The sequence below is a fragment of the Ochotona princeps genome, chromosome X, assembly GCF_030435755.1.
Source record: "Ochotona princeps isolate mOchPri1 chromosome X, mOchPri1.hap1, whole genome shotgun sequence".
Classification (NCBI taxonomy): Eukaryota; Metazoa; Chordata; class Mammalia; order Lagomorpha; family Ochotonidae; genus Ochotona; species Ochotona princeps.
Genome location: NC_080865.1, coordinates 93,887,741 through 93,959,829, shown reverse-complemented (window position 1 = coordinate 93,959,829; position 72,089 = coordinate 93,887,741). Strand labels below are relative to the sequence as shown.

The 72,089-nt window shown below is 40.8% G+C and overlaps 1 protein-coding gene across 1 annotated transcript; it reads right to left on the bottom strand.

The window, feature by feature from the left end:
* Window positions 1–13,896: 13,896 nt before the first annotated feature.
* SLC9A6 (solute carrier family 9 member A6) lies at window positions 13,897–71,727 on the bottom strand. The gene is made up of 16 exons (XM_004587735.2): window positions 71,383–71,727; window positions 60,035–60,234; window positions 57,682–57,759; window positions 56,876–56,952; window positions 55,313–55,425; window positions 52,768–52,873; window positions 42,545–42,686; window positions 40,742–40,847; window positions 40,366–40,454; window positions 37,575–37,688; window positions 34,371–34,482; window positions 33,199–33,352; window positions 26,616–26,646; window positions 23,827–23,906; window positions 17,518–17,623; window positions 13,897–14,738 (listed from the first exon to the last, which is right to left on the bottom strand). The coding sequence occupies exons 1-16, from the start codon at window positions 71,705–71,707 to the stop codon at window positions 14,466–14,468; spliced, it is 2,106 nt and encodes a 701-aa protein (XP_004587792.1). The 5' UTR covers window positions 71,708–71,727; the 3' UTR covers window positions 13,897–14,465.
* Between the last annotated feature and the right edge of the window lie 362 nt (window positions 71,728–72,089).

The window sequence follows — 72,089 nt, the reverse complement described above, 5'->3', positions numbered from 1 at the left end:
TGAATTCTAGCAAATGTTTCCAGAATTTATCCCAATCCTCCACAAATTATTCCAAACAATAGAAAGGGAGGCAATCCTTCCAAATGCTTTCTATGAAGCCACTATCACCTTAACACCAGAGACAGAGACACAACAAAAAAAGAGAACTACAGACCTATATTCCTAACGAACATAGATGGAAAGATCCTCAACAAAATACTAGTCAACAGGATCTAACAGTATATTAGACTGATCATTCACCTGGACCAAGTGGGATTTATCTCTGGCATGCAGGGATGGTTTAACATTCACAAATCAATAAATGTGATACACCACATCAACAAATTAAAAAATAAAAGCCATATGATTATTTCAATAGAGGCAGAGAAGGCATTTGATAAAATTCAACACCACTTCATGCTAAAAACCTTAAGCAAGATAGGCATAGAAGGAACCATTGTATAACACATCAAAGCAATATACGAAAAATCCAATGCCAGCATTATACTAAATGGTGAAAGACTAGACGCTTTTCCACTAAGAACTGGAACTAGACAATGATATCCACTTTCACTACTGCTATTCAACATAGTATTGGAAGTCCTCAACAGAGCTGTTAGGCAATAAAAACAAATTAAAGAAATTCAAATTGGAACTGAGGAATTAAAATTATTTCTATTTGAAGATGACATGATTCTATACATATTACAACCGAAAGACACAATGAAGAAATTATTGAAACTCATAAGAGAATTTGGTAGAGTAGCAGGATATAAAATTAATGGACATAAATCTATGGCATTAGTATACACAAATAACTCAATGGCTGACAAAGAATTTGCAAGTGCAATCCCCTTTAAAATAGTAGAGAAGAATCTTAAATACCTTGGAATTAAGCTAACCAAAAATGTGGAAGGCCTCTATGATGAAAACTATAAAACATTCCAAAAAAGCAATAGAAGCAGACATTAAAAGATGGAGAAACTTAGCATGTTCCTGGATCAGCAGGATCAACATCACCAAAATGCCCATATTACTGAAGGTAATATACAAATTCAAAATCCCAATCAAAATCTCCACAACATTCTTTTCAGAAACAGAAAAGATGATACAAATTTTCACCTGGAAACACAAGAGACCACAAATAGCTAAAACTTTCCTGAAAAATAAAAATCAAGCTGGAGCAATCACAATTTCAGACCTCAAGACATACTACAGGGCAGTGGTCATCAAAACAGTCTGGTACTGGTACAAAAAAAGAAGAAACAAAAAAGATCAATGAAGCAGAACACAAACCCCAGAAGGGAGCCCACACGTGTACAGCCAACTAATCTTTGACAAGAAAACTGAAAACAATTCAGGAAAAAAGCTGCACCCAGAAACCATCAAACTATTAGAGGAAAACATAGGAAGCACTCTCCATGATAGAGGAATAGGGAAAGACTTCTTGAAAAAGACACCAAAAACACAGGTCATCAAAACAAAAATAAACAAACAGTAATCCAACCAAAAAAGAAAAGAAATGATCAACAAAGTGAAGAAGCAATCAATGGCATGGTAGAAAATATTTGCACATTGCATAACTGATAGTGAACTAATATCCAGGATTTACAAAGAGCTTCAGAAACTCAATGACAGCGAAACATCCAATCCTGTGAAGAAATAGGTGAAGGAAATGAACAGACATTTTTCAAAAGAACAAATTCAAATGGCTAATGGACGTATGAGAAGATGCTCAGGCTCCCTAGCTGTTGGGGAGATACAAATGAAAACAACATTGAAATTCCACCTTACTCCAGTGATGTTTGCCTACATTCAGAACTCTACTAACAACACCTGCTGTCATGGAAGGAGGAAGAAAGGTACCTTCTTACACTGTTGGTGGGAATGTAGGCTAGTACAACCACTATGGAAGTCAGTATGGAAAGTGCTAAGAGAACTGAAAATTGACCTGTTGTATGACCCAGCTATTCCATTTCTGGAAATATATTCAAAGGTAATGAAATCTACACTATTGTAACAAAATGCGAAAAATCTGACGGGGGTTGGGAGTTTGGGGGTGGGGCGAATCCCAGCCTATACAAAATTGTAAAAAAAAAAAATAAATAAATAACAAATTTAAAAAAAACAAAGGTAATGAAATCTGCATATGAGAAAAGGATCTGTAATCCTTTAACTACAGCAGCACCACCTACAATAGCAAAAGCATGGAAACAGCCCAGATGCCCATCAAAAGAGGAGTGGATGAAGATACTGGTACATCTACCCCCATGGAATACTACTCAGCTACTAAAAAGAATGGGATTCTATCATTTGCAACCAAATGGCCCCAACTAGAGACCATCCTACTCAGTGAAATAAGTCAATCCCAAAAGAACAAATATTGTATGTTTTCTTGGATATACGGCAACCTCTTTGCAAAACACAAAATCAATAGCCCTTTCAATACTGTTTTGCCACATTCCTTGGGTTTTGTTATTTTTGTTTTGATTTTCATTTCTTCAAAAAGTTTCTTTTTCTTATTTCTTCACTGACTCATAAGTCATACAGTAGTATCATTTTCTTCAAGGCCTTTTTCTTTATTTTTCATTTCTTCAGTGACACATTGGTCATTCAGTAGCACGGCATTGTCAATTTTCTATTTTTCTTCCTGTTGTTAATTTTTTGTTTTATGGCTTTTCACTTAAGGGGATTCATAGTAACTGTGATAGACACTATCCTATCCAGATGTGAGGATACAAAACAGTATGCATCTCTACTGCCAAATCAAAGATAGACTCCCAATGAAACTGTTAACTGTATCTTGACAATAGGATGCTGAACTCTCTACTTTTATCCATACCTACTTTGTCAGAATACAGTTAAATAGCATAATGATGGACTTATGACTGTTTATGAAGGACTATATTTTTGTGGTAATATGGGGAAAATTGGAGAGGAGGGAATTTGAGGAGGGGGAAAAGGAAATCCCAGAGCCTACAGAACTGCATCATAAAATAATAAAACTTAGAAAAGGCAGAGAGCGAGAGATCACATAAAAAAAAAAAAAAGAAAAAATGAACGAAAGCCAACAGCAAAACAACAAAAACAAACCCACAAAAGTGGTCTTGGATGAAAACAAGTAGAAGTCAGGAGCCCTGGAGACGAATAGTAGAAGGCACAAAATCCCCAAAGTTAGCTGAAGATGTGGTTCCCTGGGTCTCTGCTCTTTGTTCATCCCTGGGCTCATTGATTTCATAGGTTCCTGCGTTTAATCCTCAAGAAAGGCTTGGTTCTCGAGACAGTGCTCATAGGGTGGCCATTTGCCCTAGTGGTTTAACACACCTGCATCTCATATGAAGTACTTTGGCCAGGTTTCTGGCTCTGGTTCTTGACTCCAGCTTCCTGCTAGTACAACCCTGGAATATAGCAGGTAACTGCTCAAACAGTTGGATTCCTGGGAGATCTAGATTGAATTTCCAGTCCCTTTGTTCTACCTGGCTGCATCTTTGCTGTAGTGGAAATTTGGGAAGTGAACCAGCTGGATAGGATGTTTCTTTCTCTCTTTCCTTCCAAATTTTTAAAATATTTCTGATGTTACTACAAATTATAGCATGAAAATAGATAATCCTTACACAATATTTCAACTTTCTAAATTTTACTTCTAAGTGCATATGCAAAGATTTAATACAGAGATATATTAGTAATAGTTATCTTTAGGAAGCCTTTCTATTTAAAATAATTTTTAAAATTGATCATTACACAGATTTATGGAGTTGAAATAGAAGTTTGTGCAATGGTTAAATCAGGGTACTTAGCATATCCATTGCTTCAAAAAATTGTTTCTTCATGATGAAACACCCAGGAGCCTCTCTTCTCTCTATTCATGGTGTGGATATGGAGAAAAAGGAGCCCTTGACACTGTTGGTGGGAATGTAAGTCAATACGTCACTGTGGAGAGCTGTAGGGAGATTCCCTAGAAACCTAAAAATAGAGCTGTATGCAATATGACTTAGCAATCCTCCTTCTGGGTACATATTCAAAGGAAATCACATCAAGTTCTGACAAAAAAAGATATCTGCCTTCTCATGTTTATCACAGAGAAGTATCTTATATCTTTTATGTCTGAGTTTCAATTTTCCGTATTATACATGCATTTTAGGTCATACTATTACTTGCAAAAGCAAATGAATCTGCAAAAACATATATGCCATATGATTGTATTTCTATGACGTTATGGAAAAGGTAAAACTACATGGACAAAAGAGAGACCAGTGAAGAGGGCAGTGGGTGGAGGGCTGGCATTGGGGTATATCACCACTTGTGATGTTGGCATCTCATATGGGTGCTGGTTAAGGTCCCAGTGGCTCCATTTCCAACCAGCTCCCTGATGACGAAATGAAAAAGCAGTGGAAGATGGCCATTCTGCTTGGACTCCTGCTACCCTGTGTGGGAAATCCTGGAACAAGTTCCTGGCTCCTGGGTTTGCCTTGATTCCACCCAGGCCATTGTGACCACTTGGACAATGAACTCGAAGGTTCACTGACAGATCTCTCTCTCTCTCTCTCTCTCTTTCTCTGTTTTTCCCTCTCATTGTAACTGACTTTCAGATAAACAAATGTCTAGCAGAAGGAGAGAGAGAAAGAGAGAGAAGGGGCAGGGCAAAGGGGCACAGAGAGAGCTTTGGAAAAGACATGGCTGTTCCACGTCGTGAATGTGGTGACAGTTCCATAGCAGCCGGGTTTTTCCCCTAGTACTCAAAGGACTGTACACTAAAGCGGATCAGGTTTTTAATACGTCAGTCATTTCTCAATAAACCATTATTTGTTCTGAAAAGGTAGTCTGGCTCCTTTCTCCAGCTCTGCGTTCTCCACAGAAGGTGGTGGAAGTAACAAGGTTTCAGAGGGTAGGATCCCCAAATTAAGATTTAAGTACCAGGTAAGGAAAACTTTCATATTCCTGTTGGTGTCTTAAGATCACCCTTAGCCAGCAAGAGCTTGAATTTTATTTTTGTTCTTTGCTCATTTTTTTTTGAAACTCACTTGAGACCAGGATTTATGTGAAAGACAGTTTTCCTTGGTATTTAATGAGGTGATTTTAGCATGAAGTCAAGTATAATGATTTACAAGTTGAGTGACATCTTTATGAAACATTTACTCCTGTGACAACACCTAATAAAACTTTTATTAGAAACATTGCTTATATGGTGAGAACAGACTGTCAAAATCACCCCCTTTGGACTAGGCTATTTACCCTGTTGTTCTTGCTAGCATTATATCAAGATTAAATACGGTAAAAACACATGTCAGTGACATGATGGTCTTCATGAGTCCTGGGGTAGTGGTTTCTTGCAATGGACAGCATATAAAGACTGTTTGCCAGTTAGAAAGTACGTGAGTTAGAAGCTGATGGTGCCTGCCCTCAATTTAGATATTTTTTTCAAATCCTGCCGCATCATTTAAATATTTGCGATCTTCTGTGTGCATTGCCTTAGATACAATTGGATTGCTGCCCAAAAGCACTGCTGATAAAGGCTGTGGAGTCAGGTGCAACACAGACCACTGTCTGCTTCTTCCTGCGGCGAATAAGAGAAACTTATATAGAACATCAGTGTCACGGGATGAAGGTGGCTCACTGCTTCATGCAGAGAGAGGTATTCCAAGTACTTTGGATTTTATTTCTATTTTTATTTATTTATATATTTATCCTATTGGATAGTCAGATTTACAAAGAAGATAGACAGAGAGAAAGATCTTCCATCTGCTAGTTCACTCCCCCAAGTGGCTGCAATGGCCAGAGCTGAGCTAATCTGAAGCCAGGAGCCAGGAGCTTCTTCCTGGTCTCCCACGTGGGTGCAGGGTCCCAAGGCTTTGGGCCGTCCTCGACTGCTTTCCCAGGCCACAGGCAGGGAGCTGGATGGTAAGCGGAGCAGCCAGGACACGAATTGGCACCCACATGGGATCCTGGCGCTTGCAAGGCGAAGACCTTAAGTCACTAATCTACCGTACCAGGCCCTCCTTTGGGTTTTAATTGACCCTGAAGTTTCTTTTGTTTCTCCTTAGAAGTGACTCCAAATGCATAACAGAAACTGTGTGTGCAGATGTTTCTGGTTCACAGATTCAGTTGAAAAATCAGAGATACACTGAAATGCCTTATATTTAAGCTGATACTGTAAAAGGGCATAGTGAAAAGTTGGCACACAGTTCTCAATAGAAAACAAATGGTCAATTTTTGGCTGTTATATTTTAGCAACTAGGAACTTTGAGCTCTAAAACAATAAATCCAATTTTAAAGACCTATAAGTTTTTCTCTGCCACTAGACTGTGAGCTCTTTGAGGGCAGAATCAATTCCTTGTTTATCTCTGACTTTTCAGTACCTAAGCTATGTGGACAAAGTTTGTGGAAAGAGGGAAGGAAGGAAGGAAGGAAGGAAGGGAGGGAGGGAGGGAGGAGGGAGGAAGTGGAATTAGAGAATTGTTAGTTACCTGTGCAAAGCACAGGTTTGAATCCCACTATTGACACCCCTACAAACAGGTCAAAAACAGTAGTGCTTAGCTGGATACAGTACAGGATAATGAGAGCAGAGTTGTTGGTTCCTTCTTTGTACAGGGCATCTAGGTTTGTCCTGTTATGTAACGAGGCCAACTGTGAATTAAGCAGCAATCTTGAAAATTCAGTGTAGGGGTCTGGCATGGTAGCCTAGTGGCTAAAGTCCTCACCTTGCATGCACCAGAACCCCATATGGACAGCTGGTTTGTGTCCTGGCTGCTCCACTTCCTATCCAGATCCCTGCTTGTGGCAAGGGAAGAAATCTTCCTTCTCTTACCAATGTCTACACTGAGCTCCCTTTTGGAGTGGTGTTGGTGCCAGCTCAAGAAAGCATTGGTTAGAGAAAGAAGTGACTTTTCCTTTGTTAGTATCTCTAGGGGCTACATCCCACTGTCACCTGGGACAGGCTAGGGTGAACCAACAAGTTGCCTTTACAGGTGAAGTGTATCTTTAGTGGGCTTCTGGATTTAATATATGTTTTAGATCAGCACATCAATCCTACAGTTTCTGGGTAGAGTTAGATCCTGACAAGGAAGAAATGCAAGCATAATTCAACATAGAAGCAATTTCATGTAGTAGCTATGAGAGCCAACACTACATTTTTAAAAAATGACATCTCTCTGGATCATCTTTCTCTCAAGGTAGTTCTGAAATTACTTTTCCCAACTTCTCTGGAGGTAATGAAGTCTTCATTTTGGAAACATTGGCTGGGTGAACTTGTGACTCACACCTCAGATGAATTAATAAAAGTTGAGAAAACAAAACCCAGATGTTTCCTTCATCTTATTACAGGCCTCTAAGCTTTCATGCTTTTTTTCTTCATTTATACTATTTCACTGGCTGATTTTTTTCTATTGAGGCAAAAATCAATTTTGACACAGTGGGTGTGCACACATATTTGGGGAACTGTGTCCAACAGTTGTTGTTTGGCTCAGTTTTCCTCTGCAGCTGAAGCTGAGGCCCCCATTGTGGTGAACTAATGGCGAGCAGTGTTTGTGGACAGCATACCCAGAGAGTTTTGGACACTAGATTGGCTTTGCTATTCGCATTTGGGCAAAAAGCAAGAAGCCCAGCAGTCTCTCTGCTTGCACATAAAGCTCCACAGAACCAAAAGTGTCTGGCCAACTAACCGTGGCTTCCTTTCCACATCCAAGATTCATTCCTGGCCCTGAACCCTCTTGGAAAATGCTAAGAACTGCAGTTTCAAAAGCCCACGACATATATTTTCAGTCTTCTGTCCAGACTGGTGGGACTATAGTGAAATCCAGAGTGACTCACTTACGAAGTTTGCTAATAACACCACCAATCAACCCCTGAGAATTTCTGAAGCGATCTGCTTTCTCTAATGAGGTAAAATAATTAACTTTTCCCTTCTATCCACTGTGTTGGAAAAAGCAAGTATTTTCCTCAGATACCACCCATAGCCAAAAGTTCCAGAGTTTCCTAGGTTGAGATGGGAGAAAGGAGCTTGAATCCCCCCATCTTCTAAGCTTACATCCTTTCCCAACCTGCTCTTTGGGGTCCACAGTCCCCTTCACCCACTCCTCTTTCCCTGATCGGGCTTCATCCTCCCTTACCTAAGTGATGCAGAAACAGATAGCAGCCCTGTTCAGATGCCTTAAGCACAGTCGCAATGCTCTTACCAAGTAGGCTGCATCCTCCTTTAGACTGGAACCATGCTTACATTTCTTCCTTGTCTATAGTCAACTCTGCATCTCCAGTGTTGGCTCAGAACTCAGTCAGGTGAGGTGCTCAAGTGTATGTTGCCAGGATGTTAGCAAGGAAAATACTGGTTGGTGGGCCAGATTATTTCAATACAAACTTCCTGATACCCCTTCAAAAATGAACTTGTTGAGTTTCAAGAAATTGAACCAATTGTCACACAGTCAGTGGGGCCAATTGCCATTACCTTACTTTCTTGCCCTAAACCAGCAACTTCAATTTTTGACAGACATCTTTTAAAATTTTCAGTTGAATAAACAACTCGCATGCTTTTTGCCTAGTTCACATGGGAAAACATCTGTATAGGAAATTCAAGTGAACAACAACAATCATGCAATAAAAGCCTCGTGTCTCCCAATGAAACCAAAAATTGAATAGATCTCAAGCAATTTTTGTAGAATTAGTATTTAAACACACAGTGAACCACTTCAATTCCAACAAATCTGGAGAAATAAAACCTTGTTTCCAAGAAGTACTCACAGGAGTTTTCAATGCATTTTCCCATCATTGAAAAGAAATAACTTGCACAACTAAGCTGCCTCTTTTTACTGGGGTGCAGTGCCCACTAGGCAACACCGAATGGAAAATGAGCAGATGTGGTGTCAAACTGGGAATTGGAGGACAGGACTCTCCAGGCTCCATTGGATTGTGAAGGCCAGGACAACAATTGCATGGTGGGTTCCTGGTAAGGGAGAGAGGCTCCTTCACTCAGCAAAACTGGCCGGATATGGTCAGGTCTCACAGAGTTCAGACTCCAGCAAATGACAGCCTAGACCAAGCCAGTTCGGAGTTGAGTCATGCTGGCAACTACTTGGGACATTTCCAGCTTGCTGGACAGGAGAGTCTGAAGGAAAGCAGCAATGAGGAGCTGCGTGGTCTGCAGAGCTTTCCATATTCGATTGAACAGCACCTCATCAACAAAACCATGGAGTCCTCAGCCTCGGCTTCAAGGGCTCTCAGAATTCCAGCCAAAATGTCTCAATATACATCACTTCATCTGATTGCCCTAACAAGCCTGGCAGAACTACTTGAGACTCAATTCATAATCCAGTACCAACCACAGTGCTTGGCACAAGATAAAAGCTCAATAAATGCTCACAGGATCTTTGAACTGTCATCATTTTTAAAGGGGAAAAAATGGGCTTGAAGAGGTTTGAGTGGTTTCTCCCAATGTCCAGTGGCAGGCAGGGCTGGGACTCTGGTCTCCTCACTGTTAGCCTGTTGCTTCTCCCATTCTGTTGTACTGGCCTTCATAGTCCAATGGAGTCAAGGTCAGGGCATTGTGTTCCTTGTCAACAAACTGGTTGAGCATCTAGCTTAAATCAGACCTTTCCACCACTCTTCCTGGTTTCGGCCAAGCTCTTTTAAGGCTTGATTTTTTTTTTAAAGATTTATTTTATTTTTATTACAAAGTCAGATATACTGAGAGGAGGAGAGATAGAGAGGAAGTGGAGCTGTCGGGATTAGAACCCGCAGCCATATGGGATCAAGGCGAGGACCTTAGCCACTAGGCCACGCTGCCGAGCCCAAGGCTTGATTTTAATGGTGCCTCACAAGCAAAGTCTGCTAACAATTCCTCTCATCTGCACCTAGCCTGTTCATGCCCATTACCCTCTGTCACATTTCCTATTTGCCACTCATCCAACCTTCAGTTTTCTGATGTTTCACGATCTGCCTTCCCCAACTACAGTGTAAACTCCATAAGGGCAAGGTGCTGGCCCAGGTTTCTTTGACTGTCAGCCTACTTTAAGATGAGAGTGTGGGGGACCAGTGTGATTAATGCTCCTCCACCTGCAAGCATTAACATCCTTTATAGGCACTGGTTCACATCCTAGTTGCTCCACTTGTGATCCAGCGTCCTGCTTGTGGCCTGGGAAACAGAATATGGCCCAAAGCCTTGGGACCCTGCACCCATTGGGAGACCCATAAAAGGCTCCGGGTTTCTAACTCCTGGCTTCAGATTGGCTCAGCTCTGGCTGTTGCGGCCACTTGGGCAGTGAACCAGTGCATGGAAAATCAATAGATCTGCCTTTCCAGTAAGAATAAATAAGTCTAAAAAAAAGACGAGTGTCTGTTATAACCCTGTGTGATCTCAAGCATATTTAATAAAGCCTTTAGAACAATGAATTTCTATGGATATCCAGAGGATAGAAAAGATAGGGCTGTTCGGCCTCGAAACAGAACTCAGAAAATGTGCACTCAAGCTCCTCCTTTCAAGTGCTTGAATTTCAGGCAGTATACAGAATGGAGGAGAGATTTGCCCAGGAGATGCAGAAGAATGGTGGGGTGTGTGTGGTGGGGGAAGGGGAGAGAGGGAGGAGTTGCAGGGAATGGATAGCCAATAGGCTATCACAAATCAGCCTTGTAGGTATGATCCCTCACCCCTGAGATAGCTGTATCTCTGATAGAAAACTCCATTAGCGCTGGGACTGCATCGGGTGCTTATTTTAGTTCCATTCTATAGATACAAAGATACTGCTCAGATTATCTCCCCAATGAAATTTGACAGCTAAGAAAATGGGAAGGCTCACCAAGCTCAAGAAACTGGCCAACACTGCACACTATGTCAGTAGCAGTTTGGGTTTGAAGCCAGGTATAACTCCAGAGCCTGGGCTTCTTGTACCACACGTGTGTGACTATGTGGCTATTTTGTGAGGATCACAAATTGCCATGAAACACAGATGTTTCGGTGAAAATATTGAGAGGCTAATTGTGAAGGAATGGTACTAGCTAGGCTGCATCACCCATGCGTTCGATGAGACACAGGATAGCCCTTTGCTAAGCATGCAACTACCCTCCCAATCAGAGGAATTCGTGTCCGGCAGCTAGTGGTGGAGGTGGGGCAGAGCTGAGATTCCGCGTCCTGCCTTGGCCTGATAGCAGGTTGTGCCTATAGGCTACAGTTCTACAACTGCTTCAATCCTTCTGATTATACCCAAGGTAGATTAGACACCACTAGGGTGGTGCTTAAGAATTTTGACTTTGTAGTCAGACTGGTTTGAGTCCTGGCTCTGGCCACTTCCTTGCTGTCTGAAAATTTCTCTATAGCTCAACTTCCTCATTTGTGAAATGAGGCTAATACTAGAATGTACTGTCATAGTAAGATTAATATAAAACTGGAGGTAAAAAACATACCCGTGTATACACTTCCTATACATAAAAGTAGCTCAACAAAATAGGGAGTTGCTATCATTTCAACTTTCAACCCTCATACTGCACCACTCGTGATGTAGTTCCTGTGGCTGACATCCTGATTAAGTGAAATATCTATACTCTCATGGCCTTTGGCTCAAATGCACCTTGTCAAATTTGACATAGTGAATTAGGAAACTCAGATTGGCTCGAACAAACAACCTGTTATAATTAGGCCCCCATTCATGTCTCCCAGTGGGCCATAAGCAAGCAAGTTGGAGTGGACAACGTAACAGTATTCTGCCATTGTCAGGCCAAAGTTGCTACCAGTGTACTCTAATGTACAAAACTCCTCATCTAGAAAGAGATGCTTTAACTAGGAGGGACTATTTACATGATCATGCTTTCAGCCAACTTGCAATAGCCCTTTTACCCAAGTAGATACAAAATTTACTCTCATCAAGTAATGGAATGAACATTTTCATGACTTTCTCCATTACTGAACTAACAGGCTACAAATCAATGCAATATAATTCAACTACTCTGACTAGTATTTCTTAAATGGTCCACTTGTGACTGTAAGCAAATACGTCCACCCCTTACACATAAGCACCAAAAATTTGCCACCCCGTAAGTTCTGTTAGCTTTGTTTGTTTTTTGCAAAGTATCAGTACTCTCCCTTTTCAAATAGGCCTAAAGGTAGAAAAATAAATGAAGTCAGCACACTTTACATCTCACTTTAGTAAACCGTGACTCAAATACAGTGAGTGGTTATTTGCAAGGCTATAGTTTTTTTTAATGACAGATTTTTTCCTAAAAGAAACCACTATAACATCTGTCCAAGTACTCCAAGGGAAAACAAAACAAAAAAAAAGATTACAGAAATATTAGAACTCTATTATTTTTAACAGCACATTACTAAACACAGACAACTAGAATTAATGCCAGGAAATCTTAAAAAATAACTTTAAAAGATGCAACGTTCAAGTCATTCAAACATTTAGGTTTCACGAAAAACAGAAAAACAGGTCCAAGAGCAGTTCTACTTGCACAATCGCAACTCGGACTGTACCTCATCGAGGTTCGTTCCGATGTCCAAAACCAGCATGTGTCCTGGCCGAGATGGTTTTCCTCTTCTTTGCTTGGAGATGCATGTACATAGGTTAGAGGAGAAGAAAAATTCTTCCAGATGCTGATGGAAGCACAGCAGACTCGGTTCCCCTTTGATAAAGCATGAAGGCAGATTTCATTGACTCAAGCTTTGTTTCCCTACTGAAAAGTCTTACGCATGCTCAAACAGACGAGTTACTGAATTTGTCATGCTAAGTATTTACAGCCATTTTCATAAAGTGAGCTGAATAACTTGACAGAATAAAAAACAAGTAGTTGTTAAATTATTATGTAACCTTTTACATCTTGGCTAATATCACGGATAAATGACGCTGACAATCAAGGCCCCTCAAGCATACATTAACAAGAAATTACTTACTGCATGAAGAGGCACACATTATATAAAATGTACACTTCACAGGAGGGATTCCTGCATGGCAGGAAACTCGCTACCACTACGTAACAAATGGGTATGCCAACAGTCAAGGTTGCCACTAAAGGGTACAACAGAATTCCCTTAAAATTTCAAGGAGTGTTTGCAGTAGCACAGATATATTTTGCAAATAAGAATCCTTTTCTGTGGAAAATGTGGACATCATATAAATAAATCAATTTCCTGACTGGCTAAGCTTTAAGGCCATGCTTCAGAGGCCTGAGGGGAGAACACCCAGCAGAGCTTCTGTCCTTTCGGACTAACAGGTCAGAAGCAGTCTCCAAACACAATCCCCCTTCTAAGTTCGCACTGCACCTTTGGGTGTTCCGGGCATTACAAAACAGAGTCCACTTTCACACCCTGAATACAAAATGGGAAACATTTCTGTGCTCTTTCTTGAAAACTGTTGACAAAACAAAGTTGTGGCAGTTGAGATACGAAAAAACAGCATGAAGAGGAAGACGACTATACCTGTGACACACAAGGGAGCCATCTTTAAGAGACACACTCCAGAGTGCCAGCATTCCCTTCATGGCTGACTTTGGCATAGTGTGGAAGGATCGTGGATTCATAAATTAAGTTTTAACATCAACTACAGACTAACAAATGACAATTAGACACATTAAGTTCAAAAATTTTACATTTTTGCTCCTGTATGGCTGCTAAAGAGCAGCGATTTAAATTGATATAAAAACGTCTGACAACAAAGCTTGCTATACAGATAAAGTACATAATTAAAAATTAAGCAGCAATTAACTTTCTTGTTGAAATTTACCTTGTATAGTGTATTTACACATTTGGGAAGAGAGATCTCTGAAATCCCCGTTCTCTTTATTCCTGTCTTGCCCCCTGCCGGCCCCAGCCCCTCCAAGTCTCAATCAAATGCCCTGAACTCTATACATCTATACTTTGGCTTCAGCCAGCTGGCTGCAATTCCCATGTGTTGGTCTGTAAGAAAATAAGTCTCTAAAGTCATCTTCAGCCTCCTTTTCCTGCAAGGGGGAGAAGGCCCCTACACCTCCCTCCGCAGTCTGAATGGGGCAAGATCAATACACCACAAACTCCTTGCACCAGGGGAAAGGGGGGAGAAAGCCAGAACAAAGGCAGCAGCAATCAACAAAACTTTCCCCATCAAGAACCTCTCCCCTCCTGCACTCTCTAGAAACTTACATTCCCTCTTCCCTGTCCCTCCTGCACCACGCACTCACAAAATTAACTGACATCACAAGAACTTGGTACTCTGGTTAATTGCCAGGTAAATGTAAGAAACAGTAATTGTGTCACATTTTATAGCTTGAGACAGAAAGCTAACCAAACATACACATTCAATGAAAGTAACTTTCTAAAACAGATCCAGACTACATAGTACACAGCCAGGAAAACAAAGAATGCATTGTTCACAGACTGCCTTGTACAGGATAGTTATATTCTTTCTAGGCCATATAAATAGTATTTATGAGCGGACACATTCAGAGACATGCACTGGGACTTTTAGGTAGTACAAATTTCTTCACAATCACATGTGCAAATTGTATAAATCACTAAGTGAGGCTTAATAAGATTAGGCTGGGCCGTGTCTTGTATTATCTAACAAATTTAATGGGGGTTCAGAATCATCCATAGGCAGAACCAGGCGTGTTCCACGGATGACCAGTTCATGATCCCCAAATGCAAGCTCCCGATCCAGGGCATCCTCAGAACTGTTTCCCATAAATCTTCGAGGGGCACTGGATGCTGCCGATTCAGTGTTCACTGTAGAATCGCCGTATGTCAAACTGATATCGCCATCATTAAGGATGAGATCAGAATCATCATCTTTCAACTGTTCTTGGTTCTAAATACAAAGGAAATAAGGTTTAACAAATGTTACAAATCTTAAGAAACATTTCCAACAGGAGACTTTCAGAAGATTTCCTATTTAGAACCCTTCAGTGGTAGTCAACTGCCTTCAGGTTAAAGTCTAAGGACCTTACCTTGGCTTAAAAGACCCAGGATGATATGGCCTCTTCAGCTCTGTCTTCTGCCAAAATTTGCATCTCCCACCCCCAAAACTCCACTTTTTCTGCCAGCCAAACTGAAGTGATGACAGTTACCTGGATTTCTCCTGCTTTCTTTAAGTGCCAGGCTGCTCTACATGCTGTGGTTTTGACCCCTTGCACACGACTAGCAACTGCTAATCACTAGGACTAGGTTAAGCGGCCCTTGTATGTGCTCTGGCAGCGTCCCAGGCCGGGCCCTCTTCCCTGAAGTAGCACTTACAAACCATGTCTTGTGCATGGTTTGCCATGAAGGGGCTTAGTCTTGGTGGAGGGGAATGGGAAGAGAAGACCAAGACATAAACAGATATGATACAATCCTAAGTCGAAGCATCTAACAGAATTTAGGGTACAGAAAAGTACATAGAACCCCCACTGGATGAAGTCCACCAGCACAGTGAATTAAACTGTAACATGCAGTGCTAGCACACATTAGTGTGGCATGTAAAATTTGTTCTACTTCTGATCCAGCTCTCTGTTCATGGCCCTGGAAAGCAGCACAGGATGGCTCAAGTCTTTGGGCCCCTGCACCACATGGGATACCTTGAAAAGGCTCCTGGTTCCTAGGTTGGGGATTGGCCCAATTGCAGCCATTGTGGCTATTTGGGGAGTGGACCAGCAGATGAAAAATTCTCTCTCCTCCACTCTGTACACTGTGTTTCAAATCAAAATTAAAATCTTTTTTAAAAAAATAAACCGTTAAACATATAAAAATTAAGTTTAATGGCTGTTATGAGTTAAGTCACACTTTGCTCTGCAACTGCCAGAATATGTGAATGTGACCCTGTTTAGAAATCAGGTTAGCCATGATCTTGTAAGACTAATATGCTAATGGGAAGAGAAAATCTGGACCCAAAAAGAGAGAACAACTTGTGCAGATGAAGGCAGAGACCAGGTGTTGCGTAAGTCAAGGAATGCCAAAGATGGCCAGGAATGCCCAGAAGCTGGGGAGCATCCCAGAGCAAATTCTGAGTTATAGCCCTAGAAGGAGCCAATCCTTCTAACACTCTGACCTTGGACTTCCAGCCTTAAGAACCATTTAAAAAAATTCTTCTTTGTTTAAGTAATTCAATTCATGGCATAGACTGGGATAAAAAAAAATCTTTCAGTTTGATTTTTTTTTTCAAATTTTGGGATCTTGTCATATCCATAATAAGCCAGAACCCAAGGCTAAAGACGAAATTACGTTTCATATTATACACATACTCTGAAGGTAACTTTATATAATATTTTTACCATGCCTGTGTTTTGACTGTAACCCATTACAGGAGGTCAAGGGCAGAATCATGTACTTCTGGCTTCACAGTGGTGCTCAGAAAGCTTTTAGACTTAAATTTCAGATTTTCAGATTAGAGATGGTCAACATGTACTTGCTAAGAACAGTGCTAGGGAACTCTAAAAGTGCCGTGTGTCACATGCTGCTGTATTCCCTGGACACACAACTGCTGTGCACTTCTTTTGGCTTTTGGTAATGGCAAGCCAGTCTCTGTAATCCCCAAGGCAAGTCTGCCAGGAACAACAGAGGCAGGCGAGCCCTCTGCAGAGAGTCACATGGGCTGAGACAGCACAGCAGTCTTGCAGACACTGCTTGAGAAAGGAACCTGGACAAAGCAGGGAGAGCTCAGGCAATAGGCGGTGTTTACGCCCAATGAGCACATCCGTACACGGATTCAACCTGGGACTCCTCCCTGGCCCAGCTGCCATCCCTATCAGTCTACTTGTTCCTATGTGATGCTGTAGGATCTGCCCGAATGTGTCCTGAAGGAGGTCATAGGGAACGGGAGGCACACACCTACGAGGTTCACTGTACTCCCCCCTCCACTACCCACCATTCGAGGTTCTGATTGTTGTACCTGCGAAATCAGAACTGGCAGGCTTTGTTAAGCAGAGCCTGCTCCACATCTAGAACATCTCCAAGGGTCCATTCAGATGAAAAGGATTTTTTTCTAAAGAGTTTTAAAAATTAAAATTAAAATGTTCACAGCTAAAAACAAAGACTGGTTAGCATGTCATTTTTTTCTTACTTGAAATACTTACTGAATCACTAATCTTGTGTTGGTAGCTAAGGATAAATTATGGAATCTAGATTCTCTCTAAATACACTTGTGTCTCAGCCATGTGCAGGGGAAGCTGATCCATGTTCCCTAAGATCTAAACGTTGGGAGGTATAATACATCACTTGTTGCACTTTCAGAGTGTCAAGCATTCTTTTGCAACATCCTGACTGTCGCTGGGATGATCCATAATTATAGATGAAAATGCATACATTCTGTACTGAATCAGGTCATATACTGGAAACAAATGAAGTCAGCATGGGAGCACAGTGACTCAACTACACTCCCCCAGAGGAGGACGAGGTGCTCTCCTGCATCCGGTATCAACAGTCTCCAAGGCTGTGCACTACATTGAGACGGCAGTGTACTTTCTGGTTAAGCATGCATAAATCCCCTCTCCTGAATACTGTACCTCAAAGGCAAGCAATTAAATCAAAATACAATAAAATCAATAACCCATGCACAGAACCCAGATAGACATCTTACTGAGGGATTACTTAATTTTTGGATAACATCAACTTACTTCGTAAGCCTGGGGGCTGGTCAGGCACCTGGCAATGGGTCCACAGCAGGCTGGGAGTGTGGTGGTGAGCGGAGGGCCACTGTGGGTCAGCAGAGGTTTCAGGTAACTGTGCTGGTTAAGGAAAGGCTGTATTCTTTTGTTCACAAATTTCTCACCATGAGGGAAACAGGGATCGAGCCACTAACCAAGACTGCTTTCATTTCACATCTTAGGCCTTTTCAACCAATATATTGTACTGTTTTTCTGGTTTCACTACAAGAACAGGGAACACAATTCAAATCGAGGCATCTCTAGCACTTCGGGAGATAAGAAAGATAATAGCCAGAAAGCAGCTTAAATATTACAGTAGAATAATACAAATGCTTTTAATAATTTACTGTGGATTCACCTAGCCTCTAATCCCGGCAGCTCCACTTCCCATCCAGCTCCCTGCTTGTGGCCTGGGAAAGCAGTCGAGGACAGCCCAAAGCCTTGGGACCCTGCACCCGCATGGGAGACCCGGAAGAGGCTCCTGGCTCCTGGCTTCAGATCAACGCAGCACCTGCCGTTGCACTCACTTGGGGAGTGAATCATCACACGGAAGATCTTCCTCTCTGTCTCTCCTCCTCTCTGTATATCTGACTTTGTAATAAAAATAAACAAATCTTTAAAAAGAAAAGACTGTAAGGAAGAAAACAAAGCTGATTCCTGACATTTAAAAAAAAAACAACTGAATGAAGAGCTCCTCTGTCACAGAACCTCAATTCAATATTCATTTGTTTTCTAAAACATAAAAACAAATGTGATAACACATGATACACAGGAGAGAAAGGCAGGACTTATGAGAGAAAAGAGGGACAACCAAGAAAAAGGAGACAGGCAACAAAAGACTCATTTGCCACAGCCGTCACTTTCTAAAAGGAGACTCTAAGGTTGTTCTCAATTTAAATTAAGGAAGTCAGGGAAAATCTCATGCATTCCCATAGCAATGAATCCTAACTAAACATTAAAGCACTCCATGAAAACACATCATAAAATACCTAATAACTCAGTCACTGAAAAACTGGAATGTTAAATTCTATTGTGAATCAAGTACAGAAATTACTAGGTCTTAATCTTGTCATACTAAACAGGTGTTTGACTCTACAAGAACAAATTACTCAGAAATAATTTACAAAATATTAGCAAAGAGAAAAAAAGAAAATCTGAATAATTCTCTATTTTAAAAAGTTTTAAAATCTTTTCAAGTAAATAGGTCCATGACCGGGTGGCTTTACTGGGAAAATTTTACCAGTCTCTAGAAACAAGTAACATCAATCGCTTCTCAGCCTTTTGGTTAAGATCAAGTGTAGAAATAAATAACATCAGCCTAGTGGTAGCCTACTGGCTAAAGTCCTTGCCTTGTATGTGCCTGGATCCCACATGGAGGGCTAGGTCGTGTCCCGGCAGCCCTGCTTCCCACCCAGCTCCCTGCTTTGTGGCCCGGGAAAGCAGTCCAGGATGGCCCAAAGCCTTGAGACTCTGTACCCACATGGGAGACCCAGAAGCAGCCCCTGGCTCCTGGCTCCGGATCGGCCCAGCTTCGGCTGGTTTGGCTGCTTGGGGAGTGAATCTATGGATGGATGATCTTCCTCTCTGTCTCCCCTCTTCTCTATATATCTGATTTTCCAATAAAAAAGGAAATAACATCTATTATATGTGTGTATGTGTGTGAGTGTGTGTGTATTCAGGCAGACAGAGAGAAAGAGAGAAAGAGCAGAAAAAGAATAATTCTCTACTCATTTTATAAGGCCATCATAATCTTGTTATAGAAATTCTACAAGCATTACAGCAAAAAATTGCAAGCCCACCTCTCTCATGAAAACAGAAGCAAAAGTCAAATACAACATATTAGCAAATTAAATCCAATGACATATACAAGACATAACACATCATGACTGAACATAATTTGTTCTAGCAATACAAGACTTCTTTAAGAATCAATGAAATCAGGGCCCGGCGGCGTGGCCTAGCGGCTAAAGTCCTCGCCTTGAACGCCCCGGGATCCCATATGGGCGCCGGTTCTAATCCCGGCAGCTCCACTTCCCATCCAGCTCCCTGCTTGTGGCCTGGGAAAGCAGTTGAGGATGGCCCAATGCATTGGGACCCTGCAACCGCGTGGGAGACCCGGAAGAGGTTCCAGGTTCCTGGCATCAGATCGGCACGCACCGGCCGTTGTGGCTCACTTGGGGAGTGAAACATCGGACGGAAGATCTTCCTCTCTGTCTCTCCTCTTCTCTGTATATCTGGCTGTAATAAAATAAACAAATCTTTAAAAAAAAAAAGAATCAATGAAATCAACGTAACACACTGAAGGGGGAAAAGCTGTATTCACATCAATTGATGCAGAAAAACGTCTGACAATTTTCTATGCCTGTTCATGATAAAACATCCAAAGTAGGTCAGAAACAGAAGGAAACACTTTTTTTAAAGATTGATTTATTTCCATATGAAAGACAGAGTTACACAGAGCAGAAGAGAGACACATAAAGATCCTCCATGTGCTGGTTTACTTCCCAAATGGCCACAACAGCTGGTGGTGGGCCAGTCCAAAGCCAAGAGCCAGAAGCTTCTTCTGGGTCTCCCACACGGGTGCAGGTGCCTAAGCAGTGCAGTCATTCTCTACTGCTTTGCCAGCCCACAGGGAGGGAGATGGATCAGAACTGGAGAAGCTGGTACTCTAACCAGCATCCATAAGGGTTGCTGGTTCTGCAGGTGCAGGCAACCAGCGCCAACCACAGAAGGTATCCTTATTAAGATACCTCCAAAATGGCAAAGTTAACATCACATTTAATGGTTAAATGCTAAAAAAAATTTCCATCATTTACATTCACCTGTTACACTGCAGACATTCAGCTGGTATAATAAGAAATGAAAAATGATTGTAAGGGATTAGAAAGAAAAAAATAAAATATGCTTATCTATAAGTCACATGAGTACATATGTGTGAATGCATATGTGTGTGTCTATACATACATGTAATCAGAAAAAATCTGCAAACTATTAGAAATAGTAAGTGGGGGTTGGCATTGCGGCACAGGAGGATAAGCCATCTATAACACTGGCATCTTATATGAACACCAGTTCAAGTTCCAGAAGCTCCACCTGGGAAAGTAGTGAAAGATGTCACAAGTACTTGAGCCTCTGCCATACATGTGGGAGACGCAAGCTCTGCTCCTGAGCCTGGCTTCCAGATCGAGCACGTCCTGGAAGGCAGCGCGTAATGGCTCTGACAATGCACGAGACTTGGATTGGGTTCTGGCTTGCGACTTCAAGCTGAACCAGCCCCAGCTGCTGTGGGCATTTTGGGAGTCAAACAGCAGATTAAAGATGTTGCTGTATCTGCCTCTGACCCTCTGCTTCCAAATAAATAAAAACAATAACAACAATTAAATAAGTAAACAAATATAATTTTCAAACCCATCAAAAACATTAAATACTGGGATAAGCACTGTGGTCCAGTGCGGCAGCCTGGGGCAGCCACACCCCACATTCTAAGAATGCTGGTTTGTGTCCCAGGTATTTTGCTGTGGATCCAGCTTCTTGCTAGAAAAGCATCACATGATAGTTCAAGTTCTTGGGTTCCCGCCATCCACATGGGAGACCCAGATGGAGTTTCAGGCTCCTGCCTTTGGCCTGGTTCAGCCCCAGCCCCACCTACAGCAGGCACTTGAGGAATGAGTAAGTGGGTTAAAAAATCTTACTGCCGGTCTCTTCTCTCTCTCTCTCTCTCTGCCTTTCAAATAAACTCATACATAAATAGATAGTTTTTGAAAAACATCAAATACACAGTGATAAATCTAAATAAAGATGTATAACACATGTATAGTAAAAAAAGGACAAGACTTAAATGAGACATTTATGATATGTTTATGGATTGAAAATATCAACATTATTTCTCTCCAAAGGGACTTAATGCAACACAAAGAAAACTGCTGGTGGCTTGTATGGATATAAATTGAAAAGCAGTTTTTAAAATTTGTTAATACAAAAAATTAAAAATAGCCAACACTACACTAAACAAACCAAGAAAAACAACCCTACTATTCTGATTATCAAAACTTCTACAAAAATATACTAAAATAGAAAGAGTCTAGAAACTGACACCCACCCATGCAGTTAACTGATTTAAAACAATCATCCCACTACAATCCATTGGCATAAGAATGGCATTTTCAAAGGCACTGTGTCAATCAGATATTCATAAGTCAGAAAGAAGCCCATGACTCTAATTGCATATCATATATAAAACTTAGTTTGGAATAGATCAAAGATACAACAAATGTGATGGCTAGAACAATCAAACTTCTGGAAGAAAATATAGGAAAATACCTTCATGACACTGGGACATACAAGATTTTCTGAGACAGAGGAGACACTAATCATAAAAGATAAGCAAAATGAAATTTATTTCTCAAGTAAAGACTGAGAAGATGAAAAAGCAAGATAGACTAAGAGAAGATAAATTTTCTGGCAATAATTTAAATCAAGGACAGTGTATAAAAGAAACCATGAATTAATAAGAAAAAAACAACTTAGTTTCATAACAAAAAACATGGCTCTTTACAAACTGAATATCCATACAGTCAAAATCATATACAAAATTCATACAAGATCTGGCTAATCCTCTACCTCAAGTGCCGGGATCCCATATGGAAGCCAGTTCATGTCCTGGCTACTCCACTTCCCATCCTGCTTGCTGCTACTGGCCTGGGAAAGCAGTGGAGGATGGCCCCAAGCTTTAGGACTCTGCACCCGCAAGGGAGACCTGAAAGAAGCTCCTGGCTCTGGCTTTAGGTAGGCTCAGCTCCAGGCCTTGCAGCCACCTGGGGAGTGAGCCAGCAGACAGAAGACCTTTCTCTCTGTCTCTCCTTCTCTCCATAAATAGGCCTTTCCAAAAGCAAACAGACACACAAATATTAAAAAGAAAAAAAAAAGAGTGCCTGAATTTAACTTCAAAATGCTGCCAAATACCAACTTTTGGTAGAGATGTGGAATATCCAGAACTCCCTGAACTTGTTGATGGGGGTGATGATGAATGCACTAAATTGGCTGTAACCAGTCAAACTGGTGACAATTACTCTGGATATCTCCTCGGCAATATCTATGAAACCTGAACATACACTTGTCCTAAATTATATTCCTTGGTATATATGCAAGAGACATGACCTATGTCCACAAAAAGCCACATAAGCACATAAGCTTATGTACACAGAAAGACAAAAGACATGTGCATGTTTGCAATAAGGATAAATCACACAGAATATGCTTAATGAGAGAAGATACAAAAATTATGTAAGGGATGGGCATTGTAGTAGAGCAGGTTAAGCTACCACCTGGGATATTTCAGGCGCTGAAGTCCTGGCTATTCTGCTTCTAATTCAGCTCCTTGCTAATGTGCCAGGGAAGGCAATAATGATCCAAGTACTTTGATCCCTGCAATCCACATACGAGATCCAGGCTCCTGGCTTCAGCTTTGTCCAGTTCCAGCTGTTGCAGGTATTTGGGAAAAAACAGACAAAAAATAGCAGATAGAACTTCTATCTTTCTGCCTCTCCTCTCTGCACCTTTCCATCACTCTGCCTTTCACATAGACAACTGAAGAAAATAATTCAAAACAGGTGAAATTAATCCATGTTGGCAGACAGGAAAGGCATTACTGACCCCAAGGACCTCAGGGCGCCTTCTGTGACGCTGGAAATGTTTGTACATATTTTGCTATGGGTGCCACACACCCAGGTGTAGACATAGGTCAATATTTACTAAACTGCACACTTAAGATTCATGTACTTTATTATAATATCAGCTACTGTGGCTCTGCAATATCACAGGGTAAAGGTATAGCTCTGACTCTTGCAGTACCTCACAGTGCTGCATTTCTATTTGACTTGGCAGCTTTCCCCTAAGGAAGCCTTTCCTCATTCACCCTAGCTAGTACACCACCAAGAACCAATAAGTACCTTCAGAATGAGTCACTACATTAACCAAAGGCCAATACACATTAACATTTGCTCAATAAATACACCCAGATAGCAAAGAAAGCACGTCATGCAGCCTTTGGATTCCCTCCACACAGACAGCTTTTGTACTAACCAGTCTCCACCGACCTGGGTTTGCACGGCATTTATTTGTATGGGCTTCCTTCTCTACTACATTGCCAGAGAAAAGGAAGACTGAATGTAGGTTTTGTATTGGACTTCAAGAAAACAACGGCAAAACGGTTGCTTACTAAAGCGTAGTTACCCATGTTCAAATTAGAATTCTTTCCATTATTTTCTCAATTAAGGATACTTATGATCAAAGTTGTACCATATCCGGAAGAGCCAAGCACTCTCGGCTTTGGTAGTTCTCCTTTCATTTTCAGGAACACCCTGCAACAGGTAACGCATAAATCAATACATACACAAAGATTCAACCACATTTATTTAAAATCATCAGAAATAGAATTCTCTCCAATGCTGGTAATATTAGAAATATAATAGCATGTATATTTTAGCTTTGGAATAATAAAATGCAATGTTCTTCTGAATACCTCTATTACTCAGGTTGCTTGCTAATTTATGACTCTATTGTCATTTTAACAAATCCGCATGTAGGACCCAGGACTGCAATACTGCCAGCATTTTATATGGGCATGGGTTTATATGAGTCCTGGTTGCTTCATTTCCAATCCAACTCCATGCTAATGTGCCTTGGAAAGCAGCATAGGATGGTCCAAATGCCTGTACCCCGCATCTATGCAAGAGTCCTGGAGGCAAGCCCTGGCTCCTAGCCTCTGCCTGGCGCAGCCCTGAAAATTGAGGCTATTTGAGGAGTGAACCAGCTGACACAAAACCTGTTTCATTCGTTTTCTTCCTTCTTTCTCCCCCTCTCCTGCTCTTGCTCTGTGTGTATGTGTGTGTGTGTCTTTCTCTGACTCTGCCTTTTAAAAAAAATCTTTTATTTGTTTGAAAGACAGAGTCAGAGAAAGAGAGACACGGAGATCTTTCACGTGCTGGTTTACTCCACAAATGGCTGCATGAGCCAGAGCTGAGCCAATGTAAAGCAGGAATCAGAAGCTTCTTCCTTATGGGTGCTGCTTTCCCACCAGCAGGGAGTGGGAGCAGAGTGGAGCAGTCGGGTCTAGAACCCGACACCTGTATGAGATGCTGGTGCCACCAGTGCAGGCTTAGGATGCTATACCACAATCAGTCCCAAAGAAAATAAATCTTAAAAAATAAATAAGAAAATTTGTCTGTAGCAATTCACCTCTAATATCAGAGCTAGTTCCTCCAGGAACTTTAAGCAGTTGGTGTTTTCAAAGTTGCTACAATGTTCTTACAAAACTAACAAAAGAAAAGCAAAGTAGGAAAATTCATAGTAAGGCTGTCTATCTAGGAGGGAAAACAAACACAGCAAACATTATCTTCTAAAATAACTTCCAGAAGTAAAGCTATTTCTTGAGTGTAATGTAATTCCACATCCAATCTCAGCTCAGTAACAATAGTTTGGGCACATCCCTTTTCCTTTCTGGACCCAAATTTCTTCATGTATAAACTTCAGGTTCAGAGACTCTTCAAGGCCATCTCTAGCACTGGTCTTCTATGGTTCCACAAACAGATTCAGATAATGGACTTGGCTCCTTCCTGTCCATCCTAGTTCTCAAAAACTTAAATGACTCTCCTTCAACTAGTATCAAGACACAGGCAACAGAAAAATGTCTGGGAGAACTATACGGGCTCACAGGAGCAGAACAGCTAGACTGCTGATTTTCTTTCACCATCAGGAGTAATCTGTGTGTCTCCCCTTTCAGAAGAGCAATTCATTTTTAGCTCTCTCACCATGGCCTCGATACATGCACACCTTACATCCATCCCCACACACGTCTATGTACTATTGTGTTCCTTTGTGTTTCCTAGCGAACATGCAAAATTATTTTGTAAACAACATAGCCAAGACACTATAAATAATTCTGCGGGTGAGGGGAAAAGGCATGTTTTCCTGTATGTCACAACCGGTACCCATGGTACTTGGCTCTCTCCCTGTCCCTCCATTTCTCCCCTGTGGTGACAGAGGTAATACAGCTGGCAGTTTTATATAGCTCTTGAGAATTCTGTCATAATTTGATTCTTGTAATAGTATAGGGGTAGAGGAGGCACAAGAAGCTATTCTCCTTTGGATACCAACCCTGTAGCACGGCATGATGGGAATTTACTCAGCCTGATTCATGCAAGCATATCAAGCCCATAAAATTGTACTGTAAGGTTCTCACCACAAAAAAGGCATGTACTTACTATATCACATTGACACACACCCCCTCGCCACTCAACAGCTGAGAAAATTAGCACTTAGGAAATGAACCTGATAAGCTTATTTTTAAACTACACCCATAAAACAAATATACCAGGGCTTGTTTCAGTCAAGACAATGAATCGCATTCGGAAAGGGACACTTCTGTTTTCAAAAAGCTAATCTATGTGATTTCTCATCTAACATGTATTCAGTGGGGCTCAGAAGGCAGTAAAAAGTGGATGGAAAATACCAGAGAAAGAGTTGTCAGCTCAGCGGTAGCTAGTTACCCTGGAGTCAGACCAACAGGCTGAGGTTCACTGAGAAACTGACACGCAGAGGGAAGGAAGCAAGCCAATGTAGCCAATGTGAGGCGTAGGGTGACAAGGTTCCCCGTACAGACAGGGAAGCCTGGGTCAAGCTTCTGGGCAGTTGTCAGGGGCAGTGGCTGGAAGAGCAGCTGGAATGAGGCTTACACCAGAGACGAGGCTTCAAGCACAACCCAGAGTGGAAAAAGACTTGTGCCAGAGGAATCAGTTGAAAATCCAGGCGCAGTTACCAGGCTGCTCTCCTCTGTGGCAAAGGCCAGGATGGCACAGACAGAGAAGCTGCCACCCTGATAACCACACACCATCTAAAATTTGGTTCCGTCTCTGTGGCACAGTGACAAAAGCCAGGAACGATGTAAGCTAAAATCTGAGATAAACAAGAAAGATTCTAGACAGTAGCATGAAGTCTACCCTAGCATGTTTTCTTTCCAAATGACTGTATATTCAACAGAAATGCCAGGGCCAATATAAATGCATATTTACCAAATGTTCTTGGTCTGAATCAACACCAACCCTAAAGGAGAAAACACAAACAGCAAATGAGATTTTGAAACCATGAAAAAAAAAGACCTATATACAAATATATCATATCAGGCAACCAGCATTCCCAACACAGAAACCATGGAACAGTTCAAATTTCCTTAGCAACAGCTGAGATTCTCAGGCGAGCAGAGTATACTAATGATTTGCTTACTGCAATCCCACTCACTGGGTTCAGAAACACAATATTCCGTCCCTGAAGACAAGTCTACTCTAAGCACTCAGGACGAATGTTCCACCTATTGCTGAATAAGAACAACTGTGCAGATCCAAAACAAGGCAGCCACAGTGGAATTCCAGGAGGGAGGCGCATGTTTTTGGACTGTGCGGTTTTCATGGCAACATTCTGTTATGATGACTAAAGAAAAGGGTCAATTACATTTTCTCACTGAAAAATGGATAGAAATTACTCTTGTTTTTTTAATAATTAAAAAAAAAATACCTACTTAAATTCTTGCTTCTCATAGCTTAGGAAAAAGATTCATTAAGAAATTCTCATTTGGTCTAGTACTGTGCTGCAGAGAACTAACCTGCCTTGCCTGCAATGTCCCATACCAGAACACTGGATCAAGTCCAAGTGGCTCTGCTTCCAGTCCAGTTCCCTGCTAAGGTGCCTGGGAAAGCAGCAGCAGATGGCCCAAGTACTTAAGCCCCTTCAATTCGTATGAGACCTGCATAAAACTCCAGGTTCCTGGTTTCATCCTGGCCCAGTCCCAGCCACTGTGGCCATTTGGGGAGTGAACCAGCAAATGTGAGATATTTCTCTTTGTCTCTCCCTTTCTCTGTCACTCTGCCTCACAAACCGATAACAAATCTTTTTTTTAAGGGATGTGATACTGTGGCAAGCGGGTTAAGTCATCACCTACAACATCAACATCCCATATCACAGTGCTGGCTCCAGTTTCAGCTGCTCCACTTTCAATCCAGCTCTCTGCCTGGGAAAGCAACCAAGGAAGACCCCAGTACATAGGTCCCTATAGCTATGTGGGAGACTCAAATGGAATTTCTGGCACCTGCCTAGCCCAGTCCTGGCCATGTGGCCATTTAGGGGGTGAACCAGTGAATGGAAAAACTCTTTCCCTATCTTTTCTTCTGTGTCACTTTTAAAATAAATATTTAAAATATAATTTTAAAAATTTTAGAAAGTTTTCTTTTACTCCTTTCTAGCCCATAAACAAAAATGCTCCTCAACTCCGTTCCTTGTTCCTCTGCTTCTCAGCTGTTTTCTCTCCTTGCCACACCAGCCGCTGAAGGCCAGGCCCTCATTCTGACTCATGCAGTCTGTTGTAGATTGTTCCCCTAGTTGCCAGGATCCCCAACAGTTACCTTCTAAGGCACAGACCTTGCTGGGTTCCTCCCCTGCAACCAATTCTGAGGACAGCTTAGCCACAAGACCAGGTCTACAGGCCTTTAGGAGGCACTCAAGCCTCTGCATAAACTAGGTGCCCCCTTCCACTGCAAGCCATCTTGACACCATCACTTCCCAACATTCTTGTCTATATTCCTTTTACTAGCCATAACTATCCACCCCTCTCCTCAAATCTGTCCTCCTCTGAGACTCCTTGCCTTTGGGCTGCCAGGTCCTCAGCTGACATATGCTTGCTTTTCATTTTTCTGTCCTATTCATTTGCTAAGTTCCAAAATGTTCATGTCCCAACAAGTACTTTTTTCTTTCTGTGCTTTTGCAGCACTTTTTAGAGTCTTCTGCTATAATACTTAGTAGAGTGGAGTCATTTACCTGTCAGTCTCCCCAGAAAGACTGTGAACTTCCTGAGGGTAAAGGCCATGTCTTAATTCATCTCTGTATCCCCAGAGTCTAGCACTGTACCTCACACACAATAGGTGCTCAAATATTTATCAATTACGTTAACTACTGTAGACAACATAGGAAAAAAAACAACAGTATGAGAGGCTGTACCAATAGCATCCTAAAATACAAGCAAACCATGGCAGGGAGGGAGAAGGGAAACTAGTACCAGACCACATCTGGAAGGCACGGGAATCACAGTCAAGTACTTAAAAACAGAAGGACTTGACCAGATTTATAACCTAAAGAAAGGCCCATTTTTTTTTTCTTTGTTAAAATGACCAAGCTGCTTAAGGTCTTCTCAGTCACATCAAATGTATCTGTGCATCTCAAGTGACATCTAGTGGTCTTGCAGAGAGCGCAGAACGCTTGGATGGGACATCATTCAAAGCCAAACCAATTAACATTTATAGAGCACTTGCTATTGGCCAGGCACTGTCCTAGGCATAGGGGATAGACAGGAATGCACATGGCCCATGACCTCCAAGACACTTACAGAACAGCGGGAGAAACAACTAGAGCATAATCCCCAGGGGCTTCTAACAGAGAGCACTGGGTTCAAATCTGGCCTCTGCTGCCTCCTGGCTGTAAGAACTCAGCTAAGCTAGGCAACCCTGAAAGTTATAATCCCATTACCTAGAAAATAGAGCTAACACCCACCAGAGTTGCTGTAAAGACTAGATGAGAAAGTGTACTGAAACATTTTAAGAATGTTTAATACATTATTAGCAAATACCCAATGGAAGCTCTTATAACACTATTATTACAAGGTTGAATGAAATCAGTGTTATAACAGACCCAAAAAATCACATAGAGAAGAGTGGCTCTCAAAGAAAACGAGGGCAGGGCATTTGGTTCAGAGGTTAAGGCCTGGTACCACACATCCATGCCAAGTCAGAGTGCCTGTGTTCGAATCCCGGCTCTGTTGCCGACTATAGCTTCCTGACAATGTGCACCCCGGGGCATAGCAGGTGATGTGTCAAATAGCCGGGGCTCTGTCACCTACATGGGAGATCTGAATTGAATTCCAGGCTTCTGATTTTGACTTGATCAAAATCAAGCTGCTCTGGGTATTTGGAGAGTGAATCAGTGGGTAGAAGATTTCTGTCTCCATTTCTCTGCCTCTGTTTTTGCTTTTCATATAACATGAAAAAAAAAAAAAAAAACCGAGGAGAAAGGAGGCAGCACTCAGCTGTATCATCTTCCAGGCAGAGGGAAGCGGAAGAACAAAGACTGAGAAACAGAGAAGTGCAAAGTCTGCGCAGTACATGGACAGGAAGCCCAATGTGGCTGCCATGAATTCTGCGGAGGGATGCAGGAGCAGCTGGTTGGTCCTTAGCCACTGACAAGCCAATGTCAATACACCCAGCGTGATCCTTCATACTATAATCTCATATTGCCAAGGCTTTACTATCCTCCAAAATTTTGAATTAATTTTCAAATCCTGAGCCCTATGGCAAGGGTCCACAAACGACACCCCACGGGCACATGTGGTACCTCTTGTGTTTGTAAAGAAGGTTTTATTGGGAAACAGCCACAATGCGCTCATTTATGTACTACGTGGCTGCTCCTGTACTAGAGTTGAACAGCTGGAATGCAGTGTCTACTGCCTGCAATACCTTAAAGATTCACTATCTGGCCCTTTATGGTGAAAGTCTGTAGACCCCTGTACCCTCAGGGTCTTTCGCACTTCGTCTTCCACCTCCCTTTCATTCACTTTGTTACTCCAGCTCTGTGAGCTATGAGTATTAAACGGGCCTCAGGGCCTTTGCATTTTTCCCTCTGCCAGGAATCCTGTTCTCCTTTCACTGGCAACATTGTGTCATTCACACAGACGGAGCTCAAACATAATTTCTCAGAGGGATGATCCTTGCCTTCCTCGGGTGAAATACATCTCCATCCCTAGTCACTATCAAAGCAACCAACCTGTGCCGTCACAGTAATAAATATTTCGTATTCATTTAATCCACAATGGTGATGCTCGTTCATGCGCTTGCTGGCCTACTGTCTTTCCAATCAAAGTACAGTTCATTTTCCCTCGCTACTACCACGGCCCTTCTCTAGAGCAGTTTCTTGACCTTAGCATTATGGACAGTTTGGCCCTGAAACTTATTTACAGGCAGGCGAGGAGTGAGCCTGTCCTATTTACTTCAGATTGTTTAGCAGCATCCGTGTCCTTGGCCTCTACCCACTAGATATCAGTAGCAGGCCCTACTCTCAAGTAGGACAACGAAAAAACGTCTCCAGATGGTGCCATTGACCCCCAGGGGAACAAAACTATCCCACTGAGTTGGGACCTACAACAGCAGCCATGGATGGCTGGTATTGGCTGTGCTCAAATGAATGAAGTAAAAGTACACTTGACATGCTGTACTTCACAGCTAGCAGCTCCCTAAATCTGTACAACAACCCTAGGAGGTACATGCTAAGAAACACACATTACAGATGGGGACACTGAAGACTTAACAGGTGAAAGGTCACAGAAGGAGTCAGTGAAGGAGCAAGAACTCAAAGCCAAAACCATCAACATGACTTAAATTTTCAGGACTTAGCATAATCCTCAAAACTGTATTAGACAAATTTCAGGGAAGAAATGGAAAACTTAAAAATGCAAGCTCTGTTTGTAGAGGGTCCCCCAAGCACCAATAAAACACTGCAACACAAGAAGGAATCTAAAACTGTGAGGCAGTAACTACAATGAAGCGTCCAACGATGTTACATGGCAGGCAAGCTGGGCCAAAGTGCTCAGAGGCTCTGAGGCAGATCCCACGCGGGAACAGCAGGGTGTAGTCCTGTGTTGTGCTTCCGGGCAAAGGCCAGGGTAACTAGGAGTACGCTGTTTGGCTTTTGTGAAGGACAATTAGGGAAGAGAAATGTTTCTACTAATACGCAGAAGATTCTACTGAAGATTATTACTTTTCTTCAATTATTTTTAATTTTATTCTCCTTAGTTGTGTAATAGTCTTCATTCATACTGTTGAGGAAACAAAGCAGCCTATTCCTTCTAAAAAAGACTGCTGCTATTTCTTGATGCAATCCGTTATAGAAGAAATTACCTGAAAGCAGAGGTTTCTTTGTCCACCATGTCATTATTTGTATGATCTTGAATAATTAAAGCCTCTGTTTCATCACTTGCAAACAGGAGTTATTGTAATTATGTAAGTAAGTTAAAAGGACTTAGAATGGCCAGCACGTAGTAGGTGCTCAATAAATAATACCAGGTCCTCCTTGAGTTAGTATTAGGGTTATAAGAACATAACTTTTGATGTTATTTTTCTGTCATATAATAACAGCACATAAATTATAAGGAAAGGATTTCATTAGTAAAGATAAAGACAGGGCCCGGTGGCGTGGCCTAGCGGCTAAAGTCCTCGCCTTGAAAGCCCCAGGATCCCATATGGGCGCCGGTTCTAATCCCGGCAGCTCCACTTCCCATCCAGCTCCCTGCTTGTGGCCTGGGAAAGCAGTTGAGGACGGCCCAATGCATTGGGACCCTGCACCCGCGTGGGAGACCCGGAACAGGTTCCAGGTTCCCGGCATCAGATCGGCGCGCACTGGCTGTTGCGGCTCACTTGGGGAGTGAATCATCGGACGGAAGATCTTCCTCTCTGTCTCTCCTCCTCTCTGTATATCTGGCTGTAATAAAATGAATAAATCTTAAAAAAAAAAAGATAAAGACAGTGACAACAGTATTCAAAGTATGATTTGAGGATTACTGGTCTTTAAAATATTAAAAGAAGGACAGAATGGGAAAAAAACAGAGAAGAGATTATATAAAATGTGAAATCTGCTTTCTCTAATGAACCTGATGTATTATGGAAGCTGGGAAGCTTTTAACAGCTACGAAGTTTCAGCCAAACACAGAACTAAAAGCTACAAAGGCTTTAGCAATATTGGCTACTGTATCCATGGAAACAAATGTAGAACTCTTGAGATACAACAGTGCTTTCAAGCTGAATACATTAACTAGCACACATCTAAGTCTAAGACCTTATGATCTCGGCCTTGTAGTTTCAGGTTAGAAGCAATGTTGACAAAGATGAGAAAGAATAATATAATAACATCCAATTTTGATTAATGATGAAGAAAACTGGATTGTGTTATATGCTGTAAATGAAGGTAAAAATTTTTATTCAAGTTGGCAATATGGATCAAAAGCCTTAAATTTATGCAGATCATTTTAACCAAGCAATTTCACTTCTAGAAATATACCAAACAAGGGAAGGGTAATATTTACATTTAAGAATAATCACACCGCTAATGCTAACAGCAATAAAAAAAGCCCTCAAATGGCAATGCTAACAGTAAAATTATAGAAAGCATACAAGTTTAACAGGGATTCATTTAAATAAAACAAGAAAAATTTATAGCCACTAAAAATAATCATGTAAAAATATTAGTATATTTACTAATGTAAATGTTCATTCTATGCCACATTGAAAAATCAGCCCACAAGAGAACCTTTAGTGCTGTTGCTTTTTGTAAAAAAATATACCCAGTGCACAGTGCACAGTGTAGCATAGAAGGATATCTCCCAAAGTGCTAGCAGGTTTTTTTATTTTGCATTTTTGCTTTTTGTACATGTCATACACTTTTTAAAAGGAAAAACAATTTACAATTACCAAAACTTCAGAATGCCAAAGCTTAAAAATATTCTCATGAATAAAGAAAAATAAAATGAATGCAAATATTCCAATGAGGTTCACAGTTCCTACTTACCTGATATGTAAGCATGACAGCATTGCAGTAGTGCCACCACCAAATACCCACACAGTGAAAAACACGATCAGAAGCGTGGTGCTAAACATCATCTGGCGGGCATAAGTGGCGGTGTCACGAATGGCCAGAGCAAACGCCATTGCCCCGCGGAGGCCTACAAGGGAACCAAACAAGTATTTATTCAGTATCTTGTTACCAGCACACATTTTACAAATCAGGGTGAAAACCTTAGAAGTATGAGAACAAATATATAATACCCGGTGACTTCAAAAATTAAAACATACATTTATTCTGGTGAGAAATTTTTGAAACCCATGTACATTTTTTCCTAATATATATTTTTATGAACTTTTTGTGTATAATTTAAGTATATACACAGAGAATTAGATTTCACTATGATACTGGCATCAATCTCTTAACAAGTCTTTAAAATTCATTTAAAAATTAACACAAAAAACGAAATTAACATGAAATTGGCTTTTTCATACACAGGTCTGTGGAATTTGACAAGTGCATAGAGATGTGTGATCACAATCATTATCAAGACACAGAAGTCTTGTCATCTAGCTCAAAATCCCTCCGTGCTATCCATTTTTAGTCCAATCTCTCCATTACCCAATCCCCCTGGCCCTCCCCTACCCCCAAAGTTCTGGCAATAACAGATTTGTTCTCTACTGTTAATAATTTCATCTTCGTGAGAATGTCATAGAAAGGGAATCATGTAGTATGTAACCTTCAGACACTGGCTTTTTCTGCTTAGCAAAGTGCCTCTGAGCCCTAACCATATTGTGTGTTTCACAATTTGTTCTTCTCATTATGAAAAGCATTCCATGGCACAGTCATCCATTGCAAAACAGAAAAGTAAGTTGTTTCCAGGTTTGGGTAATTATGAACAGAACTACTGGACACAATCACTTCCAATGTCTTGTGTGAAAACACATTCATCTTTATCTTCTTCACTTATGTGACTTATTTCTAAACCAAGAATTTAGAGCTAGCATATAAAAAAATTCCCACAGGAATGGAACACTATAAAAAGAACTTTATATTCCAGGATATAGTTTCAACATTTTAAGGACTCTTATACTGCCAGTATAACATTTCAGCTTAAAATCAAACTGGTATATGAATGGCTTCATGGGGTAGGCAAGAGAGAAAAAAGAGTAACTTACCAGCAAACATCATCATATGCTGAAAATTTGACCCAATCTTACTTCTTCTACCCAAATTAAGTAAGAGGGACAAGGGGTAAATATTAGCAGCTCTTCCCAAGAAAATAGCAATCTAAAATTATTTCTAGGTCAAGGATCATTTCTTTTCCTCAATTATATCATTTAGACTATATATTCAAGATAGTAAATGACTGTTTTAGAGAACCCCATTTTTACCAAACAGTTGCTTGCTTGCATTGTCTAACAAAGTTCTGCAACAGATTTTCTATATCCATGCTGTCCAATATGGCAAGCACTTGAAACATGGCCAGCAGGAATTGAAATTTTAATTTCTTTTCATAGTAATTAATTTAAATATGAGCAATCTTATGTGGCTTGCTGCTAACAAGTTCGACAACACAGGTCTACACATATGGAAAATTCATTAGAGGAAAAGAAACATATTTAGAAGCAGAGCTTCTTTACCATATTTTTTTAAGATTTATTCATTCATTCATTTGAAAGGCAGAGAAACAAAGAGAAAAAGAGAGAGACAGAGTGAGTTCTTCCATCCATTAAGTTACACCCCAAATAGCCACAACAGCCAGCTCCTTGCCAGGCCAAAATCAGGAGGCAGGAGCTTCATACTGGTCTCCCAAATGCATAACATGGGCCCAAATCAATGGAATATCTTCCACTGCCTGCTCAAGAACAGTAGTAGGAAGCTGGACTGGAAGTAGTCAGGACTCCAACTGGTATTCTGAGATGCCAGTATTACGAGCAGTAACAAACCTTTGGGAAACAATGCTGACCTATCTTTTGCATATTTTTAAGGCTGACTATAATAGGTTAATACACCGTCACCATCAGTGTTGACAGGATCAAGAAAAAGACGAACAGAACTGCCCTTTCATTTCTCAGAACAGAGACAAGGAACACCTTCATCACATGAAAACACTGACATTCCTGCCAACTCGAATGTCTTCTACCGAGTCTAAACTTCTGCCTGCTGCACAAGAAAGGCTGCATGCAAATTCAGATTAGTTTCAACTAGAAATCTTTCCCCAACTTGTTAACTATAGAGACCCCTGCTTTATAACAACATCTTTAATTTCAGAGTTCATAACACCGTTTCCACCTTATATCCAGAAAGGAACATAAAGAAAAATGTTATATTAAAAAAAAAAAAAAGGTGGATCAACATGGTGGCAAAGCAAGCTAAATCTCTTGCTGCAAAGCCGGCATTTCATGTGGGGACTGGTTGTGTCTCAGCTGCTCCTTTTCTGATCCAGCTCCCTACTTATGGCCTGGGAAAACTGTAGAGGATATCCCAAGTGTTTGGGGCCAAACACCCATGTGGGAGACCTAGAGGAAGCTCCTGGCTCCTGCTTTCAGACTGGCATATCTTTGGCTGTCTGAAAGAGCCAAAGAGCGCCCTCTCACTCTTTCTCTCTCTCTTCTCTCTAACTCTTTCAAGTAAAATAAATACATTTTTTAAAATGTAGAGGAAACAGTACTGGCCTAAGAAACTTTGGAAATATAAGAGTACAGTCTGTTAAGAGGGAAAAAAAAGACTGAAGGCAAAAAAGAGAAAAGGCCTGCCACCAAGCATTATATGCTCAGCCACAAAGTTGGTTCCCATGGGAGTTCTGGTTTACAATTCTGATTTTACTATTCAAGTATCCTGGAACTTAATAATTAAGTAAATGCACAGCAGATGCAGGCATCCAGGTTCCTCACTACTGAAATGGGAGTTTACAGATCAATAAAGGGAGGAAGCCATGTAGACATTGCTGGAGATACTGATGTGAATTCATGTTTAGCTTACAAGTGATGTATAGATGGTTACAGAGGGATATCAATAGATGTATGTATATACATGAGTTAGTATATCCAGACATATTTAGTTAGTATATGCATACAGATTTCCTTGCTCAGTCTGCCACGAGGGTTCTTTGGCTTCCATCTTGGTATACCCTCAGCTCAATCATCTGGCAGAAGCTATGTGGTAACCTGTTCTATGAAAAGGCCTAAGTGGCGAAGACTAAGAGCCTTCCAGCATTCACAGGAGGGAACTTAACCAATCCCAAAGTTTAAGAGGAGCCACTGAAAACAGCTAACTGTATCCTCACAAAAGATCCCAGAACTAGAATCCCCCAGAGAAGCTGCTTCTGGATTCCTGACCCTCAGGAACTGCGTGAGATAACCTGTTTTCAAATGCTAACTTTTAGGGTAACTTGTTACACAGGAAGTGATACACTTCCTTATGCCACTTTCAGTAGACAGTTGCACCTCATACTTTACAGATAAAATAGAAGCCATCAGGATGAGCTCCCCTTACCAAGGTACCTGGCATCTCTATGTACCCTGCCCTCTTATTGTAACAATGGAGGGGCCTATCCTCTTCGTGAAGGCCAATTCCCACTTACACGCTTTGAGTAACATCTCTTCCTGCCTTCTCTTCAAGCTTGTGCCATTAACTTCTCACTTTCACATATTCAGGGTTTTTTATTCTTTCAACTGGCTTTAAAGACTCAATTTGATCATATGAATGGAGCAGAGAGACAGGAAGAGAGCGAGTGTGCAAGCAGACATCATTTCTATCTTGTACCTACTGCCCGATGGCATGGGTTGTTGTTTCCAGAATCTGTCCTCTCCTCTCTTCTGGTATTTCGATCTGTCAATAATACTTGTGCAGTAGGTAAAAACAAAAATAGAAGAGAAAAAAGTTGCAGGGGCCAGCACTGCGGCATAGTGGGTAAAGTTGCTGCCTGTAACACTGACATCCCAAATGGGTGTTGTTTTGTATCCCAGATGCTCCACTTCCAATCCAACACCCTGCTGATGGCCTGGGAAACACAGCAGAAGGTGTCCCAAGTGCTTGGATACCTGCCATTGATGTGGGAAATCTGGAAGAAGCTCCTGGGTTCCTGGTTCCAGCCTGGCCTACCACTGGTCATTGCGGCTGTCTGAGGAAGTGAACATGCAGGAGGAAGGTTTCTCTTTTTCTTTTCCTTCCTTCTCCACCCCCACCTCCCAATTTCTTAATCTCTCTTATTCTGACTTTCAAATGAATTAAAAAACACATTTTTTTGCAATCCTTCCCTACCTTTTTTAAAGGAAACTTTACACATTCAAATGTGTTCTTATCAGCCATACCCACTCAGATTACATGAAAATTTCAATTAAAAATAGTTTTCCGCAAGAACACATGATAAAGGATACAAATGCTCCTACTACAAATGTTGGGTTAAAGACATGGTTCTGGAAGGTGAACAATGTCAGTCCCATGTAGGAGAAGATGAAATTCTCTGCCAAGAAATTGAGAAGCTCAAACAACTGAAATGAAATTTTAAAAGATTAGTCCAGTATATAAATTCAGTTACATAATTAGAAAATATAAGCATTGCTAAGATAATGAAACACATATTTCAAATACATAAAGGTCATAAATATACCCAAAAATGTGTGTGATTCAAAGCAGAACAAACGTAGATGCCATTTCTAGTCCCACAGAAAAAAGCCAAAATGTTGTTCCCTTAGCTCCCCCAATCAGCTTCATGTCTCTAAGCTTTCATCTTCAATAATTCTTATTCTCCTCCCCCAAACCCTGACAACTTTTCTTCTGGAATGTACTTTATGTCTTTGCCATTGGCCTAGTATACCCTTCATCATTTGTCCCCTTAATGCTACCAAAGAACCCTAACTGATACGCCTCACACCCACAATCTTCCATCCTGTCCATTCAATGAATCTCCCTAAAATGACAATTTAAAAGCACTTCCCTCTTTATAAGCTATAAAACCTCACTCAATTCCTACTATCCTGGTACAGAGTGCTTCAGGACAACCCTCATATCACCAGTGATGGGATTTCATTGTTCCCATGCACTGCACTTCTCCTTTAGAGAGTAAGCAGCATGACACAGGACTTAGGCATCTTCACCTTGCACTCTGTACCCTCCTCTGCCATATGCCTGTCCCCACCCACTTTGTCATTACTTTGTTAAGTATTACTAACAGCAGGTATACCAGGCTTGCTGAACTGAATGAAGTTGGAATCCTGAAAACCACAGTTATCAATCCCTCTTCCTCTCCCACCAGCCCTCTGCTCCGCAGCAGCAGGAAGGGGAATCAGAATTAGAACTTAGGAGTCAAAGTATTCACACTTAAACCCTGACCTCACATATAACTGGCTACTTATATGGCTCTTTGCAAATAAGTTTGCCTTCTTTAAAAAAATAGAAATTATTCAGCACACATTTAATTTTCTTTAAATGATTTAATATGCAATCATTACTACTTCCTTATTTAATGGTACCTTTTATGCTTTGTCCAGTTTTTACTATGTACCCAACATTATACTAAGAACTTTACCATAGGTCACCTTGCTTTAATCTCACAATGCCTCTGAGCAGTAGGTCCTATTATTATCTCCATTTTAAAAGGTGGCAAAACTGAAGCAGTTGTGTAACTTGCTTCTTATCACACAGCCAGTAATGGTGGAATCAAGACTTGAAACCATATGATCACTCTAGAGTCTCAGGTTTAACTCAGAAAACAGGGATTTGCAAACTCTTACGTTGAAGGACCAGAGTGAAATATTTGAGACTCTACGGGCCACAGGGTTTCTGCTGCAACAATTGTGCTTGTATAGCACACACACACACACAAAAAAAAACTAGCCACAGACCACATATATATTTCTTAAATGGAATAGCTGTGCACTGAAGAAACCTTTCTGGTTGGCACTGGGATGTGAACTTCCTTTAACTTTCCACAGGTCACATAATATTCTTTTGATATTTCCCCAACCAGTTAAAAAATATGCAAACCGTTCTCAGCTCTCGGACTGGTGAGGGCTGGATTTGGCCTGAGTGTGTAACTTCCTAAGCCCTGCTCAAGTTACTGCGTTTGTGTTACCGCCTTCTATGTGAGTTATTTCCCCCAGGCCTTCCCAAGTCCTTCTCAACCTTCTACACATACCATATTCTCTATGACAGGTCCCTAACTTTTCTGACGCCTTCTATGACATACAAATTGAAGCACACCATCTAAGTTTCAATGAGTTCAGGCTTCTTATGTCTACAAACTTTCCATTACTAACAACATTGGAAGCTCTTACTCTTTTGGTTTTTATTTCCCACCCTACATCCAGAGAAATGCTGAATCATCCAGCTATTTTTCTTCTATGTAATACACTGATTTGTATGGAGGATTTGTAACCCCAATTATATGCTTCAGGGAGAAAAAAAAATCTGATCTCTTTTGAGATGTTGGAAAATCACAGGTAATTCACTATGTTGCTCTAAAAAAAAGGGGGGGAAGGAAAAGGTATCATTGCTCCTGCTTTAGCACTGGTCATCTCGACGCTAGGCTCACAGCGCTCTAATCATCTGGCAAACTTAAGGTTCCAGTTTTCACTCTAACCATAATCAGGCATTTATCTGCTTTTATTTCAGGCAGCACAATTTGTTCATGTATTTATCGCACATATGTCATAAGACCGGAAATGGAAAATTTTAAGCCTATTTCCTTTATAATTTCCTCCAGGTATCCTGCACAACTAATGTATTCCTCACTTATGAAAGCCTAACTACCTCTGCAGCCCCACAAATGGAACACCTATGCAGTGCCTGAGTGAAGACTGAGGGAGGTTAATCATCTGGATGACCCAGCAGAAGCCTGAGTCAGACCAGCAGTCCATCTATGTGTATCACGCCACAGTCGTTCTAATCAAACTAACATGAGAGTCCAAAACATTCTTCTTCATTATATAGGAAAACGCTATGAAATAAGGAATTTAATTGACTGGTTATTGGAGTTACAATAACAATAGACCTGGCTATTCTGCTGACTTATGTTCCTCCTAAAAGCAGTCAAACTTCAACCTTCCAGCTCCACTTACTTCTAGAATCAAATAAAGAGTAGATATCACCTTAATCAGATCAAAGATTAATTTTGAGTAAAAAAAAAAAGCAAAGTAAAGTTTATTTTCAAGCTATAAAGTTTCTTACCTGTTTAGTTCTGTGTTGAGACTCCGTAGACAAGTTATTGTAGGTATAATGTGCTTGTGTAATGCCACAAAACAATACTGCAACTACACCTATAGATATAATGAGTTTCACATTCAGGTAAAAGGATGATTCCCAACTTTAATACCAAGGCTCAAACATTACAGACACAAATTATATGCTTAGTATTGAAATTCTCATTTGTGATTTCCTGTTAAGAAGAACTTCAGTAAAAATCCTTTTTACATTTTAAAGTGGCTTCCTAAATCCCAAGCATAATGAGTATGTTCAAATACTAAAGCAGTTGATCCATTTGTAACATTGACTTGCAGAGTCACTGCTTGTAAGGGCTTATCATCAAAACGACAAAGTCGCGTACCTGTGAAGCCCCATGCTTCAGCCAAGAGGAAGGTACTCCAGGACATTAAAAAGAACAAGCCTGTCTCCAACAACTGGAACTCCCGCAATTTGGTAAACTTTGTCACGTAACACTGTTAAGGTTGACAACAATACCCTGCAACACAAAGGTGTGACTAAAAAAAAAAAAAAAAACCAACCAAACAAACAAAACCAAAGCAAGAACAGTCTAAATAAGGCAATTACAAACAGCAAAAGCAAGGATTCTCTGGCGTAACACAAAAGTCACAGAACCAGGAGGCATCAGAGTAAAAAAAAAAAAAAACTCTGAAAATGATCATCTTCCTGCGGTTGTCAGCCTTCCCTCCAGTGAGGCAATCTTAGAGCTTAGCCAAACCTTTCGTGTCAAGGGTATCATTTTCACAGACCTTTCCAGAAACCACACAGCAATTCTAAGAATCTGCAATCCAAAGTAAGACTGCTTCTGTAATCTTAACAATTTACATTTATGTAAACATGAACTTTCCATGAAATTTCACATTTATTTGATCCTCTACCACATCTTGTGATAGATAAAACTCATTCAATGAGGCATTTAATCTACTTATAGTATTCTAAAAGGCATCTGTAGCTGAGAGTTGATGGGCATGTGCCAGTGGGTGACAAATTTCAGGCCAGAATCTAGTCACCTCCAACTACACGCTACAACAACATGAAAAATAAGATATACTTGTCATTGTTATCCTCAAGGAACCTGTAATAAGGAAGAGATATTATCTGCTCCCTCCTTCATAACTTTCACTGCCCCTTCATGTTTGTTGACCCATAAAAAGTCATGAAAGAAGTCTCTTCCAGAACAAAGCAGCTGTATACCAAAGAGAAAATAAGTTGTTTTATACAAAAATAACACATTTGTTTTATATAAACAAGTATCTTACAAGTTCAAGAGCTGGGAACTAGATTTGATCTAGTGTTACTATTCTTTCCTGCTGTCTCTGCCTTCTAATTTCCTACACTTGAGATCCAGAGAGATGAAGTGTTAGTTTCTACACACCAGAAGCTCCCTATACCAGAGGCTCCAGGGAAGCAGGAGTCACATTTGTCTTGCTTATCTTTGCTACCCACATTCCAGAGTACCATATCTAGCATGTGGCAGACAATGAATAAATACCTTCTGAATAAATACAAGAATGACTTGCCCAATATTCCTCATAGCTCGCAGTGGCAGTACCAGAGCTATAGGCTAAGTTCTTTGAGCTCCCAACCCAAAGCTCTAGAGCACAAAGGTTAACAATGGAGGAGCTGAGACGGCCTCTGATACACCCTAGCCTGCAATCCACATTTTGTTCATGTCCTCTTAAACAAAAAGCAGAAGATGGCCAGGCTGATCAGCAGCATACAATGCCCAGAGTGTTTTGGGAATATATTTACTGCTATTATCAATTTAAATTGGTCTTCAAATCCACCCTCAAAGTGATACTATGTTCTAATGAGTATCTTTTTAAAATTAGTTTTAGATTTTGGATTAACATGTGATGAACATTTTTGAAGGGGTACATAGCAACTTTTCAATACACACAGAAAGAGTAAACTGATCTTACCAACTCTTACCACAAACATTTCAGTACACTGGGCTCTATGCAAAGCAATAAAAATTTTTAACTTATTTACTGCTAAATATTATTGCTAATGTTTCATATCAAGTATTGGTTGGTTACATGGTTAATAATTACAACACAATTTCCATCAAGGAACTAGGAGAAACCATAGAATACAATATTCAAGTACTTCATTAGATTCAAGAAAAGATTAGCACAAAGGATATTAAAGCTGTCACCACTCCAGTAGCAGCACCCATGGCAAAAGACCCACTGAAGATCCCAAGGAAGATCCCAATAGACTTGAACATGGCTGTGACATCAAAGGTATGACTGTTGTCTCCAGCTGGCTGGTATGCCACTATTGAGCTAAAAAAGAGAACACTCTTACTTTTAGAAGGAACTTTTACTCTACGACATTATCTCAAGTAGAGCTTGAATGACGAAATCAGAGGAAGAAAAGCACTCAAAACTTTTGGGTTTGAATTGCTAAAATAGTGTCTAATGGTAGTTTTTGATTAAATAACAATTTTGGGAGGCTGATCGTTTTAAAGTACTCTCCATGAAGGCCGAACAAAGATTTTTCTCTGTATTCTTCAGATACTGTGCCACACTATTCTTTTGTGATTCATTTAATAATTCCTAGTATTGAGTGCCTGGATGTCCTAGCATACCAATGAAAATAAAATCATAAATATTTTCCCTTTTTCCAGAAGAGGTATAAAGATTATTAATATTGTTCAATATTCAACTTACTCACATTTTCTTTCCCTATCAGAAAAAAATGGCTAACTGAGATATCCTTTCCAACTTTTAGAATACCAGAATGAGCCATTTGCCTAATACCTATTTCCTCGCTCAAATAGATTCTCTAGGAAAAAGGATTCAAACGGCCATCCAACACAGTAGAATCTACTCAACAGTACTTTGAACATACACAGCTGGATCCTCCACCCCAAACCTGTGAAAGTAGGTCACTCAGAAGAGGCCATGAAAGGCAATGACAGAAGACACTCTCCATTACGAACTCCCAGTCTAAACTCTATCTGAAAACGCTTCGTTATAGTGGTAAGTCTAAGAATTGGAAATGGCTGAGAAAATCGGTGGTGCCAACAGATCTTTGCCAACAGTGCTTCTGAAACCAGTTCTCCTCTCAGCTGAGATACCAGTACTATGGAATGTAACATAAAATAATAACAAAAAATAGGAAAATACGAAAAAAAAAATCCAGACTCAAAGACATTGCACGAGTCAAAGAAAAGGAAGAAGAAACATACAATCATAAAAAATTAATGAAGCCCCTCCCTATGTTTACTACAATGTTTTTTCTAGTTCAAGGCTACAAAAAATGCTTTACATGTCTCCCAGATTAAATTAAAAACAAAACCAAAAAAGCTGAAAGCAAATTAAAATTGCCTAATTTGTTATTTATTTCTCTTAAAGTGTAGCAAACATAAATTCCTGGTAATGACTAGAAATTTATTTTTATTTATTTTTTTTATTTTTTAAAGATTCAGTTTTGTTGGAAGGCAGATGTGATTTACGGAGAGAAGGAAACACAAAGAGCAAGATCTTCCACCCACTGTCACTCCCCAAATGGCTGTAACGGCCAGAGCTGAGCCGATCCAAAGCAGCAGCCTCTTCCGGGTCTCCCGCGCAGGTGCAGGATCCCAAGGCTTTGGCTGTCCTCCACTGCTTTCCCAGACCACAAGCAGGGAGCTGGATGGGAAGTGGGGCAGCCGGGCCAGGAACTAGTGCCCAGTTGGGACCCAAATTCTTGCAAGGTGAAGATTTAGCAATTAAACTATTGCACCAGGCCCTTTCTTTTATTTTTTAAGAGAACTTAATATGTGTATGTTTATTTGTAATTGACACAGACTTGTACATCCTTATTGGGTACAGTGTAGTTTTTCAGTGCATGCAATGGCATTAATTAGTATGTCCATCATCTGAACATTTATCAGCATTTGGAACATTCAGAATCTCATTACCTATTCTGAGATACATAATTGTTTTCAGTGGCCTCGCTGTGCTACACATCATCACGAGTCACTGCTTCTACGGCCCAAGTTTTTGGGACCCTGCATCCACATGGGCAAACTGGAAGAAGCTCCTGGCTCTGAGCTTCGGACCAGCTCAGCTTAGGCTTTTAATGGCCATTTGGGGCGTGAACAAGCAGATGGAAGATTTCTTTGTCTCTCCATGTCTGTAACTCTGACCTTCCAAGTAAAATAAATAAATCTTAAAAAAGAAAAAACAAGTTATTCTTTCCATCCAACTGCATGCTTGTAAAAATCATCAACAATGTTGCCTCCATATTCCCCTCTCTTTCCCGCTTTCCAGCCCCAAGCAGCCAACATTTCTAAGACATCAACTTTTTAAGTTTTCACACATAAAGGGAGATGTGCAGTCACTGTCTTTCTACGTTGACTTGTTATGCTTGCACAACGTCCTTCAGGTTCATCTGTGCTGCTGCAAATGATATGGCTGCGTTATTTTTATGGTGGAGTATTATTATCATAATTATTATTATTATTATTAAAGATTTATTTCTGGACCTGGCACAGTAGACTAATGGCTAGGGTTTATGTCCCAGCTGCTCCACTTCCCATCCACCTCCCTGCTTGTCCCCTGGGAAAGCAGCAGAGGACGGCCCAAAGCGTTGGGACCCGCACCCACATGGCAGACCCGGAAGAAGCCCCTGGCTCCTGGCTTCAGATTGGCTCAGTTCCAGCCACTGCAGCCACTTGGGGAGTGAAGCAGAAGATGGGAGCTCTTTCTTTGTCTCTCCTTCTCTCTGTAACCCTGCCTTTCAAGTTATATATATATAGAGAGAGAGACAGCATCTGGGACATGAACTGGCACCCATATGGGATCCCAGCGCAAAGTGAGGACTTCAGCCACTAGGCTACCGCACCAGGTTTGCTTGAGTATTATTCTATAGTGTACAGATAACCACATGCTCTTTATCTTATAGATTCTTTTGCAAATCAAGCACCTATTGTGAACAGCATGGAAATACAGGGATTTCTTCAATGTCCTGGCTTGCTTCCCTTTTGCTATATACTCACAGTGGGATTACTGGAGTACAAGGTAGTTCCATTTCTAGATTTCTGAGGGAACTCCACACTGTTTGCTCCAAGGGTTGCACTAAATTACATTCCTATCAACAGTATACGAGAGTTCCGCCTTTCCGCATCCTGGCCACCACTTGCTGTCTTTGGGTTAATAGCCAGTCTAGCTAAGGTGACAACACATCATCCTGGCTTTGATTTTCCTTTCCCTGATTTCAGAAACGTGGTGACTATTTGCACTTCTTTTGAGATATGTTTACGTAGATCTTTTGCTCATTTTTAATAATTAATTTTTACATATTTATTTTATGATTCCATGATATAGTTCCATAGGCTCCAGGATTTCCCTCTCCCTCTCCCCCTCCCCAAATCCCTTTCCCTCCACTGATTTCCCCAATATCATTACAATAGTATAGTCCTTTACAATCAGTCAAGTCTATCATTCTGCTATTTAAGTGCATCTTGACATTGTAGGCATGGATAATGGTAGAAAGACCAGCATCCTATTGCCTAGATGCATTCAACAGTTTCATTGGGAGTTCATCCTTGATTTGCAAGTACAGATACACACTGCATTGTATCTTCACATCTGTATGCGATAGTCTCTACTATACAGTCACTATACTGTTATCCCATTAAATGAAAAGCCATTAAACAAAATCAACAACTCCCTAGCTGTCCCATTTCAATCTGTCCTCAGAGATTTCTGATCTTTATTTTTAGTAGTTGCTGAAGGGTATAGATTCATCACTTCCTACAGCTAAACAATGTAGGGTTTGCCTATCCTGGGTTTGGAAATCTCTAGCTTACCCAATACATTCATCTTAGAGGTCAGAGAATTTCCACTCAGTGCTAATGACTATGTCCCCCACATTATCTTCATTACTCTGAGAGCTTGTTGGCTTTGTTGGAGAAAAAGTTGACAGACTGCATTTATTCCTGTACATGCACCTCAGTGTTCCCTAAGTACAAATGGTAAGGCCTGCCGGCTGTCCGTGACTACCTCAGACAGAGCATCTGTAGGCCTGGGTACACACTGGAGAACCTGGCCTGATGATGTGGTCAAATGACCTAAGGCAATTGTCAGTTTGATGCAGCATTGACGGTGGCCTAATAATGTGATGTGTGTGCCGAGGCCAGATCACATTCACACAGGCTCTGGTCCCGGAGATCAGGGACCCTTGCCATGTTCGAAGCAATCATGAGGTATAAGCTTGGGTTCTTTGCCAATGCCAGATAATGCCACCCCCAGCAGGTGCTGTGGCTCTGTCTGGGGTGGCCAGGGGCACGGGCTCTTTGGGCCCCCAGCACAACCAGCCCCAAGCTTTGGCTCATGTGGGCACTAGTGACATGCAGAAATTTCTGAGACTCAATCTGAATTGAAAGCTCTAATATCTGTGCTTAAATGTTCAAAAGAAGCAGATCCTTCGTGAACCAGCCATCTGACACTGTTTTCATAAATAGGAAGAAGCTTTTAATGCCATGCGTTTTGTTGCTACAACAGCTTGTTGCTGGCAGCACTTTTCAAAATGCTGGCTATAATAAAATATCTATGCTATGCCTCCTGAGGTCGCTTTCCCTGGATCAGTTCATGCAAATTCAAGATTCACACTACTCATTGCTTTGTTATTTAACCACTATAACTTACTATTTGCAGGGAAAATATCACCCTATCATTTCACTATACTTACAGGTTGCATGTTCCTCTTATATTTCTTCCCTCTTTGTTATATGCATTCTGTTTTATCCTCAGTTGTAGCCACAGTGCAGTTTTAAATTCTACTTCTGACAGTGATGTAAGATTTAGTCACAATAATAATGATTTTTTAAGATTTAAAATGGTTCAAATGGTTACAGCATCACTAAACCAACTCTCCAACGTTAGACATCTGGAGGCTGATAGTAATATTTCTACTACAATAAGTGACAGAGTGAACAAACTTCTTTGTAATTTTTACATTTAAAGATTCTCTTAATTGGACAGTCAGGTATACAGAGAGGAGGAGAGACAGAGAGGAAGGTCTTCCATCCGATGATTCACTCCTCAAGTGACCTCAATGGCCTGAGCTGAACCAATCCAAAGTCAGGAGCCAGGAACTTCTTCTGGGTCTCCCACACAGGTGCAGGGTCCCAAGACTTTGGGCCAACCTCCACTGCTTTCCCAGGCTACAAGCAAAGAGCTGGATGGGAAGCAGGGCTGTGGGTATACGAATTGACACCCAAATGGGATCCCGGTGTATGCAAGGTGAGGACTTCAGCCATCAGGCTACTGTGCTGGGCTCAATTTTTACATTTTTAAAAAAACTTGTTCATTCTTCTTAGAAAGGAAGATGCAGAGAGACAGACCTTCCATCCACTGGTCCATTACCCAAGCGGCTACAACAGTCAGAGCTGAGCTGATCTGAAGACAGGACCCAGGAGCCAGGAGCTTCTTCTGGGTCTCCCACGTGGGTGGCAGGGTCCCAAGGCCACAGGCCATCCTCTACTGCTTTCCCACACCATAAACAGGAAGCTGGATGGGAATGGAATAACTGAGACATGAACTAACGCCCATATAAAATCCTGGAATGTGCAAGGTGAGGATTTAGCCACTAAGCCATCACTCTGGGCCCAATTTCTACATATTTTAAGCTATTTCTTTACACTACATTATAAAATTGGACTACTATCTTAATTAGAGTTAGTTTCACTGGTCACTCAACTGGTTCTTAAAATTCAGAGCAAGTTAAGCTGCCAATAGTTCAAGCTCCAGTTGCTCCACTTCTGCTCTGACTTCCTGCAAATGTGCCCGGAGAAACAGTGGAAGATGGCCCAAATTATTGGCCCCCTGCTGACCACAGGGGAGAACCTGAATAAAGCTCCTAGTTCTTGGCTTGGGCCTGGCTCAACCTGGCCATTGCAGCCATATGTGGAATGAACCAGAAAATGCCAGATCTCTTCCTCTCTAACTTTGCCTTTCAAATAAATAAATAAATACATGGGCTTTTAAATAGTTATTTGAGCCAGAGATGTGGCATAGCAAGACAAGCTGTCACCTAACAATGCTAGTATCCCACATTGCAGAGCCTGTTCAAGCCCCACCTGCTCAACTTCCAACCCAGTTCCCTTATGATATGCCTGAAAAGCAGAAGATGACTCAAGCACCTGAGTCCCTCCTAGCCATGTGGCAGACCCAGATGGAGTTCCTGGATTTGGCCTGGCTTAGCCATTCAGAGAGTGGACCAGAACATAAAAGAATTCTTTCTGTCTTTTCTCTGTCACTCTGCCTTTTAAGTAAATTTTAAAAATAAACAACACCCCCAAAATAAGAAACATTCTTAGTAATTCACAGAAAGTTACTCATAAATCTGCTTACTGTAATACTAGTCATAATATTAGAAAATATAATAAATACTAATAGGAGATTGGAAAGGTAAATTTCTAGTGTATTCATATAATGGGATAATGCAGGTATTAAGACAATGCCACAGATAAGTGAAAATTACAATTTGCAGAAAACTGGATATAGTTCTATGTCTGTTTGTTTCAAGTTATTAACTATATTAATATCCTAATGGGAAAGCCAGGATGAAAACCCTAATAGTGACTATTTGTGAACTCAACTTGAAGAATTTTCCAGTTTGAGTCAACTATTTTCAATATTCATAACACATATTTTATTATCATATATAATGGCAAAAATCAAGCCAATGTTAACAACAACATATGAGTGTCTAGTTTTATCACTCTGGCATTTCTCAACTCTAGCATTGATTTTTGGGTGCAGAGAATTATCTCTTGGAAACAGTTGAGGGAGGAGTGGCGGGCGGGAACAATGTGCTCTAACAACGTGTGCTGGACAGCAGTAGCAATCCCCTTCCTTTCACAACAAACAGAACATCCCTAGATAGGGAACGATCTCCACAGGGATGACAACACTATAACATCATCAATAGTTGCTATTGCAATTAACAATTTTATCTTTATTAATAGCACAGATTAAAAACAGCCACTTATTTTAATGCATACACCTTTGAAAAGCAGTGAAACAACTTGCCAGCTTTTCTTGGTCATTGCACTTTCTTTCATAAAAGCTAAATGAATGTAAAAGCAGTTTTTAAATCTGTGTAAATTTAGGTCACCAGCCTGATTATAGTGTATCTATTAAATAGAATACTATGCAACCTACACCTTACTTCTAACTGGATAATATCAGAACACATCAGCACATACAGCTCTACCTCATACAGCACTGTAAGAGGGAACCAGTTTCACTTCACCCTCATGAAAAGTACTAACTTTATATTTTCAAAAAGATTGCTAATTCAACAATTTTGTACAAAGTAGAAACATGGGCAGGCATTGTGCCGCGATGGCTTCATCTACCACCTATGACCTTGGCGTCCCATATTGCAATGCCAGTTCAAGTTCTGATCCAGCTCCCTGCTATTGTGCCTGGGAAGGCAGCGAAGGATGATCCAAGTACTTGGGCCCTGCACCCACACGCGAGATCCAAATGAAGTTTCTGGCTCCTGGTTGTTACACAGGCATTTGGATTGCAAACTGTTTTAGCTAGAAGATCTCTCTTTCATCCTCATTCTCTTTCAAATATAAATGACTACATTTTAAAAACAAACAAGGATACGGTCTAACATAAATTTCAAAAAGAGCTGTTTAACGTGTTATTTGACAAATGGGAACTCTTTCAGCAAGGGTTCTCTCCACCTTGATGCAAGACTATTTATTTTAAAAATATGAGGGGGCTTCAGAAAGTTCATGGAAACTTTGCATTATCTTTTAACCTCATTTGAAGCCCCCTCATACATAGTACATTATCATCAAACTAAGACCATATACTACAAAGCGGGATATTTGAGTTTATGTACTTTAAACCACTCAAAGGCAGATTAATCAACACACTTCCCAGCACTCCAGCCAGTACCCTTCCATAGTCAGCCAGCCAACTACTTTTCCTTCAGCTTTTGGACAGGGGCTCATTAAGATATTTACAACTGGGCCCGGCGGCGTAGCCTAGCAGCTAAAGTCCTCGCCATATGGGCACCAGTTCTAATCCCATCCAGCTCCCTGCTTGTGGCCTGGGAAAGCAGTGGAGGACGACCCAAAGCTTTGGGACCCTGCACCCGTGTGGGAGACCCGGAACAGGTTCCAGGTTCCCAGCTTCGGATTGGCGCAGCACCAGCCGTTGTGCTCACTTGGGGAGTGAATCATCGGACGGAAGATCTTCTTCTCTGTCTCTCCTCCTCTGTGTATATCTGACTTTGTAATAAAAATAAATAAATCTTTTTTGAAAAAAGGTATTTACAACTGACTTATTCCTGCTAGATACTTGGGGATTAGCCATCTTTGTAGTTTCATTTTTTTAAAATAACATTTAAGTTACAATTGCAGTATGTATTTCTTCCTCCCTTCAGATAATATATAATTTTCATTTTGCACCTATAATCCACCACTCCATGCTTAAGTTCAATATCAGTAGGAATTAACAGCTTTAGGTTTTATTTCTTTAAAAAACTTAACATTAGCTACAAATAATTACAAAACTTGTGAGATTACATCTGTTTTATGCATTCATATTCATCATTTAAGGGATTATTGGCATAACACCTCACAAATGGTAATTCCCCACTTAGCAGTAAGGCAACAGGGACATCAGGCTATGCAAACCAGAATAAATGACTTACTAACCTCTTAAAGTTAACAAGGTAGAAATTACTGAGAGAATGCAAATAAAGAAAAGATGTAAAGGGCTCTTTTCTCTCATAGAAATACCTGGTATGAAGCAAAGAAAATTGTCTAAAGGGAGTAGATATTTGCTTAGTAAGGATGTAGAGGGATGGCACATAGGACTGAGTTCCTCAGAGGTCCAGACCTGTTCTTCCATGTGCAAACAGCTTGCAATAATTTGTATTGCAATTTCGGTAAGCTGATAAAGGCTACTACTTATTCAATAAATATCTTCAATAAAAAGTATATTAACATTTCAAAAGATTGAAATGTTTTTGAAATGATTATGTTAAGTAAAAGAAAAACAAATCAAGCCACAATGAGATACGGCTCAATTACCAAATTGACAAAAATACCTAAATTAAATAAATTTCTTGTTGGTAAAGCTATGAGGAAACAGGCACTCCCATAATCAGTGGGTAAAGTGCCAAGTGGTACAATTCCTTTACAGGCAATTTAGCAAAGTTTAATAAAATGCCAAATGTATTTACCCTTCAACCCATCAATCTCACTTCTGGGAGTTTTGGCTATCCTTATACTTATGCACGTACAGAATGAAGAAAGTTCCAGATTAACTACTGCAGTGTCATTTGAGACAGCAGAAAAATGAAAATCCTTCCAATATCCAACAAGGAGAGACTGAGTGAAAAAACTATAGTACAGAATCTTGATTGAATTTGAACTGTAATACTGCACCAAGGTGGAGGAATCCACCAGGGGGGAGGGGCGTGGGGAGGGGTGGGGGGATTCCCAGAGCCTATGAAACTGTCACATAATGCATAATAATTAATAAAAAAAAGTAAAAAAAAAACTATAGTACAGTTTACACACAATATTCTACATAGCTGCACATAAAAATTTTTTTTGATAAAAAAAAATCTTCAGAATCTACTTATATGAGAGAACACACAGAGTATGGTACCTTAAAAACAAGAAATGGGAGGCAAAAAAGGATAGTTATGTGGGCTTGGCGGCGTGGCCTAGTGGCTAAGGTCCTCGCCTTGATCCCATATGGCTGCTGGTTCTAATCCCAGCAGCTCCACTTCCTCTCTGTCTCTCCTCCTCTCAGTGTATCTGACTTTGTAATAAAAATAAAATAAATCTTAAAAAAAAAAAGGATAGTTATGCACATGTATGCTTATATTTGAATAAAAATGCTAGGATACATAAGAAACTAATGAAATGGTTATTTTAAGGGGATGAGCAGAAAGTGGAGATGAATGGCAGTGAAAGCATGACTTGTGACCATGTAAATATATTATCTGTTTAAAACATTAAATCCAATAAAAAAATAAAATGGTGGTTGTCTTTTTGGAATTATACCTAGGAAATACATGAAATCTGTGTTCTTTATATTAATCAGAACTTTTAAAACCATATACACAAAAATATTACAACAGAATGCAAAATCATATCAACAACAATCATAATCTCATTAAAATATCATGTACAAAAAAGAGTAATATATAACATTTTCCTTTTTCTTCCCTGTATTTTCCATTTACATATAAAGTATGTGTTTCATCAAGAAGAAAAAACCTTGGCTTCCCAAATGTTTCCATTCATAACACACTCTATTCAATAATAGACTTCCCGTTCTTAGTACTCACACACTGAACATTCAAAACATAATACGAAAAGAAAACACTTACGAGGACAGCACTATGGCAACAGCATCGTTGAGGACACTTTCACCAAATAGAAGTGCATAGAGTTCAACATCAACCTGAAGCTCATGGAATATGGCAAGAACAGTCACTACAAGTAGAAAGAAAAACATTCAGACATTGCAAGTAATGCATATCCCCAGTCACTGGACAATTATTAAGAGTTATTTACAAAATGCATTTCTTCATCTTGGAATTTGATCCCCGAAACATTCTTACACCATCATAAAGATTCTGTTATTTCATGTTAATATTTTGCATTTTCCTAAGTAAGTACATGTCCCTTTTCTCTCTTTTAAAAACAGCTGAAAATAACCTAGAATGACTGAATTGGCCTAAATTCTTCAAGCAATTATTAGTATTTCTGTCTTGTGCATTTCTTTTCCATAAACTCAGTATTTGCTATAAGCCAGGTGATCATTAATTTTTAATGAAGATTATTATGAAAAGCATCTCCTACCATAAACATTATCTTTTCTCTCGGGACTTTACAACTTACTTCTACTTGACTTGCAAATTGTAAGCACACCAGTTTGGCAAAAAGAACAGGAAATGAAAACACAAGTTTAATTTTTAGTTGGGGTGAAATTTATGACCAGAATTATAGCTGTTATATTTGACTGAAAAGAAAAACTATCAGGATGTTACAACTTATGAAGGAAAAAAAAAATAAACACAATAAGCTTTTATCTTAAAAAGCAATTACAGGGCTTGGCGGCGTGGCCTAGTGGCTAAGGTCCTTGCCTTGATCCCATATGGCCGCTGGTTCTGATCCCGGCGGCTCCACTTCCTCTCTGTCTCTCCTCCTCTCGGTATATCTGACTTTGTAATAAAAATAAAAATAAATCTTTAAAAAAAAAAAAGCAATTACAGGATAATCTTAGGAAATCAAATGAGACTCACAGTTGCATTATAACTAACTGCTGAGTCATATAGCTCACCCATTAAACAGATCCAAGTAGACATGAAAGATTAATATAAGCAGAGATGTGAGAGCCTTTTCCAATCTTAGCCACAAAACCAGGAAACTTGTACTTTAAAAGATAAAATTTCTTACTGCAAGGCACTGCAAATGAAACGTACTGATCCCAGAGCTTTCCAAGAGAAGAAAACAGGGAGAGTGAAACAATGCTGCAGAATTCTGAAAAGATCACTCACTCACTTTTCTAAGCAAGGTAACAATTGTAAAATAACAGAATTGGGACAAGCGTCTACATACTAAAGAAAAAAAACTTTTTAGATGAAAACGATTTTTGCTTGAGTCATTTGGGCAATACTCCTACCAAAATGAAGCGAAGATTGAAGCAAAACAACAAGTCCAATTATCTTGAGTTTCTCACAAACTTTGAAAGTTGAAGAGGTTGATTCTAGTGTGAGAACACATAAATCTGGGACAACTTACTCCTTGCAAAACAAACCAACCAACCAAAAATCTTTACCTGTTTACTGATCTTGGGAGCAGAGTAAACAAAAAGGGGACAGCCTTGGTTGTCTCTAAGGAATAAATTAATGATCTCCAGCCTTCAAAATGCCTATGTACACAATAAAATGGCCCTTTGACTAATCTTTAAAAATCATCTCTCATGAGTATCAAACACATTTTTCTCCTTCCCCGAGTACCTTGTGTTATCGGAGTTAACACAGGAATTCAGAGATAACCTTATGAACCCTCCTGTAATTGTGCTTACATGATAACTAAAGAAGATGATTAACTTACAAGGTCAAAAGATAAAACAGAACAAACTACTATCAAGGTCCTGGCATAATAAAAGAAAATTTCCAACTTTAGTTCAAAAACTTTGGTCTATGTTCCTACCTTGATATTTTCATCTTACATTTTCTCCATATTCCTTACCTGAATGTACCTCTTAACTTTACCAATACTACTAGGAAAATTAGAACCTAACTCAGTACAAGTAAACTCATTTAAACACAACTTTCTAGAAGATCTGACACTAAAATGCACAGGGAAATAAGCTGTGCTAATATAAAAATTATGTTATAACCCTAAAACCAATGTTATAAAAACAATTCCTCAGTGTATATTAAAGTGACCAATGATCCAAAAATCACAGCAGTGCTAACACAGCTGCTGTCTATAATCATTTAAAATCTTTTTCTTCTTGCTGTTAAATGCAGACAGGTAAATACAAATGCTCAGCCCTGCCTCTTGTGAGCATTTGGAAAATAAACCAATAAACAAGGCGTCTCTCAATTCCTCTCCTTCTCTCTTTAAAATAATTTAATCTTCAAAAAGAAAAAAAAGAAACCAATCAAAATTTATAGCTCTTGAATAAGCAAGTTGTGGACTGGTAATAAGCAAATGTAAATAAAGGTAAACTAGAAATGTACATACATATAAATAAATGTGTACACAAGTCAAAAGGAATCATGAATTTTGGTTGTTCTGCAACTGGAAAGTACACCACTAATCACAAATTCTGTATCTCAATAAAAGCAATATCCAGAAGTGCTTTGACTGGAAAACAATGTATCTGAAATGTTAAAGCTCCACTCATCGAAAATGTACCTGGATCAGTTGCCGACACGATGGCACCAAACAGCAGGCAATCTGTGAAGTAAAAGTCTCCTGCAAGCTGTCCAGTCGCTTTCATCAGTGTCACACAGCCATACATTATGGACCTGTCCAATAAACATATTCCAACTTCAGAAAAAGAAATCAACTGGGTTAAAGAAATTAGAATAAGCATAGGAAGATGCAAGGTGGGTGTTTAGCCAAGCAATTAAAACGTCTGCATCTTACAAAGGGATGCCTAGATCAGGTTCCTGGCTGGAGTTAACTAGGTTCCCATCATATTCTCCCTGAAGTTGTGCACATGTAGGGAGGGAACCAGGAATGCTCGCTTTCTTTTTCTGTCTTTAAATAAAAAATAATTTTAAAAGAAGAAAAATGTAGATCTACTGTAGCATACTTTGTGACTACCCACAAATTTAATTTATGTCATTTAAATATGGTAATGCTTTGGTCTTAAGCAAAATTCAAAGTACTTATTATCTACGTGAATAGAATTCACTAAAAAAATCTCTTGGACATACTCAGCAATAGAATATTGCAAAAATCAAAATCACATTAGGGAAATACAAATAAAAACCACATTAAGGTTCCACCTAATTGTAGTGATATCTACTAGACAACACCTGCTGGCATAGATGTGGGAAGAGAGGTACCCACTCCACTGTTAGAGGGAGTGTAGGCTAGTGCAGCCACTATGGAAGTCAGTACGGTGAATGCTCAAACAACTGAAAATGGATCTATCATTTCAACCAGCTATCCACTCCTGGGGATATATCAAAAGGAAGTAAAATCTGAATTTGAGAAAGTGACTTGCAACTCTATAGTAGCACAATCTACAATAGCAAAGACAATAGAAACTACCCAGATGCTTACCAAAAGAGGAATGAATACAGAAACTCTGGTACATATATACTCCATGGAATACTACTCAGTCATTACAAAGAGTGAAACTATAATCTGCAACAAAATGGTTCCAACTGGAGACTATTATGCTCAGTGAAATAAGCCAATCCCAAAAGGACAAAAATCATATCTTCTTTTTGATGCAAGGCAACCATCATGCAAAATATAAAATTAATAGATATACATAGGTATATGCACATATATGTATATATGTATATACATATATATATTTGTATACATATATTCATCTAGAGAAACTATATAATGGAGATGAGTATATTGAGAGGTGAAAATATATTACAATATGTATCTCTGCTCCCGAATAAAAGATGAACTCCCAATGAAACTATCAAATAAATGTCAACAACAGCATGCTGGACTTTCTACCATTGTCTATCCCTACAATGTCAGAACACAGTTAAACAAAATGTTGGGTTTGTGATTATTGCTGAAGGACTATACTATTGTAATAATACAGGGGAAAACAGTGGGAAGATGGGGAAGGCATAAGAGGGAATCCCTACGCCTATGAAACCATATCATGAAATATATGCACATACATACACACACATACATATACATACATATATAAAACACATTATTTCAAAATTACACTTTGAAGGTTAAATAGTATTTTAAGCATGAAATACTTACCCAATAACAAAACAAGAAATTGCTGTTCCAAGAAAAGCATATGCTAGAATAGATCCAAGGTTTCGAAAGAAATGTCTCTGACAAAAACAACAAAAAAAGTTACACTATGTTAGTAACATACAATTACTTGCAAAAAAAGCTTTCTATTCTACTGTGCCACGCTAATAAAAAATGCATTATTCACTAAAAGAAGTAAGAGAAAAATTCTTAGGCAAGCATAAATTTCAGCATCTACAGAGGACAAGGAAAGAAAATCTGAAAGCAACAGCCTCTTCTGAAATCTTGGATATGCCTCAAAACCCATGGGTTTAGGCTTGCATTGTGGCATAGCAAGTCAATTCACTTCCTGAGATACTGGCATCCCATATGGGCACTCTTTCAAATACATAAACAAACCTTATTTTAAAAAGTTATGAATTTGGGCCCGGCGGCGTGGCCTAGCAGCTAAAGTCCTCGCCTTGAAAGCCCCGGGATCCCATATGGGCGCCGGTTCTAATCCCGGCAGCTCCACTTCCCATCCAGCTCCCTGCCTGTGGCCTGGGAAAGGAGTCGAGGACGACCCAATGCATTGGGACCCTGCACCCGCGTGGGAGACCTGGAAGAGGTTCCTGGTTCCTGGCATCAGATCGGCGCGCACCAGCCCGTTGCGGCTCACTTGGGGAGTGAATCATCGGACGGGAAGATCTTCCTCTCTGTCTCTCCTCCTCTGTGTATATCTGACTTTGTAATAAAATAAATAAATCTTAAAAAAAATTATGAATTTAACTTAAAGTTCTTCAAGGGAAATGAAATACAAAAACACTTACCCTTTTGAGACTATAACCTGCATAAAATATGATAGGAGGAAGCAGTATGTTGAAAAATACTTCCGGATCAAAAGTAACCTGTTAAAATTATTTTAAAGGAATTCCATTAACAGATGTCATTTTGCATTATCGAACCATCATTCATAAAGAAAAAAACAATAAATCTTAAATTGGCCAAAGGTAAAAACATTAATAGGGTAATAATGTTTCTTATAGGATAACAATTAAAATATGAAATACATTTCAAACACATAAATGAACAGTATGTGGAACATTCAATTTAATGATATCTATAGAAACTATGCTAAAATACTTAATAAAAATCCATAAAGTAGGAAAAATCATGAACTTTGCTTTAAACAAGAGAGTTTCTTCTTGCTGTTGGCAAGAAGAAATAGATCTGTTTTGTGGGTGACATTTCCAAAGGTATACAAATTGAGCATCCCTAATTTTGAAATCTAAAATCTGAAATGCTCCAAAATTTAAAAAAAATTGAGCACCATCACAATGGCATGGGTGGAAAATTCCATGCTAAGAAACTTTATTTCACACACAAAATTATTTTAAAAGTGGTATAAGATTATCATCAGCCTTTTACATAATGTATACATGAAATAGATATGAATTTTATGTTAAGAATTGGATCCCAAGATATTAATAATGTCAAAACAAATATTCTAAAATCTGAAAGCTTCTAAAACACTTCTGGTAACCTAGGCATCTTAGATAAAGGATATTTAACCTGTATAATAATACAGTAAAAAAAAAAATCTAAGGGCTGGCATAATGGCTTAATTGGTTAATCCTCCACCTGCAAGCACCAGCATCCCACATGGGCACCAGTACATATTCTGGCTGCTCCCCTTCTGATGCAGCTCCCAGCTTATGGTCTGGAAAGGGAGAGGATGGCCCAAATCCTTGGGATCCTGCACACACAGAGACCTGGAAGAAGTTCCTGGTTCTTGGTATCAGATTGACTCACCTCTAGCCATTGTGGCCATTTGGAGAGTGAACCTATAAATAAAAGATCTTTCTCTCTGTATCTCCTTCTCTCTGTAAATCTGCCTTTGTGATGAAAATAAATAAATATTTTTTTTAAAAAAACTTCTATACAATTCAGTTCAGATCTCTAATCCTGGAAATCTAATTCATCTTAAGATTTATTTGCTATAACAATGCAGCTGTCTCCTTGTGGTCATTAGGCCTTAGAATGTGACAGGAACACAAAGCACGCTAACATTCCCTTCACTAGCACTTTGAAGGAACTGGAATTTTCCACAAGTGTAGAACATTCATACTGCAAAGTAAACATTAAGTCCATATGAAATCTTAAAAGTGTTAAAGACAGGAACATAATTAAGTAGCTTTAAAAGTCAAATTCTACCAATGTAGAAGACAGGAGAGGTAGAGTGAACAGCCACGGGTGCGCGGAAGCAAAGAAACATGAGCAAAGCAGCCCTGAGGATCTTCAGGAGGGTAGTACCAAGGGAGTGAGTGCAAACGAGCCCCAGCAACATCCAGGAGGCAGTATGACTGAAACCTCACCTCCTACATAAAGCTTTACACACAACAAGTGAGCTTCATGTTAAAGTCCTTGAGACTGTATCAGACTATGACTCAAAAACTATTAAATTATGCTCAGTCTTGAACATAATCAGGGCCAGTGCTGTGGCACCGTGGTTTAGGCTGAAGCCTGTGATGACGCCAGGATCCCATTTGAGCACTGGTTCTTGTTCTGGGAGCTCCATTTTGGATCCAGCTCCCTGGTAACACACCTGGGAAAGCAGCAAACAATGGCTCAGGTACTTGGGTTCCTTCAACCCTGAGGGAGAAGCAGAGGAAGCTCTGGGCTTTGGGCTGGCCCAGCCCTGACTGTTGTGGTCAGTTGGGGAGTGAACCAGTGGTTGAAATACCTCTGCCTTTCAAATACATAAATACATCTTTGAAAACTATAATCAAGGCAAGAAAAATTTCAAAGAAAAATGCATGTAATAGCAGCTATTACAAATAAATTTAATATGCAAAGGTACTATAAGGATCACCTGCAAACTGAAAGAAATGTTCCTAAGTTCAGCTTAATTCAATCACAGCTATCATATACTACAACAATTCTAAACCACACAGAATGAAACCAAAAGGGTTGTAGCACTTGTCCTCAATGAGAAAAATGACAATACAGACATATTCATTTCCTTACACAATTTTCGTGGTTAACTGAGGCTTAACTCCATTTTAGCATTCAATTATTTAAAATATCATTAAAGTCCATTATTTATTTTTCTTCTGAATCACTTCATGCCAGTTAACATATTTGAAAAATTTCCAAAGAATTCCTTTCAGACATAAAACTTACCTTTCGAAGCATCTCATTATCTTGAACATTATTAAGTTCATGTGAGCTAATCTCTCCTTTCAGTGTATACTCATAAAATTTTCCACTAACATTTACCAACAAGGTAGTTGGACTTGACTGCACTTCACAGCTCAGGGTAACGTTGTTTACATCACTCGGAACATGAATACCATACCGAAGCACAAGACCCACCAAAAGACCTGGAAATAATAATAAGCATAAGTCCTTCTTGGGAACAGGGAACAATTCTTTTGTATTCTGCACACGCCTCTGGCTTGCTAATAGAAAAACCTCCCATGGCTGTTTCGTGTGGTCTCTAACTAACTTTTAAACCAGTTATAGTTTAAAGTATTACTAAATCCACACATAAAGAGCCTACTTCACATAACTCAGTGGGACAGGAGGGAAAATATTCCTCAGAGTAACAACAGCACTGATCATTGCATTTCCAGATCAATAAAAATGATGAGGAAATACCCTCAGGGCTGGTGCTATGCAATGAGTTAAGCTGCTGCCTGTGATGTGGGCATCCCATATGGACGCCCATTCATGTCCCAATGGCTCTACTTCCTATCCAAATCCTTGTTAAAGCTCCTGGGAAAGCACTGGATAATGATCCAAGTACTTATGGCCCTTGCACTGACATGAGAGACCTAAAGAAGCTTCTAGCTCTTGACTTTGACCTGGCCCACTCCCAGTTATTGTGGCCATTGGAAAGTAAACCAGCGAATGGAAGATTCTCATTCTCTCTCTCTCTCTCTTCGATTCTCTCTCTGTAGTTCTTTCAAATGAATAAATAAGTCTCTATTTTTTTAAAAAAGAAAAAAATCTTTAAATTATCTATACAAAGAATATGTCCTAAGGCCGGGATGGGGAGCATCTGACCCACATAATGCTCAAGAAATCATAGAATCTAGTCCTGCCAAGGCAACCACAGATACAACTTGAAATTCAATGAATCTATTTAAACTAATGATGTTGCATGGCCCATAAATGATGTTATAAATATCCAAACGGCCCATTGTCAGAAAGCTTCCCCACCCCTGCTCTAAGATGTCTGAAATTGACAGTTCAGTCATATTAGAAATGTGCTTTCGACCTAAATCCATCAATTCACAACACATATATTTCCCAAGTTTATTCCCAAAGCACATGGCTGGCCGAGTAACAACATTTAACAAATTGAAAGTCAATATCTGCAGATTGATTGAATTCTTCCACCACCACTGAAAGGTCAGACATTATTTTTAAAGTATGCGCACCAAAGTTAAATCACAAAATAGAGGTCCTGAATCTGGTGCTGTAAGACTACTATATGGCTTGGAGTTTATCTGAATCACCCTACTGATATTAGGATGAAAATATGCATAACTTTCTAAGTACTATAAAGTTAGGCTGATTAACTACTGTAACTATTTAGTAACAGACTCACTGTGATAATTCACATATTGCAAATTTCCATCTTTTTAAACCGAACAATTCAGTGGTCTTTATTATCAAATTTGCCTATCAATCATTACTATCTAATAGCAGGACATTTTCTTTGCTCCAAAAGCCCAAAGCTAATAGCAGTTCATTCACCTGTATCCCAGTCCCTAGTAACAACCAGTCTGCTTTCTTCCTCTATGGATGTGTCTACTCAAGAGATGGTATGGAACTGCAATCCTGTAACACCTGGCTTCTTGTGCCTGACTGCTTTCACTTAAAACAAGGTTTTCAACACTTGTCCATGTTGTTGCATGTATCAGAACCTCATTTCCCCCCTTTTTATACAGGCATTTTTTAAAGATTTATTTTTATTGGAAAGACAGATTTACAGAGAGAATGAGAAACAGAAAGATCTTCCATCCACAGGTTCACTCCCCAGATGACTGCAATGTCAGAGCTGAGTTTATCCAAAGCCAGGAGCCAGGAGCTTCCTCCAGATCTCCTCACAGGTGCAGGGTCCCAGGGTTTTGGGCCATCCTCTAATGCTTTCCCAGGCCACAAGCAGAGAGCTGGATGGAAAGTGAAACAGTGGGAATTCAAACTGGTACCGGCATGGGATATCGACACTTGCAGGCTGAAGATTAGCCAATTGAACCATCATATCAGCCCCCAGATCCTCATTTTTATAGGGAAATAATATGCCTTTGAATGGATATATCACAGTTGCAAGCTGAGGCTAAATTTCTATAACCATCCTTAATTCCAAGATGCACACCATATTATTAGCGGCATTGTACCTTCCTGTCATCTTTCTGACCAACCAGCCATTCTTTTAATATATGACTAGAATACTATGCTAGGTAGGCCACCAGGGTTTGGAGACTCCTGCAAGAAGTTCCCAATCCAGTTAGCAAAAAATAGACCACATTTAAATTTCATATTACAAAACATTTGTGCAGGTGTTACAAAAATAGAAAATAAATACCTAGCCAAACATGAAGTAGTGAGAATTTTTTAAGAGGTGTCATTTGAGCAGACAGCAACAGAGAAGAAAGGCTCTATTTCAGTTAGGTGAATACCAGCACATGTGCAGTCAACAAAGGAGGAGAGCACATGGCCCATTCAGGAAATAACAACTAGTTTAGTGTGACTGGCTTATCGAGTGCAAAAGCTGATGCTTGCAAGCTAGGCAGGAGCTGAATTCTAAAAAGACCGCATGTTGTAGAACAGAGTCTGGTCTTCATCCCCAAAGCAAGAGGGAATCATGACAACAGCAGTTTAACATCAGATTTCTATTTTTGACAGAGTAGTCTAGATTACAGAGGGTCTAACAGACTAGACAGATGGTCAGCAAGGGAGTTCAGGCAACTACAGCTTAGGATTTAATCTAAAACAGTAGTGACTTGAAGAGAAAACAGATTCTTAGAAGATATTAAATTTTAGAAAGACAAAGATGGGGTGGGAGGAGTAGGGAGATGAAGACAGACTTAATCAACTTGGTAGTCAGGTAGATAAGTTGTCTTGAGCACCTAGGCGGATAGCAGAGCCAGTCAATGAAGTACGGGATGGAGGCAGAGTAACAGAGTCACAGGGAAAAGGCTACACTGACCTTTGAAATGCATCTGCAATGCAGGTGCAAATAGAGTGTGTGGGCTCTGCAGCTCAAGGAGGGATGGTCTCCATTGGAGATACACACCTGACAGTAAAAACGGTGCAAGCCAGGTGCAGATGAGAGCAGCTGAGGAGCAAATGAAAAGGGAAGAGGAACACAGACACAGGGCTGGAACTGTATTCATGTGTAGCCAAAATTAAGCGGCTGTTAAAGGAGGAAGAACTAATGGAGAATAAGAGGAAAAGCTACAGGAGTAGGAAATCAGAAGCCAGTGGTGGCAAAGAATTCAGAAATAAAAGGAAAGTTTGCTTTTGATCAAGAGCAAGTGATGGAACCTATCAAACGCTGTAGCAAAATGAGGCAGTCACTAGCTGTATCATCAGGTCTGACAACAAGGAGGGCATGAGTGACGTTGATACAGGCAGTTTCAGTGGAGTAGTTAAGGACAGAAGCCAGATCAGAGCAGGATGTGATGAAGCAGAAAACAGAGTAGTTGGCCAGGAATAGAGGGAGTAGAGATGAGGGATTCTTCTAGTTAACATTTAGTCTCTCTCTCTTTCTCTCTCTCTCTCTCTCTCTCTCTCTCTCTCTCTCTCTCTCTCTCTTGCACACACACACACATACACAAAGTGAGCAGCTATAATCACATGCTTTAAAAATACCCTTATTTTAAAAAATACTCTTAACAAGCTTTTTTTTAAGAATATGTTAAAGATATACTTAAAATAGCTCACCTCCAAAAAACAAAATTACACTTGATCTTAGCCAAAAGGCTGAGAAGCGATCAAAAAACAAAATTAAAAGGTAACTAATACATATTCATGGTGCATCACAGACATAGCCTGGGAGCTACCAGGCTACAGGTGGATCAGGAACACTCCTGTCTCTCCTGTATCACAGTACTTTCTAATTAAAAGGCCCAGTGTGTGCCAAGCACTGTGGCACAACACATTAAGCCATCACGTGCACACAGGCGTCCCATATCAGAGTACTGGCTCGAGTCACCATTGCTCTGCTTCAGATCCAGCTCCGCTAATACTACTGACGCACCTAGGAAGGAAGCAGATCATGACGCAAGCACTTGGGCCCTGGCACTCATGTGGGACACTCAGATGACCTGGATTTGGTCTGGCCCAGACCTGGCTACTGTGGCCATTTGATTAGCTAGGGGACAGAAGATAATCTGTTGCTCTCGCTCTCTCAATCTGTCTCTGAAATAAACAAACTTTTTTCTAAAAAAAAAAAAAAAAAGGCTCAGTAGGGCCCAGTGCAATTGCCTAGTGGCTAAAGTCCTTGCCTTGCAACCGCCAGGATCCCATATGGGCACCGGTTTTAATTCTGTACACCCCGCTTTCCATCCAGCTCCCTGTTTGTGGCCTGGGAAAGCAGTTGAGGACAGCCCAAAGTCTTGGGACCCTGAACCAACATGGGAGACCCGGAAGAGTCTCCTTGCTCCTGGCTTCAGATCAACTCAGCTCCAGCAGTTGCGGCCACTTGGGGAGTGAATTAGAAGACAGAAGATCTTTCTCTCGCATCTCCTTCTCACTGTAAACCTGACTTTCAAATAAAAGTAAATTTTTAAAAAACAATCAGTAAAAATTGCTCCCTTATATTTGGTTGTAAATATTGCCGGTAAGCAGCATAAATTCTTTATAAAAAAAAAAGGTGGGGGGGGAATTTGCTTGAAAGGCGGAGTTTTGGAGAAAGGGGGAAAGATGGGGAGAAAAAAGCTCCAATCTGATGCTTCACTATCCCCAACCGCCACAGCGACAAGGGGCTGGGCCAGGCCAAAGTCAAGAGCCTGAAAGTCTACCTGGGTCTCCCAGGTGAGTATCAGGATCCCAAATACTTGGGCCATCTCCTGCTGCTTTCCTGGGTACATTAGTGGGAGCTGGATCAGAAGCTGAGTAACCAGGACACGAAACAGCACTTAGATGGTATGCCAAGTCTCTCAGCACAACTGTGCAAGGAACTGTGTGCACTGGTTCTACTGGGCGCTCAACACTAGACTGGAACATCATTGACTTCCTGAGGCAGACTCAGCACTTGGCCAGCTTTGAAACATATCCTTTGGTAGCTAGAACAGCATCAACAAGAATTACTTAGGCTAGAAAAAAAATCCAAATCCTTTATTACAGTCATAAGCATGTGAAAATTTTGAATTTCTTTGAAAACAGTTGACAGATCAAGTTACGTTTCGTAAAAGGTAACATCCTAATGATGGATTCAAAGTGATTCTGAATAAAAAGAAAGAACACAAGGAAATTCTTGTTGAGATAATTAATGCAAAAACTTCTAAACAGAGGAACAGCAAACACTGACATAATGAAATTCAAATTACCAATAACAGGCAACAAGAAACACAATCACATAAAGATATCTTTTGCAAAGCAGAACCCTTACTCGTACACATTCCTGACCCACTTGTGTTGGAAACTCTCCCAGTGCACAGAGCTCAGCATCACCCCAGGCCCAGGCATGGCAGGGTCCTGTTAGGGGAAACTGGAATACTCAGAGGCCTCTAACAGTCAAAAGTACAGAAATAATATCACTGCTGAAGTGCAACGCAGCTGAAACGGGTTTTTAAAAAAAAAAAAAACTTCTACAGATCAAAAAAGTGTGTGTTTCAGGCTGATACAGCAGTTCAATAGGCCAATTCTCTACCTTTTTCCTCTGGCACCCAAGGTGGGCACTGGCTGTAGCCCTGACTGCTCCACTTCTGATCCAGCTCTGTTCATGAGCAGTGGAGGATGGCCCAAGTCTGTGGGACCCCGCACCCTCAGAGAAGACCTGGAGGAGGCTCCTGGATTCAGATCAATTCAGTTCAGGCTGTTGTGGCCATTTTGGGAGAGCGGACCAGAGGATGGAAGAACTCTCTCCCTCTTTTCTTCTCTCTGAATATCTGCTTTCCAAATAAAATAAATAAATAAATCATACTGAGAACGTGGGTTTAAACATATTTAGTACTTGCTAGGAAAAAAAAAAACTATATGAGAAGGGCCAGCGCAGTGGCCTAATCCCAGTACCCTGTAGTGTCACCACATCATGTGAGCACCACTTCTGGTCCTGGCTGCTCCACTTCTGATTCAGCTCCCTCCTTATATCCTGGGAAAGCAGTAGAGGATGGTTTAGGTCCTTGGGCCCCTGCATCCATGTGGGAGATACAAAGCAAGCTCCTGGCTCCCAACTTTGGACCAGTTCAGCTCTGGCCTTTGGGACCATTTGGGGAGTGAACCAGCGAATGGAAGATCTTACATCTACATATCTCTGTAAAATTTGCCTTTTAAATGAAAATAAATAAATCTTAAATTTAAAAAAGTATGATTCTGTGCTAAAGCTAACACAACTTCAGACAGCCAAGCAAGCCAAGCCTTTTGCTGACTTTGCTAGTTTTACATGCAATTATTTATCTGTTTGTATCCTGGCACATTCTCAAGAGTAGTTCTTCCAACCTTTACCCTCCTTCTCAGTTTCTGAGCCCTACTTCCTACTTCTCTGAGAAGCTGAGGGTCACTGGCCGAGGTTGCATCCATTCCAAACCTATCACAATAGAAGCTCTTTTTTTATCTTCAGTTCCCCTCTGGAAATAGAAATCTCCTTTCCAAGGGAACCCTTTTACCCAGGACCTTGAACCAATTCCCATTCCAACTGGTTCCCCACAGATGATCTGATCCTTATAACCTCGTGACATAGATATTTGTCGCACTCATGGTGTTCTTGTCTCCAAAATGGTGACCACTGACTTGCCTCACATTATTTGTCATCAAGTGACAAAGCCAGAATTTAAATCAAGATAGGCCAATTCCTGAGCCTCCGCAAGCTTCTAATCACCTCCTCACTGTCACTTCACCAATGACTTAGCCGGTGGTTCTCTGGAAAACCACGATGGTTTAGGTTACCATTTTCTCACAACCTTCCTTTGCATTCCATCCCTAATTCCCCCACAAGTGTAATTATTAACTTCCTATGTTTGATATTACAAAATTGGGTATAGCACAGTATTGGAGGGCAGAAGCATAGTCTGTTAGACAAATGCACAAATGCATACTCACTGCCTCTGTCAAGCTCCAGTCTGTGATCTTAGAGTTCCCCGCTCTCTGAACCTCAGTTTCTTCAGATGCAGTATGACAACAGTAATTCCCTTTTAAGTTTTATCTCTTCAATATGAGGTAATGAGCTTTAGGGGCTCACAAACAAAACAAGGTCTGAATCCTGGCTCAATACTTACAATTGACTTCAGGCAGCTCACTTAACCTGTGACCCCAATTGCTTCACACGTAAAATGAGAATTATAATAGTGCCCATCTCCCAGAATTGTTTATACCTTTAAGTGAAATGATCCTAGTTATGTGCCTAATACCGTGTCTAACAGATTACAATGCCAATACATGTCACGTCACAAGACTGTACGTGCTCGGTGAGCAAGGACTGTGGGCTCACAGCTCTATCTTCCATCAGATCTTAGACAACATGAATGAATCACATGAACTAAGCCCAGGATCTTGATTGAACGCCTTAAGTTTAAGACAACACAAATATTCTGTCTTTCATACTGTGTGTAAGCACACTGAAGAAAGTAATCACCTTTCAGGCTTAGTTAACTATTCTTGAAAATTTTTTACTTAACGTGACTCACCTTTAAGCTTCTTAAGAGAGCTACCCCAATGAACAAAATACGTGGGTGCACTGAGATTGTGTGTTCCAACTAGGGCAAATAATCTGGATGCAATCCAGAAACTGACCACATCAACAATTTAAACCATTTTTCCCCACCCTTGTTTCTCAAAATGATGAAGGAAAGGCTTGCTTTAAAAATAGCACTTTTTGAGGATTTAAGTAGCTAAACCAACACCACAGGAATAAACCTGCGCCTGAATAAAGCCTGTGGGCTGAATCCTCGAGGTAGAGGCATTCCCTTTACACCTAAAAGCCAAGCTGAAAAACAAAGGCCTTAAAATAATGAAGTGGGGGCTGCCGCTGTTACATAGCAAGTAAAGTTGCTGCTTGCAGTGTTGGCATCCTATATGGACACTGGTTTGCATCCCAAATGCTCCACTCCCAACCCAGCTCCCTGCTAATGTGCCTGGGAGAGCAGTGCAAGACGACCCAAGTGTTTGGGCTCCTGTACTCACTTGGTAGACCCAGAAGAAGTAAATGACTCCAGGCTTAGGCCTGGCACCAGCTCCAACTATTGCAGTCATTTGGGGAGCAAACCAGCAGAGGGATATTTGCTTTTCATTCACCAAATATTAATACTAAGGCATACTATCATTGTTTAACTTAGAAATTTCCAGAAATACAACCAGTAAGTCTACTTTTCTACTTTAGCCCAAGATTTAGATTAGGTTAATGGTATCAGCTACCCAAGAACAAATATTTTCACAAGAATTCAAGTACCTCTTTGATTTTTTTTTTTAAAGAACACTATCTTGGTGCAGGTGTTGTGAAGAGTGAAGCCACTACTTGGGACTATAGCATCCCACATCAGAAAGCTTGGTTGGAACTTCAGCTACACTATGCTTTCAAATCACGTTCCTGCTTATGCACCTGGAAGTTAGAGCATGACGGCCCAAGGCCTGGGGTTCCAGCCATTCTTGGGGAGCAGGGTTCTTTCTGGGTGTGAGCCTGGCTAGCCCTGGCTGCTGTGGGCTTCGGGGAAGCAAACAGATGGACACTCTCTTTACATTTCTTCCTCTCCTTCACTATATCTTTCAAATACATAATTCTAAAGTACTATGTTTGTCTTTTAATTTATGAAACTGAACAACTAAGAGCTGTCATGAGATTAACCTGAGATAAGGCAGCTGTAATAGCAATAACATTAATAGCACTGCTAGCATTTGTTGAATTTGGGAGTTGGTTACTAAGTTAAAAACTTATCATTCTCACAGTAAAAACAATCATTTTCCTGAATATACACATATGGCTGAGTTTCAAAGAGAGGAAGGACACTGCTTAAATTCACAGTGTGACGGGAATCCAAACCTGACTCTAAAGCAAGAATTTGCAAACTATCCTCCTAGGTCTGTTTTCGCAGGATGGGACAGCTAAGAATGGATATTATGTTGTTAAAGGTTAAAAAAAATTGCAACAGAGACACAGAGATCTTTGTGACTTGAAGAGACAATAATCTTTAGTTTTCAGCTGTTTACAGAAAAACCACTGACTCCTGGTCTAATGCTTCATACGGCTAACCACCACGCCGTTTCTCTATTCAGAAGGAGATATCTGTGAACAGTTCCTTGTTTAATGCTTAAAAAACTGTGACAAGCCATGATTTTCTCTATGTGTCTACACACACACACACTCACACACACACATTTCTCCACGTTCCTTGAAGGTAAGGGTCTTAGACATTTTTGTATTTTTGGTGCATAATACACTGGAAGCCTAACCGATTGTTGAGGATAGTACATCAGACAGTGTTATACAGAGAAATGTCTGACACAAGCAGTCCTGCAAACAAGATGCAAAAAGAGAAAATGACAACCATCTAATATATGTAAAAGCCATCTAATGTATCCAAAAGTCCCAGTGAGCAAATATTCCACATACAGGCTTAGAATTCTGTTAAGGTAATGAAATGAAAAAAAAAAAAAAAAAAAAAAAAAAAAAAAAAAAAACCAAGCCCAACTTCATGCATTTTCGTGAGGCACACACTGCTTCTTTGCTACACTAGAGGTACACATTCTAGAAACCTGGATTTACTGAGAAGGGGTTGGGGGGTGCTGCACGCAACAATGTCTTTTGCTCCATCTACCTAGTTGCACATCTGAGGCAAATTTCAACAGGCTCGCCAGTTTATGACTGTTCTGAATGAAGAGAACCTTAACACCTGGCACGGCGCAGGCAGGATGCTCATTGGCTCTCACCTCTTCAGTGGTACCCTCACAGTCACATCTCTCCTTGAGGCCACAGCACTGCTCAAAACACCTCCTAACCCATGGTTTTATTTCTCCCTTTCATCCCACCTTGTGGCCAAAAAAAAAAAGAAAGAAAGGAAGAAATAAACAAACAAAACATGATGTTGTCAAGAAGGCACACCAGGCCCGGTGCAGTAGCCTAGCGGCTAAAGTCCTCGCCTTGCACGCGCCAGGATCCCATATGGCGCCGGTTCTAATCCCAGCGGCCCCTCTTCTATCCAGCTCCCTGCCTGTGGCCTGGGAAAGCAGTTGAGGACGGCCCAAAGGCTTGGGACCCTGCACTGGTGTGGGAGACCTGGAGGAGATTCCTGGCTCCTGGCTTTGTATCTGCTCAGGTCTGGCCGCTGAGGTCACTTGGGGAGTGAATCAACAGACGGAAGATCTTCCTCCATATCTCTCCTCCTCTCTATATATGTGACTTTCCAATAAAAATAAATACAACTTAAAAGAAAAAAGAAAAGAAAGCACACTGAGACATAGGAATGGAAGCCAGGCATTCGGGAATCAGTCGGTAATGTCATGCCACATCAAGTCCCCCCACGCTGCTTATACATAGTGTTTGTAATTACTGCTGGGCTGAAGTGTCCTGATCACCATGTAGTACACCTCCAGGCTGGGAGAATCTTCCTTAACTCTTGCCTGCCCTCACTTCTGTGCGCCTGAATTGGAAGGGTCAGTCACACCACCCGTATCAGATATTACAGGCACAGTACGAGAAATAAAACAAAAATGAGAAATTAAAAAGCCCTAAGCCCTGTATAGCCTATTTCATGCTCAGTTTTTCACTTGGTCTGCCGGAGAGAAAGGTTTGCATCTTTAACCTCGAAAGGCCAGGGCGTAGCAAGAGCTAAGTGATGAGTAAAGGTCGACCCTGGCTACAAAAAGAAGGCCAGACTCTGGGCAGTGGAGATATGGCCACTGCTGTAAGGGTCCTTGCACAAACTGACAGCCCAAAGAAACACATGTCAAGGGTCTCTTCCCCTCCCCCAGCACCCACCCCCCCCCCCGGCCGAACCAGAGGCATCGCATCCACCGCCTTCCCACCCTCAGCCCAGATCTCCAGCCTGGTAGGCAGAGAAGGTGGGGGAGAAAGGGGCGGGGTCGCTAGAAAAAAAAAGGTGTGGACAGGTAGAGAACGTGGGAGACACTGAAGAGGAAAGGGGATACGGCAGTGAAACAGGGGGGTCAAAACATGAAGGGAGTGAGGCAGAGAAGCGATGAAAGGGGGTGTCGGGTGTCGAGGCAGAAAATGGAAGGAATTCAGGGAGCTGAACGAGGCCAGTAGGCCAAGCAGGGCCAGGAAAGGAGGCAAGGGTGGCAGCCGGGCTGGAGTGATGGTGGGATCGGGGGAGAAAAGGGGGACGCACAGGGGTTAAGGTACTTGCCATAAATCATAGCCAGGCCAGTTTCGTGCAGGAAGCGGGCCCTGCGATGCTTGAAGAGCCAGATCGTGAGAATGGTGAGGGTGAGCAGCAGGATGAAGATGAGCAGGTTAGCGCTGTCCTGCCGGTGGCTCTCCTCGGCTTGTTTCTCGGACACTATCTCCTCGTCCATGGCTCTCGCTGCTCGGCCGGAGCCGTCCGAAGCCCCGGCCCAGCCAAAGACTCCCACTGCCAGGAGCAACCAGAAGGGCCGCGTGAGCCGGCGAACCCGGGGACCGCCGGCAACGCCGCGACGGAGGGGAGCGCGCCGCCAGCAGCGTCCGGCCATGGCCTCCCCCGCCCCCCGCCCCACTCCTCACCGGCAACCGCCCGCGGTCGGACCACTCCCCGAGGGCTCACGGGAAAGGGGCGGGGCCCGAGGGAAGCCGTCGGAACGCGCGCCGCCATCGCCGCCGCCCTTAAAGGAGCCGCGGCGATGCACCTTCCGCTTTCTCATTCCGGTGCCCTTCCGCTGAGAACGTGCTCGCTCCTGGGCCACAGGGAATGGGAAGGCCGTCAAATAGAGCCCCCTCCTCCCTTCTGAAAAAAAAAAAAAAACAGTGCAGTGTAACTAAGCGCAGGCATTCTACTTTGATTGTCTTAAAGCCCTCAGGGGAATGGATTCCATCTCACTATTGTCCCCCAGTGTCTCTTAACAGATTAAGAAGTTG

Bases quoted from the DNA above. Each gene is read 5' to 3' on its own strand.
- SLC9A6 (XM_004587735.2), bottom strand. From the start codon at position 71,707: ATGGCCGGACGCTGCTGGCGGCGCGCTCCCCTCCGTCGCGGCGTTGCC. The intron at 52,874-55,312 runs GTACATTTTCGA...TTCTACTTGTAG, and splicing joins CGTGTCGGCAACTGATCCAG to TGACTGTTCTTGCCATATTC. The intron at 42,687-52,767 runs GTAAGTGTTTTC...TCTCTTTTTTAG, and splicing joins GTTGCCATAGTGCTGTCCTC to CTCAATAGTGGCATACCAGC.